The sequence below is a fragment of the Heptranchias perlo genome, chromosome 22 (assembly GCF_035084215.1).
Source record: "Heptranchias perlo isolate sHepPer1 chromosome 22, sHepPer1.hap1, whole genome shotgun sequence".
Lineage (NCBI taxonomy): Eukaryota > Metazoa > Chordata > Chondrichthyes > Hexanchiformes > Hexanchidae > Heptranchias > Heptranchias perlo.
Window position 1 is genome coordinate 8,368,653 of NC_090346.1, and position 53,112 is coordinate 8,421,764.

Sequence of the window (53,112 nt, forward strand, 5' to 3'; positions counted from 1 at the left end):
TGAGATCTCTGCACTCCTCCAATTCTTGCCTCTTGCACATCCCCGATTTTAATCACTGCACCGTTGGTGGCCGTGCCTAAGCCCTAAGCGATATATGTCCAAGTCGGAATGGTGTGTGACTTGGAGGGGAATTTAGAGAGGTGAAGGTGTTCTAGGGGTTGTCAACATTAGTTGGATGTATACCGGGAGATTTCATCACATGACCTCCAACTGCACCACCCCCGATGCTCCCACCATTTCTCGCTTGACATGTCCATCCTTGCTCCCCTACCCTGCCTTCCCACGGTCAATTGGAAAGCGATCAGACTATTTGTTATCCGATTGGTGCCTTCCCCACCTCCCCATCTGCAATATTTTAATAAGTAATAAACAAAAGCGTTCAAAGAAATGAAAAGAACACACAATTTATTTAATGCCCCCCCCCATGATATTTCTCCAGGATCGCTCACAGGAGTGTCCTGCAGATTAATCTTCAATTCCTGGAGACACCAGGTCAATCCTGGAGGGTTGGCCACCCTAAGGTGTTCCCATGACATTGCTGCCCTTGTGCTTCTTGGTGGTAGAGGTGCTGCTGAGATAAGATTGGTACATGGCCATCGGACTCAAGGGACATGATTTTAGCTCCGTGTCGGGAACCCAGCGCGTCCGCAGATACTCGCGTGGGGAACCCGGAAGCCAAATGAGTGCGTTGCAATCTGCGATCGCAACTCGACTGCAGGTAAGTATTTGCGCTTCCAGGTTTCCCATGCGCCAGATTGACAGGCTGGCTGCTTGTCAGGAGGGAAAGGAGCCGCGAATTGGAGGGGGGAGGGAGAGATCGTGGGCCATGAAAGACATCGGAGAGGTGGGGGGCTGTGGATGACATCGGGTGGGCCTTGGAGAAGATCGGGGGTTCACCAGCGGGGAGGGTCTCTCATCATGGGGGACGGTGGTGGGGGGGTGGGGGGGGGTCGGCCGATCACAGGGGTTCGATCACACCAGCTGAAGCTTGTTGGGCCTGGATGAAGCAATCCTGCTCCTCCGGGCCCACGTGCAATAAAGGCCCTCACCTCACGGATCCAGCCCTTCCCGCCTGCCGTGAATCGGAAGCGATGGGAAACCCGAACAGGTGAGGTCAAAGTTGTTTAACATTTCTAATACACAAAAAATTAAGTGCCTCAGCTATCGCAATGAGGTACTTTGCCCCTTTAAGTATCGGACCACTGGCTTTAAGTGGGGATGGGACTTCTGGGTGTCTGTTATGCGCATCTAAACGCACCTGGATCAGACCCAGAAGTGGGCGCGTTGGAGCCGGGATGCGGGCCCGCTCCAAAAATCAACCATTTTCACTGCCCACCTGCTCCCAACCCAGCCATTCTTGGGGGTTGCTAATGATGGGATGACCCAAGGCAAGGAGAGAGTTAAATCACCATGTGGTACCAGGAACCCACCACGTGGTGCAACATGTGGCTGTGATTTTTAATGGTAAAGGGGTAGGGGGGGGGGGGGAGAGGATTTTTTTTGGATAGCCTGATCCAGATGGCAAAATAGTGAGATAGTGAAAGTGTAATGGTAGAGTGAAATTTCAGGTTTAAGTGTGGGTGCTGGAAGTGGTGAGCTGACGTCAGGCAACACAGCTCCGGGGTTCTGTGTTTATAAACACTCCAGGAACGAGAGAGACTCAAAACGTGGAGTGGAGCACCCTTGCTAGACATGGAGTACCATACCTATGTCCTTGCAGAGAATGGAAAGCATGGTGCCCAGGGGAGCCCAGCAACCTAATGGGGTAATGTGTTTTTCATTTGCACTGTCTAACTTTGCCTCCCATCAAATCAGAAATTCACCCAGTTTTAGCTTTAATTGGATAAACCCTGCTTAAACCGAAAATTTTGAAATTAATTTTCATAGCACTAATAAAACACGAAGAATGGGGAAAACATGGTTTTAAACAAGTCAACTACACATATCCCTGAGGATTGTGTGTTAAGTTTGTGGTTACAGTGCTCTATAAATAAAATTGTTCTTTTACTTTCCTCAATAATGATGCAGAGGAAGCATTTGTTCTGTCAAATAACATTGAAACTGCATGATCAGGGATGAAGCAACATGTTCTACATTTTTTTTAATATCCAATTTTAGTTTATTAATAAAAATACAGCAGAAAGCACAGGTAAAACTCAGATTTAATGCCACCAAAAAATGGTAAAAAGCAAACATCATAAAAAAATAAACATCGGAAATCCTACTTATCAGAAAGTTGTTACAATGGAGTTTAGGCTGCAGTTATACTACAGGACCAAGCACAGGATAAGGCCAGGCACAGAAATGAGGATTGAGAAAATGTTCCTGGTGCTCCCGGTGGGAATGGGGTGGTTGTGCCCCCAAAATGGTGGGGAATGACTTCCGGCCTCACTTCCGCCATCGCTGTGGCCACCACAAACTTCCCCCAGGCCTACTGCCGGAAGGGTGTCCAGATGCAGGGGCCCCCGAAGAAACTGTCATTTGGCCTTGTACCTAGGCCCCCTCAGATCCTCCAATCAGAGGAAGCAGGCAAGGGAGGCATAAGAAGCAAGTCCCATCTTCTTTGACAAGGCTCAGAAGCTGGCTACCAGACCTCTGGCTGTAGGCCTCAGCTGTGCACGTGCCCATGCTCCTGTTTTCAGGGGGTGGGTCTGCCAAGGGGTGGGCCTGCACCATGCTACAGCTGTGCACCACCTAGGCAAGGGACGAGGGCAGTAAGTTGAGCTGCATTGTCAAATCATAAGAGTATAAGTCTGACGCTGAAACTACCATGCTCAAGCTGCACAGTGCTCTGGTCAGGCTGCATCTTAAATACTGCATTCAGTTCTGGCATCAATGGACAAAGGAAACATCCAGGTGACTACGATGGGGCAGGACTTCTGTCCACTGGCACCAGATGCTCCTGATCCCATCAAAATTCCCAGAGCCAGGACACTCACATAAGGTTGCGGGCATCTGTGCTGCTATCATTGCCGTTGGAGTGGGAGGAAATAATGGCATAGGCTACGTTCTGTGGCCCAATGCAGCCAGGTCCAGGTGAAAATGCTCGGTGGCTGGAAGAACTGGCTCTCTTCCAAGTAGCTCGCTTTCTTTACCTGTACCCAACCTTTTTGTGACTGGCTACCAAAAGGAGACTTTCTGATGAGACATTAAACCAAAGCCCCGTCTGCCCTCTCGGGTGGATGTAAAAGATCCCATGGCACTGCTACGAAGAAGAGCAGGGGAGTTCTCCCCGGGGTCCTGGCCAATATTTATCCCTCAACCAACATCATTGAAACAGATTATTTGGTCATTATCACATTGCTGTTTGTGGGATCTTGCTGTGCGCAAATTGGCTGCCACGTTTCCTACATTACAACAGTGACTACACTTCAAAAAGTACTTAATTGGCTGTAAAGCACTTTGGGGCATCCTGAGGTCATGAAAGGCACGATATAAATGCAAGTTCTTTCTCTTTCATCCCAAATCTGGTGGTCCCTACTTCTGCTCCCTTCACGCACAGGGCAGAACTGACGAGACTTCCACTGGATGGCATTATCTCAGGTCCCACCTCCTTACCAGTCACCATCAGCAAAAGGGGCGGACGCAGAGGCCGCCCGCTCGCCTCCCCACCCCCCCCTTCCAGAAATCCTGGCACAGCTCCGATGTAAGGCCCTGCCCCAGAATCCACTCCTACACATACCCACCCTGATAACAATAACAGTGCCACCAACACCCTGAGGAAATTCAGGGGCCAAAAAATTTGGGAATCATTCAAGAAATAGATAGATATTGGGATGTAGCAGAACCATTGGTTTCTATGGAACAATACACTTTATGGCCTCCCTCATCTGTTCTTACCTTTCTGCATAGGCTTAGCATAATAGAATCAAATGATTTACGTCACAATAAAACCTAATTCTCATCCTTGTTTTCAAATCCCTCCCTGGCCTCGCCCCTCCCTATCTCTGTAACCTCCTCCGGACCCACAACCCTCCGAGATCACTGTGCTCCTCCAATTCTGGCCTTTTGAGCATCCCCGATTTTCATCGCTCCACCATTGACGGCCGTGCCTTCGGCTGCCAAGGCCCTAAACTCTGGAATTCCCTCCCTAAACCTCTCCGCCTCTCTCTCCTTAAAACCTACCTCTTTGACCAAGGTTTTGGTGACCTATCCTACTATCTCATGTGGCTCAGTGTCAAATTTTGTTTGACGATCGCTGCTTTGAAGTGGCTTGGGATGTTTTACTACGTTAAAGGCACTGTATAGATGCAAGTTGTTGAGAGTGAAGCTGAAGTGATTCATAATTGTTACCTAAACTCATATGTTACACTCTTAAATCTTACTGCTTGATGTATTGTATACTTATTGTAATTTTAAGCTTTTTATGTGCTGTTGAAATGATATGTCACAGTTTGTTTTGTTTTTTGATTGCTAAAAGAGAATCTAGTTGAGGAGCTGGCAACAATCTGTAAGTGTCAGTGAATAGGTTAACACCGTAGTAAAATATCTTTACTGAACCATCATGATAGTTTGCTACACATTTTTAGCGTGATATTGATTAATTTCACAGGACACGATTTTAACTTCAAAGTGCGGGTGCGTTGGGGGCAGGGGGGGGGCAAACAAAATCAGGCGTTTCTGGAGCGGGAAGGAATGCGCACTGTTCCCTAACCCAGAGCCATCTGGGCGCGCACCGTTCCCGAACCCAGAGCCATCTGGGTGCGCACCGTTCCCGAACCCAGAGCCATCTGGGTGCGCACCGTTCCCGAACCCAGAGCCATCTGGGTGCGCACTGTTCCCTAACCCAGAGCCATCTGGGTGCGCACCGTTCCCGAACCCAGAGCCATCTGGGTGCGCACCGTTCCCGAACCCAGAGCCATCTGGGCGCGCACCGTTCCCGAACCCAGAAGCAACTGAAGTACTTAAAGTATTTGAAATCTGTCTTAATGTAATTAATCATGCTGGCAAGTGATTTCAATGCTGTGTGAAGCACACTATGGGAAACTAGTCGGGTTGCAGCCGGCAGCCATTTGGACATTTAAATCCCTGTTTGACAGATGGGGATAAAAGGTGAGTTATTGCAGCAGGGCACTCAGTTCTCTCAGACAAACTTTTGTGTTTAGACTGAAAATTCTTGGTTCACACTCAGAATTGTTCTGTTTACACATATTTACCAACTTTTCGGACCCCCTCAAACTGACACCATCAGGTTGGGAGGGCGATGGCTGCATTCACCAGAACATCCGAGGACGAGGAACATCACCATCCTCGCCAGGCACGGCGTGCACCTCCACCACTCGGAGCTCCACAACACAGTGCTGCACCACAGGCACCTGCACAAGAGCACAGAGGGGAACAACAGAGGGAGCGACGTCACAGGAGGCACAACCCTCGTCAGAGGGTCTACAGACCGAGGCTCAGCTTCCTGGATCTCTCTGAGGAGCAGTGCCTACAGAGCTGAGACTGAGTCGCCAGGTGGTCGCAGACATCTGCAGCCTCCTTCTTGCAGAGCTGCTCCTGGCTGGGCCTGGTGGCATCGCATTGCCCGTCGCAGTTAAAATGACCCACTGCCCTCAACTTCTTCACCTCCGGATCATTCCAGGGTGCCACCGGTGACATCACTGCGGTCTCTGAGTCATCTGCCCACAAGTGCATAAGACAGGTCATCGATGGTTTGTTTCGCAAGGTGTCCCACTACGTCAACTTCCCCATGGACGACCTCAGCCAGACGGAGAGGGCAGTGGGTTTCCACTCTGTGGCTGGCTTCCCACGTGTACAGGGTGCAATCGATTGCACACACATAGCAATCCGAGCACCTCCACACGAGCCAGGACTGTTCATCAACAGATAGGGTTATCACTCCATCAACGCACAGCTCGTTTGTGTCCACCGCAAGAGATTTCTTCACGTCTGTGTGAGATTCCCTGGCAGCTGCCACCATTCATTCATTCTGAGTGGATCGAACATCCCGCCCCTCTTCCACGCACCAAATAGCCTTAAGGGCTGGCTCCTCGGAGACAAGGAATACCCCCTGCGTACATGGCTGATGACACCTCTGAGGAACAGCGTCGATACAATGACAGACCTGGTGGCGATGTGACTGTCATTGAACAAGCGATAGGACTGCTGAAGATACAATTTCAGTGCCTGGATCGGTCTGGAGGAGTGCTTCAGTACGCACCATCGAGAGTGGTCGAATTATAGACGTCTGTTGTATCCTGTACAACGTGGCGCAAAAGAGAGAGTTAACAGTTGATAAGGCCCCATGCCCTCATCCAGCATCCTTATCTGCATCAACATTGAGGACGAGGAGGAGCCGGAGGAAGAACCCATGGGCAGAGCAGCGGCTCACCCGGCTGCTCGTGAGGCCAGGAAGTCACTAATATTTGAACGATTCTCATAAGGAGATCACAAAGTGAGAAGAGTCCAGTCCTCTCACCACTGGAAAGAGCAGTGCCCTCCCCCACCCCTGCACAAAACAGTCCTGCAACTACACATACACCCACTGTAAACTCACCCACTGGGTGGCACCAAGTCTCGCCTTTCATGAAGCACATGAGGCAGTCAAGAATGGGCAAGACGTGGCAACAGTGGTAAGAAGTATAACATTTAATGTGACTTTAACAAAAAACAAATATAAATGAAAAACATGACAGTGTCAGACACCCTTGTGCAGACCCTTCGTGATCACAAATCCTCAGCCTTTCTCTTCCTACTACTTCTATGTGGTGCATCCCCCATGGCTGCAGCAGAGGTAGTGGCAGGTTGCTCATGTTCATGCCCTGACTGCTTAGATGCTTTCAGCCTACGCCCTCTGGGTTTTGGAGCCCGTGAGGGCCCCTCCAAAGACTGCTCCACCTGCACCTGTGCAGGGGCAGACGCAGCCACCTAGAGAGGAGGTAGCACTGTGGGTACTGGTTGAGAGGGGGGTAATGGGTAAGTCATGGGAGCTCTTTGAGTGGTGTTCCCACTTCCATGTCCCCTTTCGCCATCATCCCTCTCCTGGGCCAGGCTCACATCACTCCTACCACCCTGCTGGAGAACAGTTTGGAGGACGTGAGTGATGCCTTGGAAGCCCAGTTGTAAAGTTTCTGCCTGCATGTTTAAGGCGGCAGGATGTTGTTCACCCTGAGTCTGAACGGCCGTTGTCAGGGCCTGAATGGACTCATTTGTGAGCTGTGATTGAAGCTCATTGGAGGCTAGCCTCCTCTCCATCGCAGACATTCCCACACTTATCTGTACCCCCAGTCCACTCGTGCAGCAGTTGGACTCCTCCATCCTCTCCACTATTGTGGAGAGTGTGCATGGCACCTGTTCCAGTACCTCGCAAATGTGCTGCTGTCCCTCGATCATTCTCCTTTTAAAGGATGGGTTCAGCATCTGCGTCCAGCTGAGCGGAGCCTGGAAAGGAGTGCACTCACTGACGCGGACTCTCCAAAGCTGCCCCACCACCAGTGTCTGCTCGAGCTCACTTGTATGTGGTGACTTACCAGGTGCCAACCCAACTAACTGACTACTAGGACCCACTGAGGTGTGAGTATCTGTGCTGGTGGATGGCTCACTAAGATGTGACAGTTCACCCTCAGAGGCCGGGAGCTCCTCTGAGGAATCGCCCTCTCCCGTCACTGCGGTCGTTGAAGGGCCTGTAAGAGAACAGAAGGCAATATTAAGCATCATCACAAATGTGTCATGTTGTGATGAGCATACTGAGGTGTTCAGCATGCCGATCATTGTTAACATCAATTCATGTTGTGTGTGATGAATGTTAAAGTTGTGTCACCAGATGTTTGTGGGGTGCCAGTCTCGCCATCCCCAACGGACAGGCACTCGAGGCTGCGGCTGATCTCCAGGGCCTCCTCCTCTGCCTCTGTGAGGATCACTCCCCCCCCCCCCCACCCCCCCTCCAGTCCTCGCCCTCTCACGTGCATTTTGTGCTCTCTTCTCCTAGAAGGGGAGAAAGTACAGACGTGTGAGTGAGTGAGGGTGAAGTGGTCAGCCAATGAATGCATTGCTTTGGGTGAGGCTGACCATAAAAAAGGTGCATCAGAGGGTGAGTATCAGACAGAGACATCACATTGGATCAGGATTGGGGTGAGTGGTAGGGGTGGGGTCACAAATGGGGAGGTGAGGAAGTGCTCAGGAAGTGAAGGTAAGTTGAGGATGAGCCTTAAATGGGTGTGAGGAGTGATGTGATGGAGTAGTCTTGGCAGTGCAGAATGCGTTGGGGGGGGGTCGGTGGGGGAGTGATGTGCAACACGGAAAATCAGTAAGTGTACTCACTTTTGCTGACCTGGTTAGGTCATTGAAACACTTCCTGCACTGGATCCAGGTGCAGCAGATGTTGCTCCTGCTGGTGACCTCCTCTGCCGCCTCGAGCCAGGCCTTTTGGTGGCAGAGGCAGGGCACTTCCCCCTGTCGGCCGGGTAAAATAGTTCCCCCCTCCTCCTCACCCCAGTCAGCAGCACCTCAAATGAGGCGTCACTGAATCTTGGAGCTGGCTTTCCCCTCTGCTGCTCCATTTTGTGTGCTTGCTCCTTGCTCCAGCAAAAGCCATTGGTGCAATGGCCCTTTAAATCCGGATGCTCCAGCTGAGAGCAGGTCATGCGGGTGCGCAGTCCGCCCACTGCACTGCTTTAGGATGGAAAATCTGGAACCAACGTTAAGGGGCACCAATTGAGTCGCGATCGTGTGGGGAACAGTAAGATTTTATTATTCGGGTTACCCGCACCCCCTCTGACGCCCCGCCCCCTGCTGCCATCCCACTGGCATTTTAAAATCGTGCCCACTATCTTCAATGTATGGTTTGACCTGCAGACTGCACCAACCTACAATGCACATTAGGGGGCAGTACTGTACCAGATATAACATTGAATTTGGAACTGACTTGTGTTGACCTCTACAAGCTGATTTTTTAAAAATGTTTATACATTTTTATGGATTTGATATAAATTAAATTATCATTCCTCCTGAGGGTATGTTTCCAATTTTTGCCTTTTACTTTATTTAATTTTAATGAGGTGAGAAATGAACGCCCTCAGTCCATCTGTCCCTAGCCTCTGTGCCCTGTCAAGTTAATGTGCGAAGGCACTGAGTCGGCCAATTCATGTCAAAGTACAGCTGTGCTGCCCTTCATCTGGGCAAGTTGAAAATGGAGTAGCAGATGCTTTTTGTACATTTCATTTTTAAAACGTGGCTATTTAATTTAGGAGACCACTGATGGTAAATACAGTATTTGCTATTTAGCAGCTAATAAGCTGTACCTCAGACTTACAGCTGCTTTAAAGCTCTTCATAGGATTCATGTGTCAGTGTCCGTTCATCTTTATATATTGCTGAGCGCCCATCTGGTGAACCTGCTCTAAACCAGCCAGAGAACTCTTGAATCCAATAACTGGACTGGCTTTTTAAAAAATGCATGTATTTGAGTCACAGAGTACAAAAGCAAGGAAGTTAAGTTGAACCTTTATAAAGCAATGGTTTGACCAGAGCTGGAGTCTGTCCACAGCTGGAGTATTGTGTCCAACTCTAGGCAACACACTTTAGGAAGGATGTGAAGGCCTTAGAGAGGGTGCAGAAAAGATTTACTAGAATGATTCCTGGGATGAGGGACTTCAGTGACGTGGATAGACTGGAAAAGCTGGGGTTGTTCTTCTTAGAGCAGAGGTTAAGAGGAGGTTTGATTGAAGTGTTCAAAATCATGAAGGGTTTAGATAAAGTAAATAAAGATGTATTGTTCCCATTGGCAGGAGGGTCAAGAACCAGAGGACACTGATTTAAGGTGATTGGCAAAAGAACCAAAGGCGACATGAGGAAAAACTTTTTTAAGCAGCGAGTAGTTATGATCTGGAATGCATTGCTGAAAGGGTGGTGGAAGCAGATTCAATCGTGACTTTCAAAAAACTGGATAAATACATGAAGGGAAAAAAATTGCGGGGCTACGGGGAAAGAACGGAGGAATGGGACTAACTGGATTGCTCTTACAAAGAGTCGGCACCGGCTCGATGGACCGAATGGCCTCCTGTGCTGTGACCATTCTTTGATTCTATGATAAGTTTTACAAGGAACACGTAGTCCCATGTTCAATTCTTGGTCTTAGCTGAGTTGGACAGTTGATTGTAACTGGAATAACGGTGCATGCACTACAATTAGCCTCAGTCTCTCTCTCTCGAGACTGTAGTTTGCTCTCCTGATCATTATTCAAGGCTCCCCGCTGAAAGTGTTGATGTTTTGATAGCAGGTGACACAGGAGCTGGCTGTAATGCTCCTGCCCCATGAGTGGGAAAAATAGCAGAGGAAAAAAATAGTAATAGGAATATTAAATAATTTGAAAATGCAAAATGAAAGAACAATGAGGGTTTTTCTAACCCATTCTTTATAAATACATTTACGATTTTGCTATACATGGTGCACACTATATCTGTTTTTTTGAAGTTCCCTGTTAAAATAACATTTCTTTATTCACATACCCTTCTTATTTCATCATAGAACCAATTATCTTCCTTCTGAACATTTTATACCGCTCTATGTTGCATTCATTGCCTTCTTCTGGACCCAACCATGTGTCTTATATTCCTACTAGTTCCCAACTGCCACAACGAATCAAAACTTATGCGTCTTGGGCAGTAGTGCAAAATGGCCAATAGCCAATCGGCAGCCCATTGTGTAAAATGGGCTTCCGATTCGCTATCCCCCGTTTTGGGCTTCTGGCCGAGACTGATTCCACCCCCCTTATTTCTCATGCTTCCTGTATTGATACATATACACTTCATTGTACATTTGCCTTCTCTATTAGCCCTCAGTGTTGCCTGCTGTTAGTAACTGGTTCCAACATATCACTCTCACTTATTGTGTTCATGGTCATCTGACTTATTTCGGATCCAATTCCTTCCACTACTCTCCCTCCCAACTGGTTTGAATGATTCTTAATAGCTGTCCCAATGTTCCTTACAAGTTGTATGGTTCCTGCTCTGTTTAGGTGATGGCTATTTGCCTATTTCAGCCCTTTTGTTTTGGAAATAGTCTCAGCTATTTATGGAAGTGGCATCATTACTTTTACCCCAGAATTGAGGCACTTACTTACATCCTCGGATTTCTTGGTGAATTCCTCTCCTTTATCAAACACAGGTAGTTTACCTGAGAACATGACCTTGCAACCTCTGTCCTTGAGTTCGGAGCAGAGAAGGTTAAGAGGAGATTTAATAGAGGTGTTCAAAATTATGACGGATTTTGATAGAGTAAATAAGACAAAACTGTTTCCATTGGCAAGAGTGTTGATAACCAGAGGACACAGATTTGAGGTAATTGGCAAAAGATCCAGAGGGAAGATGAGAATTTTTTAATGCAGTGAGTTGTTATGATCAGGAAATCACTGCCTGAAAGGGCGGTGGAAATTGGATATATACATGAAGGGGAAAAATTTACAGGACTATGGGGAAGGAACAGGGGAGTGAGACTAATTAGATAGCTCTTTCAAAGAGCCGACACAGGAACGATGGGCCAAATGGCCGCCTTCTGTGCTGTATGATTCTATGATTCAAGGTCATCCTCGTATATGCATCTTTCAGAGCTGCTGCATGATTTCTTCCAATGTCATTGTCTCCTGTATGGATATAGCCACTGGCTGTCTTCCTGCCCCTTTAGTCTCCATGCTAATCTCTCCAAAGTGTGGCGCTGTAACTTCAGTTAAACGGTTCACCATCCTATACATACCATCCTTACAACATAGGAAAGCATCCTACATTCTGAGCAATGAATCTCCTACAATCCTAATCTCCTTATTCCTTTCATTCTCCACCTATGTCCAGTTATCCCTTCTGGCTTCTTGAGTACCTCTTTCTCTATGACCTGGTCTTCTGACACCAGTGCCTGGTATCTGTTCATTATTATAACTTCCCCTGTGACTTCTCTGGCTTCCTTGCCTCTCCTGCTACTTTTTTTCTACTTTAATCCGTCCAACATCCCTATTTTGTTTGTTTATGTCTTTATCTTATTTCAGTAGAGCTTCCGGTAGATACAGCAGAGTTGGAATAATACGAGGATCCACTATGTTTCTTCAAGAGTGCCAATGGGTTTAGGGATACCTGAAGTGTAAGTGCCAGAGATGGGATAGCTCCTCATGTTGCTTTATGATAATTCCAAGGATGGACTCTAGAGCACACAGTCACACTGTCTGCAGAGCTACAGGCACAGGAAGAGGAGTGTGTGACTGACAGTCAACAGGGTAAGGTAAACCTGATGGAGGCAGGGAAGGAGGAACCGCAGAAATTGGTCCTATCCCACAGGCACCTTGGGCACTGACCCCATCCCTCGCCCTGGCCATTATCTGAAGCTGAACCAGACCGTTTGCAACCATGGCGTCCTATTTAAGCCTGAGATGAGCTTCCAACCACATATCTGCTCCAACACCAAGACCGCCTACTTCCACCTCCATAACATCGCCATCTCCGCCCCTGCCTCAGCTCAAACCTCATCCATGCCTTTGTTACCTCTAGACTTGACTATTCCAATGGTCTCCTGGCCGGCCTCCCATCTTCCACCCTCCATAAACTTGAGAGCTCATCCAAAACTCTGCTGCCCGTAACCTAACTCGCACCAAGTCCTGTTCACCCACCATCCCTGTGCTCACTGACCTACGTTGGCTCCCAGTGTGGGGACACATTCATTTAAAAATTCTCCTCCTCGTTTTCAAATCCCTCCATAGCCTTGCCACTCTCTATCTCTGTCACCTCCTCCAGCCCTAGAACCTTCCAAGACCTCTGTACTCCTCCAATTCTTGCCTCTTGCGCATCCCTGATTTTAATCGCTCCACCATTGGCAGCTGTGCCTTCAGCTGCCTAGGCCCTAAGCTCTGGAATTCCCTCTATGCCTCTCTACCTCTCTCTCCTCCTTTAAGACGCTCCTTAAAACCTATCTCTCTCGACCAAGCTTTTAGTCACCTGCCCTAATATCTCCTTATGTGGCTCAGTGTCAAATTTTGTTTGATAATGCCCCTGTGAAGCGCCTTGGGGACATTTTACTATGGTAAAGGCGCTATATAAATGCAAGTTGTTGTTGTTGATAGAGGGTATCTTCTGCCGTCATGATCGAGAGTCCAGGAGGGTGTGTTGTCTATCCAGCAGTGTAAGGGATATCGCAAAAGTGCTGGAAAGGAATGGTGAAGAACCAGTTGTTGTGATCCACGATTGAACCGACGACATAGGAAAGAACAAGGAGGAGGTCCTGCTGAGAGAGTATTGGGAGCTAGGTGCTAATTGAGGTGTTTAATATGATAAAAGGATTCGATAAGAGCAGATACAGAGAAACCATGTCCCCTGATGGCGGAATCCAGAACAAGAGGGTGCAATCTTAAAATTAGAGCTAGACCATTCAGGAGTGAAATCAGGAAGCACTTTTTCAACACACAGGCTAGTGGAAATGTAGAATTCTCTCCTCCCAAAAGGCTTTGGATACTGGGTCAATTTAAATTTTCAAGGCTGAGATTGACAGATTTTTATTAGGTAAGGGTATCAAGTGATGTAGATTAAATGCGGGTATATGAAGTTGAGGTACACATCAGCCTTGGTTTGAGGGGCTGAATGGCCTATGCCTGTTCCTATGTCCTCTTCCCCTGCTGCTCATTATGGAGTTGGTTTGGGACACACATGATTTCTATTAGATGTCATTTTATCTAGCAGTGATGTGGAGATGCCAGTGATGGACTGGGGTGTACAAATGTAAGGAATCTTACAACACCAGGTTGTAGTCCAACAGTTTTATTTGAAAATCACAAGCTTTCGGAGGCTTTCTCCTTCGTCAGGTGAGTGTCGGATTCCTTGAAAATTACCGCATATATAGTCAGAGAACAATGCCTGGTGATTACAGATAATCTTTCCAACTGCCCGTTATCAAGGCCATCAAATGAATTGAATAGTGTTCAGACAGAGAAACATCAGATACCCCAGACAACTGAATATACAAATGGCCAGAACCAAAGAAAGAGAGGGAGAGAGAGAGAGAAACATCCGAAAGGAAGAGAAAGAGAGAGAATGACCAGTTGTATTAAAAACAGATAACTTTTTTTCCCCCCGGTGGGGTTACGTGTAGCGCGACATGAACCCAAGATCCCGGTTGAAGCCGTCCTCATGGGTGCGGAACTTGGCTATCAATTTCTGCTTGACGATTTTGCATTGTCTTGTGTCTCGAAGGCCGCCTTGGAGAACGCTTACCCGAAGATCGGTGGCTGAATGTCCTTGACTGCTGAAGTGTTCCCCGACTGGGAGGGAACCCTCCTGTCTGGCGATTGTTGCGCAGTGTCCGTTCATCCGTTGTCGCAGTGTCTGCATGGTCTCGCCAATGTACCATGCTCCGGGGCATCCTTTCCTGCAACGTATGAGGTAGACAACGTTGGCCGAGTCACAGGAGTATGAACCATGTACCTGGTGGGTGGTGTCCTCTCATGTGATGGTGGTATCTGTGTCGATGATCTGGCATGTCTTGCAGAGGTTACCGTGGCAGGGTTGTATGGTGTCGTGGACGCTGTTCTCCTGAAAGCTGGGTAATTTGCTGCGAACGATGGTCTGTTTCAGGTTAGGTGGCCATTTGAAGGCGAGTAGTGGAGGCGTGGGGATGGCCTTAGCGAGGTGTTCGTCGTCATCGATGACATGTTGAAGGCTGCGGAGAACATGGCGTAGTTTCTCCGCTCCGGGGAAGTACTGGACGACGAAGGGTACTCTGTTGGTTGTGTCCCGTGTTTGTCTTCTGAGGAGGTCTATGCGATTTTTCGCTGTGGCCCATCGGAACTGTCGATCGACGAGTCGAACGTCATATCCCGTTCTTACATTTTATCTAGCAGTGAGAGAGACCTGACTCAAGGTGTACAAGCTGCTAAGAAACTTGATATTTTTACTAAAACATCAAAAACTGATTATTATTATTATTCTGTAAGGAAGTACTTTGTGTGAAAGAAAATCCACCCCTAGAATTCCGTTCCCCTTTGAGCAATCACATGTGTGTTGAATTATAATGAATCTGCAAACACTGCATTAGGAGTGAAAATACATAGAAATCTCACTCTGTGAGGTCTTTGTAGTCACTTTACGCAATTCACCAGTTTTTCCACCCCCCCCATAGCAATCTATTTTTTGGTAACAAAGTTTCTTTAAGTACAGCTGTTATCACTATCGATATAAAATGTCATTGATCATATTTGCCAATATATTCTGATACGTATGCAACATGCAGCAGTTATTTTGCTGACTGTCACTTTTCTGTCTTGGTAATTCTATTTCTTGTGAACTTTAATCACCCTTTATCTCTATACAAACAATAAATGTATTAGTCATTCTCCATTGAACCGTAACCAACCTTTACCTGTACACAAGCAATAAATGCCTTTATCATTCTCACTGCACAGTTCTTGAATTACTGCCTTCTAGTCAGATTCCAGATGAACAGAACATGTCTTCTTATCAGTGTGCAATAGTTTGCTCCCGAAACTTTCTAAAATTTTTCTTGTGGACTAGTTTACAGACTATTAAAATAACACATCCTTGGGCAGCATGAATGAAATTGGCAGAGATCCTGAGCAGGTCATCCCCCTTTCTGACTGTAGGTGACGCGTGTCCCAGGGACACTGCTGTGAAAAGAAAGACAGATTTGCATTCATATAGCACCTTTCATGACCCCAGGACGTTCCAAAAGCACTTTACAGCCAATTAAGTAATTTTTGAAGTGCTGTGCGCAAATTGGCTGCCGCATTTCCTACATTACAACAGTGACTACACTTCAAAAGTGTTTCATTGGCTGTAAAGTGCGTTGGGACATCCTGAGGTCGTGAAAGGCGCTATATAAATGCAAGCTCGTTCTTTCCACGTGGAGAGAGAAAATAAGCTTTATAAAAATTTAAGAGTATGTACACTTGACAAAAATAAATAAAATACCTCAATCTGATTGCCTAAATTATCTGTCACTTTAGTCTAGTGTTCAGTGTCCGCTTGTGTGTAACAATGGGCCCGATATTAGGAGGGCGGAGGGTCGACTGGGCGCGTGGGTAACCCGCCCAGTGAAATCAGTGGGTTCCCCATGCGATCGTAAGTAAATTGAAGCCACTTACCTTGGCTTCCGGGTTTCGCGCTGGAAAGCACCGCAGTGGGCGGATTGCACACCCGCATCATAGGCTGTCAGCTGGAGGAGCTCTATTTAAAGGGGCAGTCCTCCACTGACTGATGCTGCAGAAAGCAGTCAAAATTACAGCATGGAGCAGCCCAGGGGGAAAGCTGCTCCCAGGTTTAATGATGCCTCACTCCAGGTCTTATTGGATGGGGTGAGGAGGAGGGGGAGGACAGAGATCTTCCCCCCGGCGGACGGGAGGAAGCGGCCTGCCTCTGCCACCACGAAGGCCTGGCTCGAGGTGGCAAAGGAGGTCACCTGCACCACCAACATATCACTCACCTGCATACAGTGCAGGAGGCATTTCAATGACCGAAGTAGGTCAGCCAAAGTGAGTACACTTACTCATTCCCCTACACTCCGCCTGCCACATCACCGCCCCCACCCCACACCTCCTTCTGCACTGCCAACACTACTCTATCACATCACCCCTCACACCCACTCAAAGCTCATCCTCATCTTACCTGCACTTACTCACCTCGCCAGTACTCATCCCACCACTACCACTCAACCCAATCCTCATACAATCTCATGGCTCTATCTCATACTCACCCTCTGATGCATCTCTTTCACAGTCAGCCTCACCCAACCTGCCACAACCTGTGCTGCAGCCACAGGGCATGCATCACATATGTGTAATAGGAAACGTAAGGCAAATGTGTCGTGAGCATGAAGGGGATGCACAAGGGTGCTTGAGGTTTTGTCATGGTTTTTACTTATATTTGATTTCTGATCAACTCACATTACATATTATATTGTCACCACTACTGCCACGTCTTGGCCATTCTTGACTGGCTTGTGCAATAATGCCCTTTCAGGAGGTTCTCCATGAACACCCTTGATGCCACCCATTGGGTCACCCTACAGTGGGTGTATGTGTAGTTGCACAACTACTTTGTGCAGGTGCCTGTTGCGCAGCACTGTGTTGTGTAGCTCCACGTGGCGGAGGTGGACGGCATGCCTGAGGAGGCTGGTGATGTTGGTCGTCCTCCAATGGAGTGATGAATGCAGCAATGGAACCCCCCCCCCCCCCCCATCCTGACGGTGTGAGTGTGAGGGGTCCATAAGTAGGTAAATGTGTTTGGACAGCAGAGTTGAGGACAGTTGATGAATACTCTGGATGTCAATGTGAGTCCAAAGGTCTGTATTGATTAACGTTCTCTGCTTGTGAAACTGGATAGAATTGTTGTGCTGAGGGCCTTGAGGGTATGAAATAATTAACTTTTAGGCTGACCACAGCTAAACAGTTCCCTGGCCTTAGCTAATGGGCAGACCCAACTGAATCTCATTTTAGTTCTTTTCTTCTTACTTTACTTTTAGCAACATGCAGAGTGCATATGTAAGTATAAATGGCAGATGTCAATCATCTTAATGTTCGCTGTGCACAGCTACCCTAGAATGCATTATAGTGAGTTACATTGAACTTCTGATACCAACAATAATGGCTTCTAAGCCAAGTAATACCAGGAGAATAGAAAGAATGTTCCCTCAAGGAAATATTCCCCATCAACGCCAGTGTTAAGAACAGATAAGGGTGTTAAACGAATCTTGGTTCCCCAAATTAAGAAACGACTTTCAATAAAAATAATAAATGCTGCAGCAGAAGTATTTAATCTGTAGATACTTACACATTTTTGACATTGTATAAAAGTTGATAGTTTATCCTTCGTAATAGCCTAACCACCATCTTCGTTTAGAGCAAATGAAAGTCTTTAAGTCAAGCATAATGAGATGACTGTCAATGATCGCTGTCAAGGTTAATATGAGAATAGAACTAAAGGCCAACTCTGGCACTCTAAGCAATTTCAATGGAGATGTGACCACAATGATTTATTGTACACTATTCAATATTCTAACATCTTAATACGAATAGACTTAAATTATTAATAAATATCTGTCAAATTTTGTGTCGCTGAGGGGAACAAAGCTATCAATCTGACTGTTTTGTGTGATTGAAAGTATGCAGCTGGAGGAGGTCTCCTGACATATATATATATCTGAAGGTCAGCAATGGTAATACTTATTAATTTTAAACACTAGTAATTGTTGGACTAGCAGAGGAGAGATAGAGAGAAAAATACTTTTAAAAAAAATTCATGAATTATTTAGCTGAAGAGTGTGAAGAGGCAAAAGCAAATTATGCAGTGCAATCTTTTGAAGGGAAATGTTACCATATTGGGGGGAGGATTTTAAAAAAATTACACTAACTCTCCCACTGTTTTTCTTCCCCGTTTCTGTGGGCCACACTGCAACTGTGATTGACACAGTAGCTTGATCCAGCTTTGAACTGGCTGCCAAAGAGCTATCTGAGAGTGGCCCTAATGACTTTCCCTCTGTTCCACAACAGAGATTGGCAATTCAGTGATGTGGGTGACGATGACAACAACAACAACTTGCATTTATACAGCACCTTTAACACAGTGAAACGTCCCAAGGTGCACCACAGGAGTGAAATCAGACAAAATAATCAGTATGAACCCTCTGTCTCGCCACTTTCTGTTATTGTGCATTCTTACAGATACAGATGAAGGAACCCCAACTCATCCAGATTGGGCTAATGAACAATAGGGGAATCTTTGGGACATCTGACACCAGAGCTTCAAACCCCAAAACCAGACATAAAGAAGGTAACTGTCAATGCCATCAATGATCAAGTAACTGGCATGATGCTTGTACAGGGCAGGGAATATTGAGGTCATCATAAATCTTCCTATGAGAATAATTTATAGGCCTTCATTTTCATTAAATCCTCAAGGATGAATTCCTCATCTGATGCAAGATCCCAGCCATCAGTTTCTCCTCCACCTTCCCTCCCATGGGCATAGGTGACCTATACGGTACCCTGAATGGCGAGTAAAAGTGGTTTTCACCAGCACATTAGGAGAGTTTGTGAATATACTATTTAGGACAGATGCTTATTCACCTCCTTCCTGTGTGTTGAAACCTTCACATCAAGGGCTGGTGCAGCTTTCAGTCCTGATGAAGAAATGAAATCACAATTTTTTTTTAGAAAAGCATCCAGTAGTACATGTGGCACTTTTAGTAATTATTCAGTTTTCTCGCTCCAAAGGAAATAACTATCACTACCTTTCAGCTTGCTGAGGAACATAGATAGGTATGCAAATATGAATATAAATTAATATTTTAACAAAAATAGACTTTTAGAATATTGAATGATGATAAAAGATTCAATCAAGCTATTAAAGTTGATGTTTTACAAAATAAAATGCAGTAAATCCAAATGTTGAAACAAATTTCTTATCTGAAGACAGGGTTTGAATAGTAGAGCTTTTCCCAGGAACATTCTACAGTCTTTTGTCAGCAAACACCACTTTCTAGAAATGGATCGGAGCCCTTTACAGTACCGATCAGATAATGCTAGAGCAGCAGGCTGAGTTCATGCCAGGCCAGCAAAGCAAAGTACAGCTATTCTTACAGACCAGTCGGAACACATGACATAATCTTCTTTAAAATGGCAAATAGGCACTGAGTTGTTGAAAAAGTTGAGCGATTCCACTCCTGACACTAGCCACCAGACAAAGAAAAGACTTGCATTTATACAGTGCCTTGCACCACCTCAGAACAGCCCAAAGCGCTTTACAACCAATGAAGTACTTTTGAAGGGTAGTCACTGTTGCACTGTATAAACGCTGCAGCCAATTGGTGCACACAAGGTCCCACAAACAGCAATGAAATAAATGACCAGATCACCTGTTTTAGGTGTTGGTTGAGGGATAAATATTGGCTAAGACACCAGGAGAACTCCCCTGCTCTTCTTCAAAATAGTGCCGTGGGATCTTTTACATCCACCTGAGAGGGCAGACCCTCGGTCTAACATCTCATCCGAAAGAAAGCACCTCCAACAGTGCAGCACTCCCTCAGTACTGCACTGGAGTGTCAGCCTAGATTCTATGCTCAAATCTCTGGAGTGGGACTTGAACTCACAACCTTCTGACTCAGAGGCGAGAGTGCTACTAACTGTGCCAAGGCTGACAAACATTTTAAGTTTAGATCACATGGCATAAATGAATTCTTATTTTTAATTCTGTACCTTCTAAATGTGGAGCTCCTCTCAAAGTAGATGCAGGCTGACTCCACAACCCAATTTGCAGCAGTGAATTAACACAGTCTGCATGTCTGTCATTGGATCCCCCATTTATCTCACCTGTCTGCTCTTACAGCAGTTTCACTGGTACCTACTGTCATTCTGAGTCTTCTTCGCATTATTATAAAATGGAGGTGAAAAATTGGCAGAAAGAAAAGTTTAAACGCCCTCACTGCCCTTCTCACTCGATGCTTTATATTCATTCAGCGAACCGCGAACCAGCTGATCACACTGGCACTGGGTGACCTCAGGAAATCTGCAAAGTTTAAATCTGGCTGGTTAGTTTTTGTCAATAACATTGACAAGCTGCGAAAGCCTGACGGTTGCACATGTGCCTCATGTCAAAAAGAATGAGTTATGAGGAAAGGCTAGAAAAAGCCAGACTCTTTACCCTTGAAAGGAGACGAATAAGAGGGGGGCCTGTTAGGTATATGGATTTTTACACTAGCTATGCTACTTGGGCTCAGCATCAATGGCCAGTCCCATATATGGACCTTGGGCCCCTATAAATCAGAGTGTGTCTTTACCTCCTCAATACCTAGGCAAATGCAGTGAGTCCCAGGAATTGAACAGAGAGCCCTTCCCATTGTATTCTGGCACACTGGAAAATATCATGCAGTACCAGGTGATCCCCTCATCTTTGGTACACTGTAGCAGACTGAAGCTTAGGCTATAAACAGGTACTCAGTACAAACAGTATATTTACAGTGAAAAGAAAGAAAGACTTGCATTTATACAGTGCCTTTCATGACCTCAGGACGTCCCAAAGCGCTTTACAGTCAATTAAGTACTTTTGAAGTGTAGTCACTGTTGTAATGCTGAAACAGTATTGCAACCTTTTTACTATTCTCCTTAAAATGCCAAAACAACAAAGATGCTTCTCATCTGACACCTCTTGTTATAACATTAATCTTTGAAATACGGCCACTCGCTTCCTAACTGGTGAAATGCTACAATGGATTAGATTTAGCTCAGCCTCTTTTCTGGCTTCGGATTGACTGCTGAGCAGAACCCAAGTAGTCAAATATAAATCCACAGAGTTGTCTATCAAAAGTCCCACAAAGAATCATCAACCCTGCTCCCTCACAAGCCTAACATTTCTTCACTCCAGACCCAGCTATCAATCAAACTACTAGCCCAGGATGCCTAATTCCTTAATCAGTGCAAAATACTTTGTATAGCATGCTAGAGGGGTCCTTATCCAATTTATAATGCAAACAATCAAACTATTCATAACAAGACGACTCACCTGATATTAATTGTTCTAAGTTCCTCACTCTCATTTGCCCATTGGTTCTCCACTATTTTTGGGGAATATTTTATGAACCACTGAGATGTTTCAGCATGATAAGTTAAGGCACTATATAAATGCAAGTATTATTAGAATATAATAAAATTGATTTTTTTTTTTACCTACATTTGACACGGGTTACATCTGTTGATACCTTTATTGTTAATAATGCACATGCAATGTAATCATTTAAGGTCAAGCTTGTGTCATATAAGAAGTTTGTCCAAACAAATCGCCTTCATGGTTTGTAACTGTTAAGCATGCAACAGAGGAGCTTCCTTCAGCCTATGTGCAAGATCCAGGACCAAGCTGTGGGGTGGATTTGTGGTAAAAAGGAGAAACAACTGTAAGAAAAGAGGGCTCCGGCCTAGACTGACCTGTCACTCAGGATGTTTCTTCCTTTAACCATTGCTGTTTATGGGAGCTTGCTCTGTGCAATTTGGCTGTCGTGTTGCCTATACTACAACAGAGACTACACTTCAAAAAGCACTTAGTTGGCCTCAAAGCACTTTGGGAGATCCTGAGGGCGCGAGAAATGCTTTATAAATGCAAGTTCTTTCTTTTCATTCTTTAACCTAGACATGGAGCTGACTGGTACTGTCCCAAAGTGTGTGGCCTGCAGTAGCAATTTGTAGTACAAGAGAAATGCCTAGAGATTTAAAACTGACGTCAACTGAGTCAACATTAACCACTATGGTTGCTGAGTTTTGAAGGTTAAAATCTGCAAGGAATTATTATATTAAGTAACAATTTGTGTGTGTGTTTTTAGATTTTTTTTTTATTCATTCACGGGATGTGGGCGTCGCTGGCAAGGCCGGCATTTATTGCCCATCCCTAATTGCCCTCGAGAAGGTGGTGGTGAGCCGCCTTCTTGAACCGCTGCAGTCCGTGTGGTGACGGTTCTCCCACAGTGCTGTTAGGAAGGGAGTTCCAGGATTTTGACCCAGCGACAATGAAGGAACGGCGATATATTTCCAAGTCGGGATGGTGTGTGACTTGGAGGGGAACGTGCAGGTGGTGTTGTTCCCATGCGCCTGCTGCCCTTATCCTTTTAGGTGGTAGAGGTCGCGGGTTTGGGAGGTGCTGTCGAAGAAGCCTTGGCGAGTTGCTGCAGTGCATCCTGTGGATGGTGCACACTGCAGCCACAGTGCGCTGGTGGTGAAGGGAGTGAATGTTTAGGGTGGTGGATGGGGTGCCAATCAAGCGGGCTGCTTTATCTTGGATGGTGTCGAGCTTCTTGAGTGTTGTTGGAGCTGCACTCATCCAGGCAAGTGGAGAGTATTCCATCACACTCCTGACTTGTGCCTTGTAGATGGTGGAAAGGCTTTGGGGAGTCAGGAGGTGAGTCACTCGCCGCAGAATACCCAGCCTCTGACCTGCTCTCGTAGCCACAGTATTTATATGGCTGGTCCAGTTAAGTTTCTGGTCAATGGTGACCCCCAGGATGTTGATGGTGGGGGATTCGGCGATGGTAATGCCGTTGAATGTCAAGGGGAGGTGGTTGGACTCTCTCTTGTTGGAGATGGTCATTGCCTGGCACTTATCTGGCGTGAATGTTACTTGCCACTTATCAGCCCAAGCCTGGATGTTGTCCAGGTCTTGCTGCATGCAGGCTCGGACTGCTTCATTATCTGAGGGGTTGCGAATGGAACTGAACACTGTGCAGTCATCAGCGAACATCCCCATTTCTGACCTTATGATGGAGGGAAGGTCATTGATGAAGCAGCTGAAGATGGTTGGGCCAAGGACACTGCCCTGAGGAACTCCTGCAGCAATGCCCTGGGGCTGAGATGACTGGCCTCCAACAACCACTACCATCTTCCTTTGTGCCAGGTATGACTCCAGCCACTGGAGAGTTTTCCCCCTGATTCCCATTGACTTCAATTTTACTAGGGCTCCTTGGTGCCACACTCGGTCAAATGCTGCCTTGATGTCAAGGGCAGTCACTCTCACCTCACCTCTGGAATTCAGCTCTTTTGTCCATGTTTGGACCAAGGCTGTAATGAGGTCTGGAGCCGAGTGGTCCTGGCGGAACCCAAACTGAGCATCGGTGAGCAGGTTATTGGTGAGTAAGTGCCGCTTGATAGCACTGTCGACGACACCTTCCATCACTTTGCTGATGATTGAGAGTAGACTGATGGGGCGGTAATTGGCCGGATTGGATTTGTCCTGCTTTTTGTGGACAGGACATACCTGGGCAATTTTCCACATTGTCGGGTGGATGCCAGTGTTGTAGCTGTACTGGAACAGCTTGGCTAGAGGCGCAGCTAGTTCTGGAGCACAAGTCTTCAGCACTACAGCTGGGATGTTGTCGGGGCCCATAGCCTTTGCTGTATCCAGTGCACTCAGCCGTTTCTTGATATCACGTTGAGTGAATCGAATTGGCCGAAGACTGGCTTCCGTGATGGTGGGGATATCGGGAGGAGGCTGAGATGGATTATCCACTCGGCACTTCTGGCTGAAGATGGTTGCAAACGCTTCAGCCTTGTCTTTTGCACTTACGTGCTGGACTCCGCCATCATTGAGAATGGGGATGTTTGCAGAGCCTCCTCCTCCCGTTAGTTGTTTAATTGTCCACCACCATTCACGACTGGATGTGGCAGGACTGCTCATCTTAGCTGAAATGGCAGTAAGGTACTACAATTGGCTACAGCAGCCCTGGATTAGGGAGGGGAAGACTGCTCATGCTCTCTCCGTCTGATCACTGACCAGGGACCCTTGCTGGAAGCATGCTTGTGTGGACTATACGTGAAGACCCTTCATGTGGAACTCAGCTGTGATCTCCCCCACTCCCCCCTGCTGGTCAAATAGGATCTCACTGTCAAAGGCCCACACATGAACATCTTGGACCAGTTACCGGTAAGGAACCGGCACCTTTGGAACTATATCCCAGCAAAGAGTCAACTCTTTATGGAGAAGATAGAAAATTGCCGACAAAAATAAAAGATTTAGTTTACTCAATAATAGAATTTCAGGCAATACAATTTGAAACACTAGCAATCATAAAAGCACTTTCAGAATACAAAATATACCATTGGAATCTGGACAGGAGTGGTCTGATCTCAAAGGAGGTATACCTAGAAACTGTCTGAATGTGTCTGTTTAGCTGGGCAGCTTTTTGTTAGCTCTTCTGAATTTTGTAGATTGGTATGTGTAGAAATTACAGAGATGAGACGCATCAATTCTCAATGAATAGAGATTTCTTTGATTGCAACAGAACTGCAGACATATGCAGACCTTGTCCTCACCAATCTACCTGTTGCAAATGCATCTGTCCGTGACAGTATTGGTAGGAGTGACCACCGCACAGTCCTCGTGGAGATGAAGTCCCGTCTTCGCACTGAGGACACCATCCAACGTGTTGTGTGGCACTACCACCGTGCTAAATGGGATAGATTCAGAACAGATCTAGCAGCTCAAAACTGGGCATCCATGAGGCGCTGTGGGCCATCAGCAGCAGCAGAATTGTATTCCAGCACAATCTGTAACCTCATGGCCTGGCATATTCCTCACTCTACCATTACCAACAAGCCAGGGGATCAACCCTGGTTCAATGAGGAGTGTAGAAGAGCATGCCAGGAGCAGCACCAGGCGTACCTAAAAATGAGGTACCAACCTGGTGAAGCTACAATTCAGGACTACATACATGCTATAGACAGAGCAAAGCGATTCCACAACCAACGGATCAGATCAAAGCTCTGCAGTCCTGCCACATCCAGTCGTGAATGGTGGTGGACAATTAAACAACTAACGGGAGGAGGAGGCTCTGCAAACATCCCCATCCTCAATGGTGGCGGAGTCCAGCATGTGAGTGCAAAAGACAAGGCTGAAGCGTTTGCAACCATCTTCAGCCAGAAGTGCCGAGTGGATGATCCATCTTGGCCTCCTCCTGATATCCCCACCGTCACGCAAGCCAGTCTTCAGCCAATTCGATTCACTCAACGTGATATCAAGAAACGGCTGAGTGCACTGGATACAGCAAAGGCTATGGGCCCCGACAACATCCCAGCTGTAGTGCTGAAGACTTGTGCTCCAGAACTAGCTGCGCCTCTAGCCAAGCTGTTCCAGTACAGCTACAACACTGGCATCTACCCGACAATGTGGAAAATTGCCCAGGTATATCCTGTCCACAAAAAGCAGGACAAATCCAATCCGGCCAATTACCGCCCCATCAGTCTACTCTCAATCATCAGCAAAGTGATGGAAGGTGTCGTCGACAGTGCTATCAAGCGGCACTTACTCACCAATAACCTGCTCACCGATGCTCAGTTTGGGTTCTGCCAGGACAACTCGGCTCCAGACCTCATTACAGCCTTGGTCCAAACATGGACAAAAGAGCTGAATTCCAGAGGTGAGGTGAGAGTGACTGCCCTTGACATCAAGGCAGCATTTGACCGAGTGTGGCACCAAGGAGCCCTAGTAAAATTGAAGTCAATGGGAATCATGGGGAAAACTCTCCAATGGCTGGAGTCATACCTAGCACAAAGGAAGATGGTAGTGGTTGTTGGAGGCCAATCATCTCAGCCCCAGGACATTGCTGCAGGAGTTCCTCAGGGCAGTGTCCTAGGCCCAACCATCTTCAGCTGCTTCATCAATGACTTTCCCTCCATCATAAGGTCAGAAATGGGGATGTTCGCTGATGACTGCACATTGTTCAGTTCCATTCGCAACCCATCAAATAATGAAGCAGTCCGAGCCCGCATGCAGCAAGACCTGGACAACATCCAGGCTTGGGCTGATAAGTGGCAAGTAACATTTGCGCCAGATAAGTGCCAGGCAATGACCATCTCCAACAAGAGAGAGTCTAACCACCTCCCCTTGACATTCAACGGCATTACCATCGCCGAATCCCCCACCATCAACATCCTGGGGGTCACCATTGACCAGAAACTTAACTGGACCAGCCATATAAATACTGTGGCTACAAGAGCAAGTCAGAGGCTGGGTATTCTGCGGCGAGTGACTCACCTCCTGACTCCCCAAAGCCTTTCCACCATCTACAAGGCACAAGCCAGGAGTGTGATGGAATACTCTCCACTTGCTTGGATGAGTGCAGCTCCAACAACACTCAAGAAGCTCGACACCATCCAAGATAAAGCAGCCCGCTTGATTGGCTCCCCATCCACCACCCTAAACATTCACTCCCTTCACCACCGGCGCACTGTGGCTGAAATGCGTATCATTGTTCTAAGTTCCTCACTCTCATTTGCCCCTTGGTTCTCCACTATTTTTGGGGAATATTTTATGAACCACTGAGATGTTTCAGCATGATAAGTTAAGGCACTATATAAATGCAAGTATTATTAGAATATAATAAAATTGATTTTTTTTTTAACCGACATTTGACACAGGTTACATCTGTTGATACCTTTATTGTTAATAATGCACATGCAATGTAATCATTTAAGGTCAAGCTTGTGTCATATAAGAAGTTTGTCCAAACAAATCGCCTTCATGGTTTGTAACTGTTAAGCATGCAACAGAGGAGCTTCCTTCAGCCTATGTGCAAGATCCAGGACCAAGCTGTGGGGTGGATTTGTGGTAAAAAGGAGAAACAACTGTAAGAAAAGAGGGCTCCGGCCTAGACTGACCTGTCACTCAGGATGTTTCTTCCTTTAACCATTGCTGTTTATGGGAGCTTGCTCTGTGCAATTTGGCTGTCGTGTTGCCTATACTACAACAGAGACTACACTTCAAAAAGCACTGAGTTGGCCGCAAAGCACTTTGGGAGATCCTGAGGGCGCGAGAAATGCTTTATAAATGCAAGTTCTTTCTTTTCTTTCTTCAACCTAGACATGGAGCTGACTGGTACTGTCCCAAAGTGTGTGGCCTGCAGTAGCAATTTGTAGTACAAGAGAAATGCCTAGAGATTTAAAACTGACGTCAACTGAGTCAACATTAACCACTATGGTTGCTGAGTTTTGAAGGTTAAAATCTGCAAGGAATTATTATATTAAGTAACAATTTGTGTGTGTGTTTTTAGATATTTTTTTTATTCGTTCACGGGATGTGGGCGTCGCTGGCAAGGCCGGCATTTATTGCCCATCCCTAATTGCCCTCGAGAAGGTGGTGGTGAGCCGCCTTCTTGAACCGCTGCAGTCCGTGTGGTGACGGTTCTCCCACAGTGCTGTTAGGAAGGGAGTTCCAGGATTTTGACCCAGCGACAATGAAGGAACGGCGATATATTTCCAAGTCGGGATGGTGTGTGACTTGGAGGGGAACGTGCAGGTGGTGTTGTTCCCATGCGCCTGCTGCCCTTCTCCTTCTAGGTGGTAGAGGTCGCGGGTTTGGGAGGTGCTGTCGAAGAAGCCTTGGCGAGTTGCTGCAGTGCATCCTGTGGATGGTGCACACTGCAGCCACAGTGCGCTGGTGGTGAAGGGAGTGAATGTTTAGGGTGGTGGATGGGGTGCCAATCAAGCGGGCTGCTTTATCTTGGATGGTGTCGAGCTTCTTGAGTGTTGTTGGAGCTGCACTCATCCAGGCAAGTGGAGAGTATTCCATCACACTCCTGACTTGTGCCTTGTAGATGGTGGAAAGGCTTTGGGGAGTCAGGAGGTGAGTCACTCGCCGCAGAATACCCAGCCTCTGACCTGCTCTCGTAGCCACAGTATTTATATGGCTGGTCCAGTTAAGTTTCTGGTCAATGGTGACCCCCAGGATGTTGATGGTGGGGGATTCGGCGATGGTAATGCCGTTGAATGTCAAGGGGAGGTGGTTGGACTCTCTCTTGTTGGAGATGGTCATTGCCTGGCACTTATCTGGCGTGAATGTTACTTGCCACTTATCAGCCCAAGCCTGGATGTTGTCCAGGTCTTGCTGCATGCAGGCTCGGACTGCTTCATTATCTGAGGGGTTGCGAATGGAACTGAACACTGTGCAGTCATCAGCGAACATCCCCATTTCTGACCTTATGATGGAGGGAAGGTCATTGATGAAGCAGCTGAAGATGGTTGGGCCTAGGACACTGCCCTGAGGAACTCCTGCAGCAATGCCCTGGGGCTGAGATGATTGGCCTCCAACAACCACTACCATCTTCCTTTGTGCTAGGTATGACTCCAGCCACTGGAGAGTTTTCCCCCTGATTCCCATTGACTTCAATTTTACTAGGGCTCCTTGGTGCCACACTCGGTCAAATGCTGCCTTGATGTCAAGGGCAGTCACTCTCACCTCACCTCTGGAATTCAGCTCTTTTGTCCATGTTTGGACCAAGGCTGTAATGAGGTCTGGAGCCGAGTGGTCCTGGCGGAACCCAAACTGAGCATCGGTGAGCAGGTTATTGGTGAGTAAGTGCCGCTTGATAGCACTGTCGACGACACCTTCCATCACTTTGCTGATGATTGAGAGTAGACTGATGGGGCGGTAATTGGCCGGATTGGATTTGTCCTGCTTTTTGTGGACAGGACATACCTGGGCAATTTTCCACATTGTCGGGTGGATGCCAGTGTTGTAGCTGTACTGGAACAGCTTGGCTAGAGGCGCAGCTAGTTCTGGAGCACAAGTCTTCAGCACTACAGCTGGGATGTTGTCAGGGCCCATAGCCTTTGCTGTATCCAGTGCACTCAGCCGTTTCTTGATATCACGTGGAGTGAATCGAATTGGCCGAAGACTGGCTTCCGTGATGGTGGGGATATCGGGAGGAGGATGAGATGGATTATCCACTCGGCACTTCTGGCTGAAGATGGTTGCATTTCGTGCCGTATGTAATCGTGATAATAGAATAAGGAGATTTTTTTTGCATAACTCCATTGTTTAGTTGAACAGATGTCTTCGGCAGATATAAAAGGGCCTACATATATTGGATGTGAAAGTCCTGGGCCTAATGGACTTCCAATGCATAAGTAAGGGGGAGAGGGGTGGATTTTTGTAGTGACACCTGGTTCTGCCAGGTCTCCATGCCTTTTTTAAAACGGGAAAAAATTCTTCTGGGAATGGGAGTGGACGCTATCGCCATCCATCTCCCTTCTACACTGACACCAAAAGAAGAGGCAGGAGTGGTGAGAAGACATTAACACCAGAAAAGTCACCAGTTCTGCCGCCATTGGCCCCGACGCAACATCTGCCTACATGAAAGCAGCAATCGCAAAATGAAGGGTTTTTTCAAAAACAAAAATTGGAGATCATTCACCGGAATGGCCTGCATTCCCACCAACGGGGGTTGGGGGGGTGGCAAGGTGCTGCTCTGAAATGACTGGCAGCCCTAGGGGCAGACACCCAGGAAATGCTGTAACTGGTACAGGTGCTCACCCCCCCTTTATTCAAATGATCCACCCCCTGTATTTGGGATGGGGTGAGGGCTGGGGCAGACTGGCAGGTGGAAGACCTAAAATTTCTGGCCCCTTGTTTCCACAGAAGCAGCGACCCACTTTTTGTGGATCTTGTGAATTAACAATGGATTCACCAGCTCCATACAGTGTGAGGTGAAAAAGTAAATTTTGGGGTGGGGGGAACTATATGAGGTACTGGGAGACTGTACAGCATCACTCTCACAAAACCAGCGAAGCAGCATAAAAGCCTTTATAGCACTTAAAGTTTGAGCAGTGTCTGTTATGTTATGTGCTACTAATTAGAGCTGCCAGTACAAATAAACATGTTGGTGTATACATGGCTGGAGATCACAATGACTGCACTATTTCTTTTAGTAATGACCTGTGCAGAACAAAAGACCTTTAGAGATCATCCCTGCAATACCCTCCTTCCAATATACACATTAAATGCCCCTTCGGTATCTGGTGAGCAGAGTTTGTTTTGAGGATTAAATGAAGAGGGTATCTCTCAGCTTCTTAAATGTCTGGGTTATAAAGGAATGTATTTCCACCTTTTGACTGGGATTTATTCTGTGCTGCCGCCATGAAATGAATGGAAGAAGTGTGATGGGCTCTTGAATTTCATTGACAAGGTCTATGCAGGATGCTGTGGAGCAGAGTACATTACTGAATAGAACACCAGCTGGTTACTGTATATGTGTACGTTCAACCCACCAGATATTAAAGCAACTCTTGCACAAAATTTATGGCACAGATTAGGGGAATGTTCTACGCTATTGAGACTCACTGGCCCTGGTATTTCCGGGGAGGGAGTGGAGGGGTGGGGGAGAAGTACAGGCTTCTGTAGTGAAATGGCAGGATCTGATTAACATTTTTAGACTCCGTTTTCCGACCGCAGCCAGCCAGGTTGAGAGGCTGTTGGGGTGCCGCAGCTGTGGAGTGGAGAGGAGGAAGGGAGAGATTGTGGGTCAATGGGGGGACACGGGAGGAGGGCCTGGAGAGATGTGGGCCGCGGTGAAATTGTGGAGGGTGCCGGAGAGATGGGTTGGAGGGGCCGGAGATATTGGAGGGGCCTGAGACAACGGGGTGGAGTGAGGGGTGGCAGAGAGGTAGGTTGGGGGATCAGAGATTTTGTGGGGAGTGGATCCGATCGCAGGGAGGCTAACAGATTTGCTTAGGGGACGGCAGGAAGCACTCCTGCTCCTCCTGGCCCACAAGTGGATTCAGCCAATCTTGCCTTCCTTTAGCTGCCTGGTTTCGCAAGGCCTGGGAAACCTGACCGTCCAGTGTTAAACCTGAAACACAGATAAAATCTTAGGCACGCAGCCTCACTAAAATATTCAAATGGGGGACTCGCCTCTGGAGAGTAGGTTAGTTGCCGGCCCCCTGGCCCGCCTCAGTTAAACCGGAAGTGGAGGTGGGTTGGGGTTTGGTTTGCCATTTTTGAAATTTTAACCTTCCCCCTGCCCCTCTCCCACCCGTCCTGGGGGGTTAAAATTAACCCCACTGTGTTGAAGACACCGTTACAACGATCATTTGGTTTGGACAACAAGAGTAGTCTTAGTCAAGGTGAGCCTGGATTTGATCACTAGGTTTAAAATGAGGCAGCAGTAGGATATTGTGGAAGTGTTTCTTTGATCTTGAGAAACACTGACACTTTGAACTCTTGAGCAGGAGAGATACAGAAAGGATTGATTGAGTATACTAAATCTGGGGACTGCAGAACTCACCCCATTATGCCTTAGTGCTTCACCTGTAACATAGAAATTACAGCCATTCGGCCCAACAGGTCCATGCCACCATTTATGCTCCACAAGGGCCTCCTCAATAATAGAATTTCAGGCAATAGAATTTGAAAAACTAGCAATCGTAAAAGCACTTTCACAATACAAAATATACCATTGGACTCTGGGCAGTAGTGGTCTACACCTAGAAACTGTCTGAATGTGTCTGTTTCTAACCTCACCTTATCAGCAACGCTTAGGTATTCTTTTATACAGCTGGGCTGTCATTGCCTTTCATGGTCAATCTTAGGCAGCATTTTTTTCCTGGGTGTGGCAAAAGTGACCTGTGTGGACAAATCAATCTGTGAAGAGAACATTTTTTTAAAGGTTTTTTTTTTCTTGCTCTCCCCCATGCCTTTTGTACTGAGTAACCGAGAAGTACAGGCCAGCAATGTCCCAGGCTTGATCTCTGTTTTTTTTTATTCGTTCACGGGATGTGGGCGTCGCTGGCAAGGCCGGCATTTATTGCCCATCCCTAATTGCCCTCGAGAAGGTGGTGGTGAGCCGCCTTCTTGAACCGCTGCAGTCCGTGTGGTGACGGTTCTCCCACAATGCTGTTAGGAAGGGAGTTCCAGGATTTTGACCCAGCGACAATGAAGGAACGGCGATATATTTCCAAGTCGGGATGGTGTGTGACTTGGAGGGGAACGTGCAGGTGGTGTTGTTCCCATGCGCCTGCTGCCCTTGTCCTTCTAGGTGGTAGAGGTCGCGGGTTTGGGAGGTGCTGTCGAAGAAGCCTTGGCGAGTTGCTGCAGTGCATCCTGTGGATGGTGCACACTGCAGCCACAGTGCGCCGGTGGTGAAGGGAGTGAATGTTTAGGGTGGTGGATGGGGTGCCAATCAAGCGGGCTGCTTTATCTTGGATGGTGTCGAGCTTCTTGAGTGTTGTTGGAGCTGCACTCATCCAGGCAAGTGGAGAGTATTCCATCACACTCCTGACTTGTGCCTTGTAGATAGTGGAAAGGCTTTGGGGAGTCAGGAGGTGAGTCACTCGCCGCAGAATACCCAGCCTCTGACCTGCTCTCGTAGCCACAGTATTTATATGGCTGGTCCAGTTAAGTTTCTGGTCAATGGTGACCCCCAGGATGTTGATGGTGGGGGATTCGGCGATGGTAATGCCGTTGAATGTCAAGGGGAGGTGGTTAGACTCTCTCTTGTTGGAGATGGTCATTGCCTGGCACTTATCTGGCGCGAATGTTACTTGCCACTTATGAGCCCAAGCCTGGATGTTGTCCAGGTCTTGCTGCATGCAGGCTCGGACTGCTTCATTATCTGAGGGGTTGCGAATGGAACTGAACACTGTGCAGTCATCAGCGAACATCCCCATTTCTGACCTTATGATGGAGGGAAGGTCATTGATGAAGCAGCTGAAGATGGTTGGGCCAAGGACACTGCCCTGAGGAACTCCTGCAGCAATGCCCTGGGGCTGAGATGACTGGCCTCCAACAACCACTACCATCTTCCTTTGTGCTAGGTATGACTCCAGCCACTGGAGAGTTTTCCCCCTGATTCCCATTGACTTCAATTTTACTAGGGCTCCTTGGTGCCACACTCGGTCAAATGCTGCCTTGATGTCAAGGGCAGTCACTCTCACCTCACCTCTGGAATTCAGCTCTTTTGTCCATGTTTGGACCAAGGCTGTAATGAGGTCTGGAGCCGAGTGGTCCTGGCGGAACCCAAACTGAGCATCGGTGAGCAGGTTATTGGTGAGTAAGTGCCGCTTGATAGCACTGTCGACGACACCTTCCATCACTTTGCTGATGATTGAGAGTAGACTGATGGGGCGGTAATTGGCCGGATTGGATTTGTCCTGCTTTTTGTGGACAGGACATACCTGGGCAATTTTCCACATTGTCGGGTGGATGCCAGTGTTGTAGCTGTACTGGAACAGCTTGGCTAGAGGCGCAGCTAGTTCTGGAGCACAAGTCTTCAGCACTACAGCTGGGATGTTGTCAGGGCCCATAGCCTTTGCTGTATCCAGTGCACTCAGCCGTTTCTTGATATCACGTGGAGTGAATCGAATTGGCCGAAGACTGGCTTCCGTGATGGTGGGGATATCGGGAGGAGGCTGAGATGGATTATCCACTCGGCACTTCTGGCTGAAAATGGTTGCAAACGCTTCAGCCTTGTCTTTTGCACTCACGTGCTGGACTCCGCCATCATTGAGAATGGGGATGTTTGCAGAGCCTCCTCCTCCCGTTAGTTGTTTAATTGTCCACCACCATTCACGACTGGATGTGGCAGGACTGCTCATCTTAGCTGAAATGGCAGTAAGGTACTACAATTGGCTACAGCAGCCCTGGATTAGGGAGGGGAAGACTGCTCATGCTCTCTCCGTCTGATCACTGACCAGGGACCCTTGCTGGAAGCATGCTTGTGTGGACTATATGTGAAGACCCTTCATGTGGAACTCAGCTGTGATCTCCCCCACTCCCCCTGCTGGTCAAATAGGATCTCACTGTCAAAGGCCCACACATGAACATCTTGGACCAGTTACTGGTAAGGAACCGGCACCTTTGGAACTATATCCCAGCAAAGAGTCAACTCTTTATGGAGAAGATAGAAAATTGCCGACAAAAATAAAAGATTTAGTTTACTCAATAATAGAATTTCAGGCAATACAATTTGAAACACTAGCAATCATAAAAGCACTTTCAGAATACAAAATATACCATTGGAATCTGGACAGGAGTGGTCTGATCTCAAAGGAGGTATACCTAGAAACTGTCTGAATGTGTCTGTTTAGCTGGGCAGCTTTTTGTTAGCTCTTCTGAATTTTGTAGATTGGTATGTGTAGAAATTACAGAGATGAGACGCATCAATTCTCAATGAATAGAGATTTCTTTGATTGCAACAGAACTGCAGATATATGCAGACCTTGTCCTCACCAATCTACCTGTTGCAAATGCATCTGTCCGTGACAGTATTGGTAGGAGTGACCACCGCACAGTCCTCGTGGAGATGAAGTCCCGTCTTCGCACTGAGGACACCATCCAACGTGTTGTGTGGCACTACCACCGTGCTAAATGGGATAGATTCAGAACAGATCTAGCAGCTCAAAACTGGGCATCCATGAGGCGCTGTGGGCCATCAGCAGCAGCAGAATTGTATTCCAGCACAATCTGTAACCTCATGGCCTGGCATATTCCTCACTCTACCATTACCAACAAGCCAGGGGATCAACCCTGGTTCAATGAGGAGTGTAGAAGAGCATGCCAGGAGCAGCACCAGGCGTACCTAAAAATGAGGTACCAACCTGGTGAAGCTACAATTCAGGACTACATACATGCTATAGACAGAGCAAAGCGATTCCACAACCAACGGATCAGATCGAAGCTCTGCAGTCCTGCCACATCCAGTCGTGAATGGTGGTGGACAATTAAACAACTAACGGGAGGAGGAGGCTCTGCAAACATCCCCATCCTCAATGGTGGCGGAGTCCAGCATGTGAGTGCAAAAGACAAGGCTGAAGCGTTTGCAACCATCTTCAGCCAGAAGTGCCGAGTGGATGATCCATCTTGGCCTCCTCCTGATATCCCCACCGTCACGCAAGCCAGTCTTCAGCCAATTCGATTCACTCAACGTGATATCAAGAAACGGCTGAGTGCACTGGATACAGCAAAGGCTATGGGCCCCGACAACATCCCAGCTGTAGTGCTGAAGACTTGTGCTCCAGAACTAGCTGCGCCTCTAGCCAAGCTGTTCCAGTACAGCTACAACACTGGCATCTACCCGACAATGTGGAAAATTGCCCAGGTATATCCTGTCCACAAAAAGCAGGACAAATCCAATCCGGCCAATTACCGCCCCATCAGTCTACTCTCAATCATCAGCAAAGTGATGGAAGGTGTCATCGACAGTGCTATCAAGCGGCACTTACTCACCAATAACCTGCTCACCGATGCTCAGTTTGGGTTCTGCCAGGACCACTCGGCTCCAGACCTCATTACAGCCTTGGTCCAAACATGGACAAAAGAGCTGAATTCCAGAGGTGAGATGAGAGTGACTGCCCTTGACATCAAGGCAGCATTTGACCGAGTGTGGCACCAAGGAGCCCTAGTAAAATTGAAGTCAATGGGAATCAGGGGGAAAACTCTCCAATGGCTGGAGTCATACCTAGCACAAAGGAAGATGGTAGTGGTTGTTGGAGGCCAATCATCTCAGCCCCAGGACATTGCTGCAGGAGTTCCTCAGGGCAGTGTCCTAGGCCCAACCATCTTCAGCTGCTTCATCAATGATTTTCCCTCCATCATAAGGTCAGAAATGGGGATGTTCGCTGATGACTGCACATTGTTCAGTTCCATTCGCAACCCATCAAATAATGAAGCAGTCCGAGCCCGCATGCAGCAAAACCTGGACAACATCCAGGCTTGGGCTCATAAGTGGCAAGTAACATTTGCGCCAGATAAGTGCCAGGCAATGACCATCTCCAACAAGAGAGAGTCCAACCACCTCCCCTTGACATTCAACGGCATTACCATCGCCGAATCCCCCACCATCAACATCCTGGGGGTCACCATTGACCAGAAACTTAACTGGACCAGCCATATAAATACTGTGGCTACAAGAGCAGGTCAGAGGCTGGGTATTCTGCGGCGAGTGACTCACCTCCTGACTCCCCAAAGCCTTTCCACCATCTACAAGGCACAAGCCAGGAGTGTGATGGAATACTCTCCACTTGCTTGGATGAGTGCAGCTCCAACAACACTCAAGAAGCTCGACACCATCCAAGATAAAGCAGCCCGCTTGATTGGCTCCCCATCCACCACCCTAAACATTCACTCCCTTCACCACCGGCACACTGTGGCTGCAATGTGTATCATTGTTCTAAGTTCCTCACTCTCATTTGCCCCTTGGTTCTCCACTATTTTTGGGGAATATTTTATGAACCACTGAGATGTTTCAGCATGATAAGTTAAGGCACTATATAAATGCAAGTATTATTAGAATATAATAAAATTGATTTTTTTTTACCTACATTTGACACAGGTTACATCTGTTGATACCTTTATTGTTAATAATGCACATGCAATGTAATCATTTAAGGTCAAGCTTGTGTCTTATAAGAAGTTTGTCCAAACAAATCGCCTTCATGGTTTGTAACTGTTAAGCATGCAACAGAGGAGCTTCCTTCAGCCTATGTGCAAGATCCAGGACCAAGCTGTGGGGTGGATTTGTGGTAAAAAGGAGAAACAACTGTAAGAAAAGAGGGCTCTGGCCTAGACTGACCTGTCACTCAGGATGTTTCTTCCTTTAACCATTGCTGTTTATGGGAGCTTGCTCTGTGCAATTTGGCTGTCGTGTTGCCTATACTACAACAGAGACTACACTTCAAAAAGCACTGAGTTGGCCGCAAAGCACTTTGGGAGATCCTGAGGGCGCGAGAAATGCTTTATAAATGCAAGTACTTTCTTTTCTTTCTTCAACCTAGACATGGAGCTGACTGGTACTGTCCCAAAGTGTGTGGCCTGCAGTAGCAATTTGTAGTACAAGAGAAATGCCTAGAGATTTAAAACTGACGTCAACTGAGTCAACATTAACCACTATGGTTGCTGAGTTTTGAAGGTTAAAATCTGCAAGGAATTATTATATTAAGTAACAATTTGTGTGTGTGTTTTTAGATATTTTTTTTTATTCGTTCACGGGATGTGGGCGTCGCTGGCAAGGCCGGCATTTATTGCCCATCCCTAATTGCCCTCGAGAAGGTGGTGGTGAGCCGCCTTCTTGAACCGCTGCAGTCCGTGTGGTGACGGTTCTCCCACAGTGCTGTTAGGAAGGGAGTTCCAGGATTTTGACCCAGCGACAATGAAGGAACGGCGATATATTTCCAAGTCGGGATGGTGTGTGACTTGGAGGGGAACGTGCAGGTGGTGTTGTTCCCATGCGCCTGCTGCCCTTGTCCTTCTAGGTGGTAGAGGTCGCGGGTTTGGGAGGTGCTGTCGAAGAAGCCTTGGCGAGTTGCTGCAGTGCATCCTGTGGATGGTGCACACTGCAGCCACAGTGCGCTGGTGGTGAAGGGAGTGAATGTTTAGGGTGGTGGATGGGGTGCCAATCAAGCGGGCTGCTTTATCTTGGATGGTGTCGAGCTTCTTGAGTGTTGTTGGAGCTGCACTCATCCAGGCAAGTGGAGAGTATTCCATCACACTCCTGACTTGTGCCTTGTAGATGGTGGAAAGGCTTTGGGGAGTCAGGAGGTGAGTCACTCGCCGCATAATACCCAGCCTCTGACCTGCTCTCGTAGCCACAGTATTTATATGGCTGGTCCAGTTAAGTTTCTGGTCAATGGTGACCCCCAGGATGTTGATGGTGGGGGATTCGGCGATGGTAATGCCGTTGAATGTCAAGGGGAGGTGGTTGGACTCTCTCTTGTTGGAGATGGTCATTGCCTGGCACTTATCTGGCGTGAATGTTACTTGCCACTTATCAGCCCAAGCCTGGATGTTGTCCAGGTCTTGCTGCATGCAGGCTCGGACTGCTTCATTATCTGAGGGGTTGCGAATGGAACTGAACACTGTGCAGTCATCAGCGAACATCCCCATTTCTGACCTTATGATGGAGGGAAGGTCATTGATGAAGCAGCTGAAGATGGTTGGGCCTAGGACACTGCCCTGAGGAACTCCTGCAGCAATGCCCTGGGGCTGAGATGATTGGCCTCCAACAACCACTACCATCTTCCTTTGTGCTAGGTATGACTCCAGCCACTGGAGAGTTTTCCCCCTGATTCCCATTGACTTCAATTTTACTAGGGCTCCTTGGTGCCACACTCGGTCAAATGCTGCCTTGATGTCAAGGGCAGTCACTCTCACCTCACCTCTGGAATTCAGCTCTTTTGTCCATGTTTGGACCAAGGCTGTAATGAGGTCTGGAGCCGAGTGGTCCTGGCGGAACCCAAACTGAGCATCGGTGAGCAGGTTATTGGTGAGTAAGTGCCGCTTGATAGCACTGTCGACGACACCTTCCATCACTTTGCTGATGATTGAGAGTAGACTGATGGGGCGGTAATTGGCCGGATTGGATTTGTCCTGCTTTTTGTGGACAGGACATACCTGGGCAATTTTCCACATTGTCGGGTGGATGCCAGTGTTGTAGCTGTACTGGAACAGCTTGGCTAGAGGCGCAGCTAGTTCTGGAGCACAAGTCTTCAGCACTACAGCTGGGATGTTGTCAGGGCCCATAGCCTTTGCTGTATCCAGTGCACTCAGCCGTTTCTTGATATCACGTGGAGTGAATCGAATTGGCCGAAGACTGGCTTCCGTGATGGTGGGGATATCGGGAGGAGGCTGAGATGGATTATCCACTCGGCACTTCTGGCTGAAAATGGTTGCAAACGCTTCAGCCTTGTCTTTTGCACTCACGTGCTGGACTCCGCCATCATTGAGAATGGGGATGTTTGCAGAGCCTCCTCCTCCCGTTAGTTGTTTAATTGTCCACCACCATTCACGACTGGATGTGGCAGGACTGCTCATCTTAGCTGAAATGGCAGTAAGGTACTACAATTGGCTACAGCAGCCCTGGATTAGGGAGGGGAAGACTGCTCATGCTCTCTCCGTCTGATCACTGACCAGGGACCCTTGCTGGAAGCATGCTTGTGTGGACTATATGTGAAGACCCTTCATGTGGAACTCAGCTGTGATCTCCCCCACTCCCCCTGCTGGTCAAATAGGATCTCACTGTCAAAGGCCCACACATGAACATCTTGGACCAGTTACTGGTAAGGAACCGGCACCTTTGGAACTATATCCCAGCAAAGAGTCAACTCTTTATGGAGAAGATAGAAAATTGCCGACAAAAATAAAAGATTTAGTTTACTCAATAATAGAATTTCAGGCAATACAATTTGAAACACTAGCAATCATAAAAGCACTTTCAGAATACAAAATATACCATTGGAATCTGGACAGGAGTGGTCTGATCTCAAAGGAGGTATACCTAGAAACTGTCTGAATGTGTCTGTTTAGCTGGGCAGCTTTTTGTTAGCTCTTCTGAATTTTGTAGATTGGTATGTGTAGAAATTACAGAGATGAGACGCATCAATTCTCAATGAATAGAGATTTCTTTGATTGCAACAGAACTGCAGATATATGCAGACCTTGTCCTCACCAATCTACCTGTTGCAAATGCATCTGTCCGTGACAGTATTGGTAGGAGTGACCACCGCACAGTCCTCGTGGAGATGAAGTCCCGTCTTCGCACTGAGGACACCATCCAACGTGTTGTGTGGCACTACCACCGTGCTAAATGGGATAGATTCAGAACAGATCTAGCAGCTCAAAACTGGGCATCCATGAGGCGCTGTGGGCCATCAGCAGCAGCAGAATTGTATTCCAGCACAATCTGTAACCTTATGGCCTGGCATATTCCTCACTCTACCATTACCAACAAGCCAGGGGATCAACCCTGGTTCAATGAGGAGTGTAGAAGAGCATGCCAGGAGCAGCACCAGGCGTACCTAAAAATGAGGTACCAACCTGGTGAAGCTACAATTCAGGACTACATGCATGCTAAACAGCGGAAGCAACATGCTATAGACAGAGCTAAGCGATTCCACAACCAACGGATCAGATTGAAGCTCTGCAGTCCTGCCACATCCAGTCGTGAATGGTGGTGGACAATTAAACAACTAACGGGAGGTGGAGGCTCTGCAAACATCCCCATCCTCAATGGTGGCGGAGTCCAGCATGTGAGTGCAAAAGACAAGGCTGAAGCGTTTGCAACCATCTTCAGCCAGAAGTGCCGAGTGGATGATCCATCTTGGCCTCCTCCTGATATCCCCACCGTCACGGAAGCCAGTCTTCAGCCAATTCGATTCACTCAACGTGATATCAAGAAACGGCTGAGTGCACTGGATACAGCAAAGGCTATGGGCCCCGACAACATCCCAGCTGTAGTGCTGAAGACTTGTGCTCCAGAACTAGCTGCGCCTCTAGCCAAGCTGTTCCAGTACAGCTACAACACTGGCATCTACCCGACAATGTGGAAAATTGCCCAGGTATATCCTGTCCACAAAAAGCAGGACAAATCCAATCCGGCCAATTACCGCCCCATCAGTCTACTCTCAATCATCAGCAAAGTGATGGAAGGTGTCGTCGACAGTGCTATCAAGCGGCACTTACTCACCAATGACCTGCTCACCGATGCTCAGTTTGGGTTCCGCCAGGACCACTCGGCTCCAGACCTCATTACAGCCTTGGTCCAAACATGGACAAAAGAGCTGAATTCCAGAGGTGAGGTGAGAGTGACTGCCCTTGACATCAAGGCAGCATTTGACCGAGTGTGGCACCAAGGAGCCCTAGTAAAATTGAAGTCAATGGGAATCATGGGGAAAGCTCTCCAATGGCTGGAGTCATACCTAGCACAAAGGAAGATGGTAGTGGTTGTTGGAGGCCAATCATCTCAGCCCCAGGGCATTGCTGCAGGAGTTCCTCAGGGCAGTGTCCTAGGCCCAACCATCTTCAGCTGCTTCATCAATGACTTTCCCTCCATCATAAGGTCAGAAATGGGGATGTTTGCTGATGACTGCACATTGTTCAGTTCCATTCGCAACCCATCAAATAATGAAGCAGTCCGAGCCCGCATGCAGCAAGACCTGGACAACATCCAGGCTTGGGCTCATAAGTGGCAAGTAACATTTGCGCCAGATAAGTGCCAGGCAATGACCATCTCCAACAAGAGAGAGTCTAACCACCTCCCCTTGACATTCAACGGCATTACCATCGCCGAATCCCCCACCATCAACATCCTGGGGGTCACCATTGACCAGAAACTTAACTGGACCAGCCATATAAATACTGTGGCTACAAGAGCAGGTCAGAGGCTGGGTATTCTGTGGCGAGTGACTCACCTCCTGACTCCCCAAAGCCTTTCCACCATCTACAAGGCACAAGCCAGGAGTGTGATGGAATACTCTCCACTTGCTTGGATGAGTGCAGCTCCAACAACACTCAAGAAGCTCGACACCATCCAAGATAAAGCAGCCCGCTTGATTGGCTCCCCATCCACCACCCTAAACATTCACTCCCTTCACCACCGGCGCACTGTGGCTGCAGTGTGTACCATCCACAGGATGCACTGCAGCAACTCGCCATGGCTTCTTCGACAGCACCTCCCAAACCCGCGACCTCTATCACCTAGAAGGACAAGAGCAGCAGGCACATGGGAACAACACCACCTGCACGTTCCCCTCCAAGTCACACACCATCCCGACTTGGAAATATATCGCCGTTCTTTCATTGTCGCTGGGTCAAAATCCTGGAACTCCCTTCCTAACAGCACTGTGGGAGAACCTTCACCACACGGACTGCAGCGGTTCAAGAAGGCGGCTCACCACCACCTTCTCGAGGGCAATTCGGGATGGGCAACAAATGCTGGCCTCGCCAGCGACGCCCACATCCCATGAACGAATAAAAAAAATATATAATTAAAAATCTTATGCCTGTGCTTATGTCCTGTCCATAAAGTCTTATTTCCTGTTGCCATTTTTTTGTCCTACTTTTCTGTCAGTTTTTCCCATTATGAATTCCTGTGTATACATTTAACATTGTCACCATGTAGTTGTACCCTCGCGTCAGTGATGGCGCTATAATCTCCAATTTCCCAGCTTCACCACCACTTATGGAGCTGTCGAGCTGGATCTCCTGATTCCCAGCTTAAACAAAATTAGCACTGAATACAAACTGCTTTGTTTGTTTTCTACAGTTAACTAAATTAACATTTTTTTTGTCTTTTCAAAGTCCAAAAGTTTTAAGTAGAATTCTGTTCAAGTCCCAACTGTTGACTTGGTTGCCCGAACTCCAGTGATGATCTGACTCGACTGTTGCAATCCCCGACTGCAGATTCCAATGGCTACTAGGATGACCGTTGGCGCCCTACAAACCACTCACTTAATCATGACTCGTTGACCCACTACAGTCCTCGTACCCACTGATTGTTGTCTCAAACTTCCCTCGAATCCTGGACCAGAGATCCACACCTCAATCAACCTAACCCATCCCACCCTGTTGGTGACCGGACCGGATTGTTTGAATCCCTGACTGCTTTAGCTGCTTGGCCAACCATTGGAAACAACAAGCTACTCACTAAACCATGGCTGGACCACATACTGCACTCCTGGGTTGCAATGGCTCGACTCTTCCCCGCTGACTGTTTACTCAGCCAATCTACGTCCTCCTCCTAGGCTTAAAAAATTAAGATGCTAGTTTTTATTTTTACTCGATACAAGATGTGATATTTTGAGTTACATTTCTTACTATTTGCTGTTCAAAAATTCTGTTTTCAAAAGCATTTCATATATGAACAACAATAACTTGCACTTATATCGCACCTTTAAGGTAGTAAAACGTCCCAAGGCGCTTCACAGGGGCATTATCAAACAAAATTTGACACCGAGCCACATAAGGAGATATTAGGAGAGGTGGCCAGAAGTTTGGTCGAGAAGATTGGTTTTAAGGACTGACTTAAAGGAGGAGAGAGAGGAGGAGAGATTTAGGGAGGGAATTCCAGAGCTTAGAGTTTAGAGCCTAGGCAGTTGATGGCATGGCCGCCAATGGTGGAGCGAAGGAAATCGGGGATGCGCAAGAACAAATACTTTATTACTGCATATGGTCTCCACTGAAACGCTTTGTAAGTTTAAGTATTCCTACTATTTTTAATCCACTTTTAAATGGACACAATTTATATCTTATGAATGCTATTTTACTACTTCTTGTGTCCAAGGGCCAGATTTTTAGAAACATTTCACAATATATCAGAAGGAGTAATATATTTTTTATTACTATTTATGGGCTTCATTCACAGTTTGCAAATATGATTTGACATTCTGCCCATCTTATCCTTCTGCCCCACCCAAGCGACTCCAGCTCCCAGATTATCTGCCTGCACCTCAAAATACTTCCACCTGTGAGCCACAATACCACAAGAAAATAAATCATTCATTAAGTAACATTCCTTAAACTGCTGCTAACAATTAGTAAATAAATAAATCATTCTACTTCACTCCAAATTAATTCATCCAATCTTCCACATTTAATTTATCACCCATGCGTAATTCCTTTCAGACTCTATATTGATTATTAAATATTAAATTAAAATGACTAATTCATTCATTGCCACCCTGAACCCACTGATGAACTATTAAATAAATATCTAATTATCTTCCTGTTATACATTAAATTTTCCACATTCAATTCCTCTCCTCATTCCATTGTTTTTCTCACTGTGTCTTAAATCTGTAAATATTAAATTAAGTTCCATCCATACCGACTGACATGGAAATAATTTGCTCAGTAACACTTCCTAACCCACTTTCCAAAAATGTAGTAAACTATTCAATCTCTTCAAGCTACAAATTATTTAATTAAATCTTCACACTTTATTTCATATGTTTGCTGAAAGTCTTCAAGCTATCTCAACAACTTGTTAATGTAAGAAAATGTCCAACGGCCCAAAGGAGAAAAGATTCGGAGGGGTAACCAAACATTTAGTCAAAGAGGTGGATGTGTAGGGTACAAGATTGTTCTGGGCCATTTAACTGTGATGAATTTTTGTCTCTTTGATTAATGGAAAACTCAAGCTGTAAGCTAGCCACAAACTACAGACTTTTGTCTACTGCTAAGGAAAACAACAGAAAACAGACATAGAACACAAAAGGTCTCGACTTTGGACACTACATCAAAAAGTAACGATGACAGAGAGACCCCTTTTATGGGAGTCAGAAACCAGAAGACAAAACCTCAAAACTGTATAAAAAGAGAACGACTGTGCTATCGGGAGAAGACAAGGAAGAAGCACTTCAGTAGACACTCCTGGCCCTCCCCAGAACAACGGTCTAGTCAACCCGCATTCTGAACCGAGTTCCCAGTTATGTATACTATTTAGATCTGTTGCTTATTGTTGTTCAGCAATCGAATAAAGTGTTCAGTAATCTTAGTACCAGATTCTGTGGTTGTTGTCTCCAATCAAGGTTAGAACTAGTAATAGAGTTATTTTTCTAAATATAGGGACAGATTATTAATAATAATAATCCTACAAAATTGGCAATCCAATGTGCAGCCTAGATGTTGTGGGACAATTCACAGTTTGATTGCAATTCAATTGACGACTAATTGGAGCAGAGTTAGACAGTTCTCATACTTAGCAACAGAAAAGGGATTATACGCCTTGATTAAATTTATAAAGAAAGGGTTGTCGTAGCCAAGACATTGCATCCTAGTACGGTTGGAGCAAGATGGAAGAGGAAATCCAGAAATATATAGATAAGAAGTTGCCAAAGTGGCAGCAGAAATTTACAGAGGTTTGCACGAGTGTAGTGCCATATCTCACTTGTGAGGTCGGAATTAAAAGAAAAAAAGAGGCTATAAAGATAAGCAGCAGAAAGCAGTGTGGTTGCTGGCTGCTACAATAAGTTGTACTTGGTTGAGGGAGAGCAATGAGAAACTAGAAATAGAGAAGTCAGAAGCACAGACAAAGACAGCTGTTACCCTACAATTTAGAAGTCACCCTGAATGAGGCGAGAATTCAATGGGAGAGAAAAAGAGAGGAAATATTCCAGTGTGGTAGGAGAATCGACAGTCTGGAACGTAATGCAGAATATTATCAGTCAGTAGTAGTTGAGCAAAGAAGATATAGAAGAGAAATTGAGGACATAAATCGGGAAACCTAGATCAAGTATTCTTGATTAAAGCAACAGAATAATGATTTGTGGGCCACTATAAGGGTGCTGGATGCAATGGTCCAAGAGGATAAAAAGAGACACATAGGCCCTGATATTACCAGGGAGGCAGATTGGCAGCGGGGGGTCGACTGGGCACGTGTGTAACCCACCCAGTAAAATCGGTGGGTTCCTCACACGATCTTGAGTAAATTGAAACCACTTACCGTGGCTTCCGGGTTTCCCGTTGGAAACCTGCGCAGTGGGCAGACTGCGCACCCGCATCACAGGCTGTCAGCTAGAGGAGCCCTATTTATAGGGGCAGTCCTCCAATGCTGCTCCTGCAGCAAACAGCCAAAATTACAGCATGGAGCAACCCAGGGGAAAGGCTGCTCCCTGGTTTAATGATGCCTCACTCCAGGTCTTACTGGATGGGGTGAGGAGGAGGAGGGAGATCTTCTGCCCGGCGGACGGGAGGAAGTGGCCTGTCTCTGCCACCAAGGAGGCCCGGCTCGAGGAGACAGAGGAGGTCAGCAGCACCAGCAACATATCCCGCACCTGGATACAGTGCAGGAAGCGCTTCAATGACCTAACTAGGTCAGCAAAAGTGAGTACACTTACTCATTCTCCTACACTCCGTCTTCCACATCACTGCCCCCACCCCACAACTCCTTCTGCACTGCCAACACTACTCTTTCACATCACTCCTCACACCCACTCAAACCTCATCCTCAACTTACCTGCACTTACTCACCTCCCCAGTACTCATCCCACCACTACCACTCAACCCAATCCTCATACAATCTCATGGCTCTCTTTCATATTCATCCTCTGATGCATCTCTTTCACGGTCAGCCTCACCCAAACCAATGCATTCAGCGGTTGGCCACATCACCATCACTCACTCACGCATCTCTACTTTCTCCCCTTATAGGAGAAGAGAGCCCAGAATGCTCGGGAGAGGGCGAAGACCGGAGAGGGGCCGAATATCTGGTGGTCCCCATGGACGCGGAGCAGGGCGCTCTCGCATTGACTGCACCCTCGAGTGCCTGTCTGTCGGGGACGCCGAGACTGCCACCCGACAAACGGCTGGCGACAGAACTTTAACATTCAGCACTCACAATAGCAAATGATGTTAACATGCCTTGCCATCTTCAGCACCTCAACATCTGTCATCATGCTTAATATTACCTTCTGTTCTCTTACAGCGCCTTCAACGACCACCGTGATGGCGGAGGGCGATTCCTTAGAGGGCCAGCTGGCATCTGAGGGGGCATCGTCACATCTGAGCGAGCCATCCATCAGCACAGATACACACACCTCGGTGGGTCCCCGTCCTCACTTAGTTGGGGTTGCACATGATGAGTCACCACACACATGTGAGCATAAGCAGACACTGGTGGCAGGGCCAGCTGTGGAGAATCCGCGTCGGTGGGAGCTCTCTTCTCCAGGCTCTGCTCAGCTGGACACAGATGCTGAACCCTGGGGGCCATCCATTAAAAGGAGAATGATCGAGGGGCAGCAGCACATTTGTGAGGTGCTGGAACAGGTGCCACACGCACTCTCCACAATCACGCAGAGGATGGAGGAGTCCAACTCCAGCATGAGTGGAATGGTGGCACAGGTACAGAAGGGAATCTCTGAGATACTATCACAGGGACGTGAGGGCATCTCTGAGATAGTGTCGTGGGTAAGTGCGGGAATGTCTGTGATGGAGGGAAGGCTAGCCTCCATCGAGCTTCAAGCACGGCTCAACAATGAGGCCATTGAAGCCCTGACAACTGCCGTTCGGATTCAGGGTGAGCAACTTTCTGCTGCCTTAAACAAGCAGGCAGATACACTAGCACTGGCCTTACAAGGCGTCACACATGTCCTCCAAACTGTTCTCCAGCAAGGTGGTAGGAGTGATGTGGGCCTGGCCCAGGAGAGGGATGATGGCGAAAGGGGACATGGAAGTGGGGACGCCACTCAAAGCACTTCTACGTCTCATCCGTTGCCCCCCCCTCAACCAGTACCCGCAATGCTGCCTCCTCTCCAGGTGGTTGAGTCTGCCCCTGCACAGGTGCAGATGGAGCAGTCTTTGGAGGGGCCCTCACGGGCACCGAAACCCAGAGGGCGTCAGCCCAAAGCATCTAATCGGTCAGGGCATCAACAAGAGCAACCTGCCACTACCTCTGCCGCAGCCACAGGGGAAGCGTAAGCCAAAGGTTTTGTGAGCACAAAGGGGATGCACAAGGGTGTTTGACGCTTTGTCATGTTTTTTATTTATATTTGTTTTGTTTTCCATTCACAATAAATCTTACTTTATCACCACTACTGCCACGTCTTGCCCATTCTTGACTGGCTTGTGCAATAAGTCCCTTTCATGAGGTTCACCATGAACACCCACACTTGATGCCACCCATTGGGTCAGTCTACAGTGGGTGTATGTGTAGTTGCACGACTATTTTGTGCAGGGGGCGGGGGAGGGGGCTGGTGTGGCCGCTCCTCTGTCCAGGTGGTGAGGACTGGACTCTTCACATTGTCTGATGTTAGGAGAACCGTTCACATATCAGTGACTCCCTGGCCTCACGAGCAGCCAGGTGAGCCACTGTTCTGCCCATGGGTTGCTCCTCCTCCTTGGCCTCCTCTGCCTCCTCTGCCCCCTCCTCCTCCTCCTCCTCCCCCCCAATGTGAGTGGCAGATGTGGATGGGGCCTCCTCAAGCGGCACCCCTCTCTGTTGTGCCATGTTGTGCAGGGCAAAACACACGACTATAATGTGTCCCACTCTGTCTGGTGCGTATTGAAGTGTTCCCCCAGAACGATCAAAGCACCTGAAGCTCATCTTGAGCAGCCCTATAGCATGCTCAATTGTAGACCTGGTAGCGATGTGACTGTTGTTATATCGACGCTGTTGCTCGGTGGTGAAGTTCCTCAGAGATGCCATGAGCCACATGTGCAGGGGGGATCCCTTGTCCCCGAGGAGCCAGCCCTTGTGGATGTTCGGTGCGTGGAAGAGGGGCGAAACGTTGGACCCCCGGAGGATGAAGGAATCGTGGCAGCTGCCAGGGTATCTGGCGCACACGTGAAGGAATCTCTTGCGGTGGTCACAGATGAGCTGAGTGTTGATGGAGTGATAGCCCTTCCTGTTGATGAACAGTCCTGGCTCGTGTGGAGGTGCTCATATTGCTATATGGGTGCAATCGATTACACCCTGCACCCGTGGGAAGCCAGCCACAGCGTGGAATCCCACCGCCCTCTCCGTCTGGCTGAGATCGTCCATGGGGAAATTGACGTAGTGCGAGGCTCTACGAAACAAGCCGTCATTGACCTGCCTTATGCACTTGTGTGCAGACGACTGAGAGACCCCGGCGATGTCCCCGGTGGCACCCTAGAAGGATCCGGAGGCAAAGAAGTTGAGGGCAGTGGTGACTTTGACAGCGACAGGTAAGAAGATGCTGTTCGGCACTAAGGAGGCTGCAGATGTCTGCAACTACCTAGCAACTGACTCTGAGCCTCCGTATGCACTGCTCCTCAGAGAGATCCAGGAAGCTGAGCCTCAGTCTGTAGACCCTGTGGCGAGGGTAGTGCCTTCTGCGATGCTGCTTTCTCTGTTGTTGCCCTCCGTGCTGTTGTGCAGGTGCGTGTGGCGCAGCACTGTGTTGTGGAACTCCACGTGGCGGAGGTGGACACCATTCCTGGCAAGGCTGGTGATGTTGCTCGTCCTCGGATGAAGTGATGAATGCAGCTATGGCGCCCCCCATCCTGACGGTGTGAGTTTGAGGGGGTCCGCAAAGTAGGTAAATGTGTTTGCACAGCAGAGTTTAGAGTATAAATTAAGAATTTTGAGTGTAAAGACAAAGGTGTCACTTTGTCTGAAGTGACAGAATGCCCTGCTGCAATAAATGAGGTTTTCCCCCCACCTGTCAAATAATCCTTTGCATCTCCCACTGGCTGCTGGCTGAAACACGTCTGCTCCAGCACGGGAAACACGCTGAAAATACTTAAAAATTCCACCCCTGCCAAAATCTCCTGTCAATGAGGTCTGTCAAGGACCTCAACCAGGTAAGTAAGTATTTAAATTGCCACCCTGCCGGCTTTAATTGCCGGTGGGAGTCCCGCATGCAGGAGCTGCGCGTGCACCCGAATGCATCACTGGGGATCCCGGAAGTGGGCGGGTTGGAGCCGGGCTCCGGACCCGCTCCGGGATTCCCCGATTTTACGAGCCCTCCGCCCCCAATGCACCCGCTCGGCCATCCTAAAATCGACCCCATCGTATCCCATGTTGAATGTCAGAAACAGATACAACGTCTCCAAAAACAGTTGAGAGTTGAGATAGTACATGTACAATGACCCAAGTGGGTGGCAATGGAAATGAGGTAGACGGGGAAGGTTAGCAGAGGAGACTGCGAACTATTACTCCCCAGACAACACAATGACACAAGGAGCTGATGCTGAGAATAGATTGTGAAGGCTTAGATGAAGAAGTAGAAATGAGAGTCGCAGAAGTCAAAGACGCATTTAAGCAAACCCAAAGTGTGTTACAGGATATGGAACCAGAAGGGGGAGTGTCAGTTGTAGAGGTTCTGGAAAGTGAACCGGGAAAAGTACTGGAACTCTCGACTGGGTCCCCAGTACCCCCTTCTCATCCACACTCTATGTCACTATACCCCGTCCTTCCACCAATGGAGAAAAAGGAGAAAACCTTTAAACAGGAGAACCAATATAAGCCTGATAAATGGTCTTTCCCACATGAGATTTTAAATCGGTATAAAATTGAGTTAAGTAGGAAACATCAGAGATTGAAAATTCAAATGAGAGATAAAGGATAGATGATTTAAAAAAGAGGGAAAAGGTGAAGCGGGAAGATTCCGTCTCTCCTACTGTTACAAGCCATAGGATTTTTCTTTAGTTTTTAGTGTACTGTCTCTTTAAGTGTGTCACACTCTGCAGTATGCAGGCCGCAGCTGGCTCCATTTCCTCTTTTTTCACAAAACTAAAGCAGCGTTCACCCTTTGTAGTCCCGGTCGTTTAATATAAGCATTTCAATCGTTGTATTTTCTAAGCATAGTACCACTGTTAAATGTACAAGATGTCAAAAGAGTTTGGAGAATTATTATACAGTTACAGGACTATGTCCTATTTTATGTCTGTGAGATTTGAGATCTAAATTGATTGTTTTCTTTTCAATTCAGCAAAGTTTCTTTAAATTTAGTTGAAATCTGCCTGAGTATGGAGCTGCTGTGATGAAACCCTATTTTCACAGTCAGTGCTGCAACGAAGTTTTAAAATCATGTTGCCTTACACAGTGTTACTTCCACATTTGGACGACTTTGACCCTGTGGGTCTACAACAGTACAATGGGGGAAGTTAGTCGGTAACAAAGTACAGAGTGTCCAAGACCACAGACAGTTGAGACATTAAGTTAAGATTGTGTGGGGTATTCTACTCCAAATCGTCAAAAAAATGCAGGTGGAAGAAATAATTCTCTGTGCTTTCTCCACAGATGAAGCAAAATAGACAATGTGATATTAATTACATTTATTATTGGGGAGTATAATATGACAGGGACTTAGAAACTGTAAAATGTGCCATAATTGAATAACGTCCAATTTGCAATACTGTGGTAAATGCCCACAAGAGACATGCAGATAAAATGGGAAGGAAAGGTGGAGGGTGATAGATAACATAACGGGGGCAGAGACTAGACCACAGGAGGGCACCTTCAGGACAAGACAATTACAGTTGGATGCTGTGGGATGGAGAGGTGGGATAACGAGGGTATTCATAACAGGAATGTAAATTTGGAATTGGGTCAACATTGAGACTTTAAAGAAACATGCACGTCATTATGAACATGCGCGGGCCAAACTGCCAAACTGGTTGATGCCCCAATCTTAATCGCAATCAATAAGCTAGCACAGGAAGAACAATATACTGTCTATAACATAGAGTCATAGAGTCATACAGCACGGATAGAGGCCCTTCGGCCCATCGTGTCCGCGCCGGCCATCAGCCCTGTCTACTCTAATCCCATATTCCAGCATTTGGTCCGTAGCCTTGTATGCTATGGCATTTCAAGTGCTCATCCAAATGCTTCTTGAATGTTGTGAGGGTTCCTGCCTCCACAACCCTTTCAGGCAGTGAGTTCCAGACTCCAACCACCCTCTGGGTGAAAAAGTTCTTTCTCAAATCCCCTCTAAACCCCCGGCCTTTTACCTTGAATCTATGTCCCCTTGTTATAGAACCCTCAACGAAGGGAAAAAGCTCCTTAGTATCCATCCTATCTGTGCCCCTCATAATTTTGTACACCTCAATCATGTCCCCCCTCAGCCTCCTCTGCTCCAAGGAAAACAAACCCAATCTTCCCAGTCTCTCTTCATAGCTGAAGCGCTCCAGCCCTGGTAACATCCTGGTGAATCTCCTCTGCACCCTCTCCAAAGCGATCACATCCTTCCTGTAGTGCGGCGACCAGAACTGCACACAGTACTCCAGCTGTGGCCTAACCAGTGTTTTATACAGCTCCATCATAACCTCCTTGCTCTTATATTCTATGCCTCGGCTAATAAAGGCAAGTATCCCATATGCCTTCTTTACCACCTTATCTACCTGTTCCGCCGCCTTCAGGGATCTGTGAACTTGCACACCAAGATCCCTCTGACCCTCTGTCTTGCCTAGGGTCCTCCCATTCCAACATGCACAACATTGCCAAGTTTTTCACTCTGACACAGAATAAAATAAATGAGATGATATACAAGGGAAACGAGCGTGCTTAGGGAATAGACAGGCAACCATTTGTATGGCTTACGGAGTATTTGTGCTTTTGTTTATTGATCAAACATTAAGATTTTTGGTGCGAGGTGAAGTCCCGCATATTTTTAGGGAAATAGTGAAACAAATGTGAGGTTGAAGTTCCACCTATATCAACAATCCGCAATCTGGAGTACGCTACTATTAGCCCAATGGGCCAAGTTAGGGATAAGAATAAACATTGATTTTTACAAGATAACTTATATAGGTCATTTACCCTATCCTTACCCATCGCGGATGTTACAACCCAAGTATTTATCGAATTGGCAGAACCACATTCTGTGGGATATTTAGAGGGAGAAGTGTATAAGCAAAGGGTAAACTCGCCTAAATCAACGATGTATGACAGGAAAACTGCGTCATAGAAGGTGCCCAATTGGGATTGTTGTGCCAAGCAGGGGAACCGATACCTATACCAAAGTAATGTTTTTGAGTTATCTGGTCCAATTTGTGGCCTGTCATCTGATACCTATGATGACAATTCTACCCCTTGTCCAGTAAAGTTAACAACCTGGAAGGAAAGTAGGACTAAGGTAACTTATAATATGGATGGTCAGTATTGTGTAGTGACCAATGAATGGATCCTTTAGAATTTAACACGTCCAACTATCCCGAACTTGTTTTACCCCTCACTACCCCACCATTGTTGGTTCTCATGTTATTACCCCCAGTCCTGCATATGAGATTGAGTTCGAAATAGATGCTATCAGACTCATTGATCCAACTCCGCATATTCCAGACTTTACAATACCAATTGGCAACTTGACCCTAAATTTGACCTGTCTAATGGAACGGAAGGATAAAAACTTCATCACCATTACCAATATTATAGAGACATCCCTGCTCCTGTACTCAAATCCTCTTGCAATGAAGGCCAACATACCATTTTGCCTTCCTATCTGCTTGCTGAACCTGAATGCTCGCTTTCAGCGACTGGTGTACAAGGACACCCAGGTCTTGTTGCACCGCCCCTTTTCCCAATCTATCACCATTCAGATAATAATCTGCCTTTCTGTTTTTACAACCAAAGTGGATAACCTCACATTTATCCACGTTATACTGCATCTGCCATGTTCTTGCCCACTCATGACCTTGAATTTCCTCTG

At 47.2% G+C, this 53,112-nt stretch overlaps 1 long non-coding RNA gene across 1 annotated transcript; it reads left to right on the forward strand.

Annotated features, from left to right (window-relative positions):
• Positions 1-1,496: 1,496 nt before the first annotated feature.
• Positions 1,497-44,495, forward strand: LOC137340459 (uncharacterized). The gene is made up of 3 exons (XR_010966815.1): positions 1,497-1,765; positions 18,646-18,754; positions 44,140-44,495. It is a non-coding gene; the product is annotated as an uncharacterized lncRNA (long non-coding RNA).
• Positions 44,496-53,112: the final 8,617 nt, after the last annotated feature.